At 46.6% G+C, this 70,893-nt stretch overlaps 2 protein-coding genes and 1 non-coding gene across 6 annotated transcripts; 1 reads left to right on the forward strand and 2 right to left on the reverse strand.

Moving 5' to 3' along the window:
- Positions 1-2,747: 2,747 nt before the first annotated feature.
- Positions 2,748-18,241, reverse strand: Tmem53 (transmembrane protein 53). Of its 3 annotated transcripts, XM_034502713.2 has the most exons (3): positions 18,099-18,241; positions 5,425-5,540; positions 2,748-3,440 (listed from the first exon to the last, which is right to left on the reverse strand). In XM_034502713.2, exons 1-3 carry the CDS (start codon positions 18,157-18,159, stop codon positions 2,787-2,789), a joined length of 831 nt encoding a protein of 276 aa, XP_034358604.1. In that variant the 5' UTR covers positions 18,160-18,241; the 3' UTR covers positions 2,748-2,786. The 3 variants fall into 3 exon arrangements, with proteins under 3 accessions (XP_034358604.1, XP_076790479.1, XP_076790480.1); XM_076934364.1 differs by lacking the exon at positions 5,425-5,540 and having other exon boundaries at positions 18,099-18,237; XM_076934365.1 differs by lacking the exons at positions 5,425-5,540; positions 18,099-18,241 and adding an exon at positions 4,918-5,038.
- Positions 18,242-18,334: 93 nt separating this feature from the next.
- Armh1 (armadillo like helical domain containing 1) lies at positions 18,335-58,945 on the forward strand. Of its 2 annotated transcripts, XM_076934362.1 has the most exons (12): positions 18,335-18,481; positions 32,434-32,670; positions 38,321-38,389; positions 39,642-39,808; positions 42,193-42,389; positions 43,829-43,913; positions 56,347-56,469; positions 56,542-56,614; positions 57,393-57,522; positions 57,625-57,702; positions 57,963-58,044; positions 58,121-58,945. In XM_076934362.1, exons 2-12 carry the CDS (start codon positions 32,465-32,467, stop codon positions 58,240-58,242), a joined length of 1,332 nt encoding a protein of 443 aa, XP_076790477.1. In that variant the 5' UTR covers positions 18,335-18,481; positions 32,434-32,464; the 3' UTR covers positions 58,243-58,945. The 2 variants fall into 2 exon arrangements, with proteins under 2 accessions (XP_076790477.1, XP_076790478.1); XM_076934363.1 differs by lacking the exons at positions 42,193-42,389; positions 43,829-43,913 and having other exon boundaries at positions 58,121-58,260.
- A 928-nt stretch (positions 58,946-59,873) lies between these two features.
- Positions 59,874-59,988, reverse strand: LOC117709763 (U5 spliceosomal RNA). The gene has a single exon (XR_004606982.1). It is a non-coding gene; the product is annotated as a U5 spliceosomal RNA (small nuclear RNA).
- Between the last annotated feature and the right edge of the window lie 10,905 nt (positions 59,989-70,893).

Consider the following 70,893-nt stretch of genomic DNA (forward strand, 5'->3'; position numbering starts at 1 on the left):
TTTCAGGGCATGGGGGACTGTAGCCTGGTGTAATTCCTGCCTAGATCCTCAGGTTAAAAAGACTTTCAAGTAAAAGGCTGTTGTTAGCCTGCCAGGACGGCAGATAGAGCATTTTGTTAGCTCCTTGGCTCCCCACTGCCAGTGAAATAACTGGATGCCTTCCTGGCAGAGGGTTCAGGCGAGCCCTCACCAGAGAAATGTGAGGAAAAGGTGGTTGCTCAGACTCAAGGGATTTCTTTCTGGGATGCCTGCAAGCCCACAGAAATCTGGTCTAGTTGGCAGCTCCTGCTTCCCTTTGCAAACCCACCTTTTGGGAATCCAGAAGAGACCCTTCATGGCCCTCATGCCCTGCTTGGTGCCACCAAATATCCTGAGCACAGAGCTGGTAGGGCTTCCAGTGCAAAGTGAAGCAGCCCTATGATGCCTGGGAAGAGGTGTACTCTCCCTTTCCCCTGCCCTGCCCTGTCATCAGGTCCTTGACAGCTGCTTACCCTGGGGGGGGGGGGGGGGGGAAGAGGACATATAGCCTGTAACCTGGCACATTTAACGGCATTCATTCCACTAAGCATGCTTTAAGCTGTCTCATGGTGCAGACAACACTGCCACCTGTTGGCCATGGCTAGGGATGTAAGCACATCTCCAAGGAATCAGAAAAGTAGCAGAGAACCCCAGAGGTTGATGCCCTGAGGATACAGCTGGCCTCTGGAGACTTGGGGATCTATTGCCCCAAGAACTATTAGAAGTCTCCCACCCACAGATTTCAAACTGCCTGCCAAACTCTGAAAGCCCTTCTCTCAAACCTAAGTCCCTTGATCACAGAAAGTTCAATCAACAAATTTATTGACTACCTAACCTACTGTGTGCACAAATTGTGCAGCTGTGACTGTCAGCACAGAAGATGGGACAACCTATGAGCACAGCCATCTTTGTTGCTGGAGGGCACTGAGTGGGACCATCTTAGAATGAAGGTAGTGTTTCAGCCTGAATCCCCTTACCCTGGTTCTGCCTTCCTTTGTTTTGTTTTGTTTTGGTTTGGTTTTTTCAAGACAGGGTTTCTCTGTGTAGTCCTGGCTATCCCGGAACTCACTCTGTAGACCAGGCTGGCCTGAACTCAGAAATCTCAAGGATTAAAGAAAGCTCAAGGATTAAAGGCGTGCACCACCACTGCCCAGCATGGTTCTGCCTTCCAAGACAAGAATCACTGCATCCTCCCTCCTGTTGAACATGGCAGCCTTCCCTTGAGCACGGTAGTCCTCCCCTTAAATACACAGCCTCCAAATCACTCAGACTCAGAGGCTCCCTAACCAAGTGGCACCAAGCAGGCCCCAAATATCCAAATCCTAAGCTTTCATCTGATGTCTGCCTCAGAGTTCCAGACCACAAGGTCAGACAGAGACAGCCTCTCTGAGTGACAGGCCCAAGTGGGGACAGTGCTTTACACTGTGGAGATTTGTCTTGCAGGGAGGTCACAGCCCTGCTCCCCGGCCTCCCTCTACTACTCTGCAGTACCTTCCAGTCATGAAATTAAACTTCATGCATGGTGGCATAGGCCTGTAATCCCAGGACCTGGGAGGTAGAGACAGAAAGACCACAAGCTCAAGTCATCCTCCTCTACAAAGTGAGACAGCCTGAGCTACAAGACACACACCCACTCCCCATCCCCCAACACCTAAACTTAATTCTGAGAACAAATATAACATTTCAGTTACCCAACCAGGTGTGGTGGCACAGGCCTTTAACCCCAGCACTCTGAAGGCAGGGCCAGGTGGATCTGTGAGTTCAAGGCCACCATGATCTATAGAGCAAGTTTCAGGGTACCCAAGATCCTTAAGTTCTAGGATATGCAAAGTAGCCAAGAGCTAGAAATCTGCTAACGAGCTGTATGCATAGGTGCCGGGTGCTGGACACCTGCCGTTAACAAGCAGGGTCACCAACTGGACATCTGCGATTTTGTGATGAGAAGAGCACCTATGTTAAAGGTTCTTACCACAATCTCAGTGTGTGCTTGTATGTGTGCAGGCAAACGTGCAAATGCATGGGAGGCCCGAGGTCAGCCCAGGTGCTGCCCCTCAGGTACTGTTTACTTTGTTTTTTGAGAGAGGTCCTCTCTCTGGCTTGGGGCTAATTAGTCTAGGTTAACTAACCTGGGCCAGTGAGCCCCAGTCCTGCCTATCTCTGCCTCCCCAGAGCCGGGATTTTAAGTGTGTGCCACTATGTCTGGCTTTCTTTTTTTTTTTTTTTGTTTCTTTGTTTATTTTTTTTTTTTTTTTTTTTTTTTTTTTTTTTTTTTTTTTTTTGGTTTTTCGAGACAGGGTTTCTCTGTGTATAGCCCTGGCTGTCCTAGAACTCACTCTGTAGACCAGGCTGGCCTTGAACTCAGAAATCCACCTGCCCCTCCCAAGTGCTGGGATTAAAGGTGTGTGCCACCACCGCCCGGCCTGGCTTTCTTTTTTTAATGTGAGTTCTGGGATTGAACTCACGACTGTACAGCCGGCACTTTACCAACTGAGCTTTCTCTTCAACCCCACATTATTTTTGAAGACAACTCTGGGCTTGGAGCCATCTACCTAACACGCCCATGCACAGTGTGTTAACTCTTTACAGACCAAACACCGTAGGAATCAGTAACCTATCACACTTGTTCAAGTAACTGTAAGGCTGCCCCACAGAAACCTGCCCTGACACTCCCAATCCCAGGACCGGAGGGAGGGAATAGCCATGCTAGTAGCCCCCAGGATAGATAGAAGTTGAAGGGAGATGTCGGCGTTTATTTCTGGAGCAGGACCTCAGCACTGGACACAATTATGCATGAAGTCAACACACAGACTTGTATAGTAAGTAGGATAGTCTCGGAGGTGGCTGACATGCGCAGATGACACAAAGTCCACTCCGCGCACCATGACCTGGCGAGCCAGGCGTGCCTCTACCATACGTTCCACATCCCTGGCTGAAACCACCTTATCAGCTCTAGAGTAGAGGTAGAGCTCAGGCCAGCAGGAGCCTGAGTCCTGCAGCCTGTCGTAGAAGTGGGTGTGGAAGAGGGCAGTGAATGGAGCAAGCAGAAAGTGGAACAGGACCACCACCAGGGCGAACGCTGCCAGGAGCAACAGGCGCAGCACGACAGGTCGGCGCTCCAGGATGGTTGCCAGGGCCCTCAGGGCCCCTAACAGGTTGCTATCACCAGGACCACTGTCAAAGATGGTGCCCACCACATGCAAATGGCGGAAGCGCTGATGGGTCTGTAGGAGCTCCAGGACATAGCGGTAGAGCATGACACCGGCATTGCTGAAGACATGGAAGAGCAGAGGTTCCCGCTCAATCTCATAGTCAAAGAGGAGCTCAAGCAGCTTCTGGGCCATCACACGAAGTGAGGGGATGCCCAAAGACTCGGAGAAGAAGACCATGTGCCAGGGGGCTGTGTATCGGATCACAATGCAGCCCTGGAGAGACAAGAGCACAGGTTAGCCAAAGGAGCCCAGTAACTCTAATTTCCTCAGGGTTCTGCTGTAGCTAGCTTTGCCAGCTGCAGGTGTAGGTGTCTCCCAGAAGTGGAAGTACACTCAAGGCCTGTTTCTGAATACCCCGGGCTTCATGCTGTCCATGCCTCTTCAGCCTGGGGTGGTATTTGAATCCTGGAGCTGAGAACGTGCTTTGGAGACATCTGATTCAACCAGAAGAAAGTATCTTCAGTCTAGTTTTCTCTGTGGCTGTCTTCCTAGCTAACACCACTCCAGACCTTGCATAGTTAAGGCCTTGGGGCTTGGCTACATCATGCTGCAGCTACAGTGCCTTGCTCTTCCTAGACACAAGTAGGCACGCATCCCCAAGAGATCGAGAGATGGCATGCAGGTCCCAGATTTGACCACCAGAGGGTGCTAGTGAGTCAGCTCTGCATCGCAGTCCTGTCTCCTTTCCCTGTCGCAGGGCCCTGAAAACAGAATCCATACTGTCTGAATTTGAGGGTCTGACCCTTGATTATATTTGACTCCCGGACTTAGAACCACTCCTCACACTCAACTTGAAATTCTAAACCAGAAAGAGAAAGAGATACAGATAAACAGACAGGGACAGAAACAAAACAATGAAAGAAATACAAAATATTGAAAATACAGAAAATATTGTTCTTAAATCCTAAAATCTAGGCCCAAGCACTTTCAACTTCCAAACCCCTTACTGCCTGGCTCAAGTGAACCTTTATACCTCTGGCCAGCTTCCCTTGAAGGCCAGTTAGAAAAGGCAGCAGATACCACCCTGTCTGGATCTCAATCCCTCCTATTAATATGTTCTAGAGACAAACAGCCTCTCTGTCAGGAGCATTTGAGTTGGGCAGGCTCTGGGGTCAGACAGGTCTGGGCTTAATTCCTGGCCCTGCCACTTATTAACTGTCTGGGCAAAGAGTAATTTACTTCCTCTTTCTCTGTCTGCGCCCCCATCTATAGCTGGGATGACACCCACCTCAAAAGGTTATGGTAGAAGTTTAAAAACAAATGTATCTCAAGTGACAAAGCCACTACCTGACAGGAGCAAGGGGAGACCTGTGGGCACAGCTCTCGGAGACCCCTGAGCTTCCAGCCACGGAAGCACTGAATACTCTGGAGGGGGTTGCTGAAGGCCACCCACACTCCCAAATGCTAACACCTGAGAGAGGCTGTTAGCCTTTCCCCCACCCTCTCAGCAGGCAGGATTATGCTCTTACATGTACTCCCTTACAGCTCTGTCTCCTCAGTAAGCCAAAAGTAAGACCTTTAAATCTCAAGAAAGGATAGAGAGGTTTGAGGGACGAAAGAATTAGCCGCAGTGTGTGACCCCGATTGGACTCTGGGCTTGGACATATCAGCTATATAAGATGCTTTGGGGACGTGTGACTTGGGAATCTGGACATGGACTGTACACGGTATGCAATGAAAACTTACTAACATGAGGTGGAGTTCATGGCCTACAAACAGCAGGCAGCACACAGTAACGATCTTTTTCAACAAAAGGTACGCAGAGGAAACCTAGATGGACGCGCTCCTTACAGCGTAAGCAGAGGCAACCTCTAGATGGTAGAACAGGCTGGCGTTAATTTAAGAAAAATAGAGTTTTCGACTGGGAAGCTTTTTTTTTCTTTGTGTCCTCCTTCTTGTTGCCAAGAGTAAGGCAACCCTTCCCTGAGGCTGTCCCTGCCCTCAGCACCTCTGTCATCCCTGCGACACCCCCCGCCCCACTTTATTCCTCACACCCTCTGCTCACATAACCAAAGTCCCATGAGCCCACTGTCTCCCTCATAGCCATCTTTGCATGGCTCCGGCTCTAGGGCTGCCTTAGAAGTGGCCAACCTTTGTTCCAGACCAAAGGTGAAGCAACCAAGCTTAAAGTCCCGACAAAACAGCTCAGGTTAGCAGAGGCCCGCACCCTGGGCAAGCACTTGCCCGCAGTACTCACCCTTTTGTGGTAGATGGCACTGTACTTGGCCAGGTTCTTGTCCCTGCAGCCACCCCAGCCCAAGAGAATCACCACAGGCTGTTGCTTCCCGGCCTCCTTCCCACCTTGGCTGTTCTCTGAAACATAGATGAGAACCATCAACACCAGAGGCAGCACTGGGGGTTCTGGCTAATCTAGAGCTGTAGGCAGAGAACTGACTCCAGTCTCCATGTGGCTCCATCCTTCCAGCCAACTGCCTTTTCCTAGGCCTCTGAGGAGGGAGCATAACATTGCTGGATAAACCCACATGAGGACACCATATTTTAGTAACTCAAATCTCAAGACAATAAAGTGAATGCCCTTTCTAGACAATTCACCTTTCAGCCAGGGGAACCATGATCTATGGGCTAAATCAGTTTGATTTTCTTTCATTTGTAAAAATTACATTTATTTCTTTGTATGGGAAGAGACATGAGTGCCGAGGTGTGTATGTCTGGCGGTCAGAGGACAATCTGTCAGAGCTGGACCTCCTCCTACCATGAATCCTGGGGATCAAACCAGCAAATATCTTAACCCACTGAGCCATCTCGCCAACCCACTGTTTTTCTATGGTCTATGAGCTAACATGATGCATGTGTGTATGGAGTATGAGCTTGTCCATGTGATGTCATGTGTGTATGGTGTATGTGCTTGCCCATGTGATGTCATGTGTGTATGGTATATGAGCTTGTCCATGTGATGTCATGTGTGTATGGAGTATGAGCTTGTCCATGTGATGTCATGTGTGTATGGTGTATGTGCTTGCCCATGTGATGTCATGTGTATATGGTGTATATGCTTGCCCATGTGATGTCATGTGTGTATGGAGTATAAGCTTGTCCATGTATGTCATGTATGTATGGTGTATGTGCTTGTCCATGTGACGCCATGTATATATGGTGTATGTGCTTGTCCATGTGATGCCATGTGTGTATGGAGTATGTGCTTGCCCATGTGATGTGCACGTGCACTGTGGAAGCTAGAGGTCAACCTGAGTTTCTTTCGCAATCACTCTCAACCTAGTTTGTGGAAAGAGTCTTTCAGTAGACTTGGAGCTCATGGCTGGCGATCCAGCCGTCTTTGTCTCTCCCTGACCCTGGGATTACCACTGTGTTCACCCTGCCCAATGTTGATGAGGTACTGGGGATAAGAACTCAGGTCCTCATGCTCCAACAGCATTGCCCGTGAGCTCCTTTCCAGTTCCAGAATAGCTTTCATTTTGTTTTGTTTTGTTTTTATATTGCTAGGGATCAAACTGAGGGCCCCACAGAGCTCTGTCACTGAGCTACCTCAAGCTCAGGCTTTTACTTCCTCCTCCCACCCCACCCACCCCCCTTTTTTGAGACAAGGTCTTACTATAGTCCTAGATGGCCTAGAACCCTATCTAAAAAAATAAATACCTATAAATTTACAAACAGTCTCTAATGTCTGGAACTGTAGATCAGTGGCAAACACCTTGTCTAGCATGAATAAAGCTGTGGGTTCAGTCTCTAACATGAGCGTGCATGTGGAAAAACATACATGTGCACACACGTGCACACACACACACAAACACACACACGCGTACACACAGAGTCTTGTTAGGGAACAGGGAATAGAGCATAGATAGCAGAGCGCTGGCCTAGTGTGTGTAAACTGCGTGGCTTCCATCCCCAGCTCGATACACCCAGCAGGCCGCCCATGTCTGATGTCAGCACTTGGGAAGTGAATTGGAAGTGAGTTTGAGACTAGCCTTTGCCCTGTCTCAAAATAATATTTACATGAGCATGTAGCCGTTCCTACCCAGTTATCCATTGTCTATGGCTACCTTCAGATGAAATCGCACAGATGACTGGCTATAAAAGAGATCGCTGGCTCACAAAAGCCTAAACTATTACTGTCTCTACAGAAGGAGTTTGTTAGTCTCTGTCCTCATCTTAGAACAGATGGAGGGGAGCGATCTTAAGTGGGCACAGGAAGGGCTTAGGGCGTAGCTCGGTTGACAGACTGCTTGCCTAGCATGCTCAGGGTCCTGGGTTAGATCCAGAGGGTCACATAGCATAAACTAAGCATGGTGCTGCACACCTAGACAGTCCTAGTTCTCTGGAGGTGGCCGCAGGAGGATCAGAAGTTCAAGGTTGTCCTCAGCTAGAGAGTAAAGTCAAGGTTTAAAGTCAGCCTGAGGTACATGAGACACCTGCCCCCTTTAATATATATATTATATAATATATATATATGTGTGTGTGTACACATATATATTATATATATTAATACACACACACACACACACACACACACACACAAGAACTGGGTAAAACCACAGAAGCAGAGACAGGGGGCTGCCTGGCTCTGGCCACTCCTCCTCTGATCTGCCAAGAAAACACTGCAGCCTATATTTATGGAAGTTTAACCCTGTAACACCATAGGCAGGTATGCTGTGTGACCGCTGCTCCACACCCTGAGTGCCTCCAGGGTCAGCCCTGTCCATAGCCGGAAGCATGCCTCCTTCAGTGATGAACTTAGAGCACAAGTCAGCTGCCTGCACCATGCATGTGTGATGAGACCTCCCTAAAACCGTCTCCCACCAACCTCATTTCCCCAGCAAGGAAGGTGACACCCCCTCTGTGGGGCATTTGCACAAGGACTGTAGCTAGCTAGACAGCCAACCTTTAAAAGGGGCTGGTTATGTACCTTTTCAAGGACCAAGCCACTTGGCTATGCTCAGCCGACACCTGTAATTTATTGATGCTGGTGGTGACCTAGCAACAGTAAATTTCAAGGCTAGTTAAGAAGATGGTAAATATAAATCACTAACCTTTGGACAAAAGGAAGACAACAATTTCCTGTGGAAATTAATGTGATTGAAAAGTTCAATGTTCCTGCTCTCCAGAAGCGGTGACTCTGGCCTTCAGAGATTAACTGCCTGCACCCGCAGGGCTCTAGGCCAGATGGAACAGAAGCTGCCAGACCCTCAGTCCCTTGCTGACACCTGCCATCCTTCTCAGGCTCCACTATCTCAGGTGCCTCCAGTCAGCCACAGCCATTCTTATCCCTGCACCCCTCTATCTTCTGCCAGGGCAGCACTTGAGGATCTGAACTACGTGGGTAGGGTAGGGACCAGCCCAATCTTGTCCACCTCCAAGCTCGGGCCACTCCAGGCTCCTGGGTTAAACCAACTGCTACCTTTTCCCACAGATGAATCTCCAAGGTCAAGCCACTGGATTTCATGGCCTTGCCCCTCAGAAGCACAGAAAGGGCATTTCTAAACAAAGATTTGAGCAGGTTCTGCAGAGCTTCCGGACTGTCCTTCCAACACAGGGGTGTGTGGCTCTGCTCAGCTCTGGGGTGGGACATCTATTAGCTCCCTTGGCAGGGTGATTCTCAAGATATTTATCTCTATAAAGACATCAGTGCCCTGGGCATGTTGCAAACTCCAAGAGCCTAAGAACTCCCACCCTTCTGCTCAAAAGAGGAAGAACATGTCTCTCTACTCTCCAGCTCCTGTATCCAATGTGCTCTTCATGGGTGGAGGTGGGCGGGGGAAGGGATGCACACTGCCCTGTGCAGTTAACATTAGCTTAGCTTCTTTGCAGTGCTGTGAACGGAACCCAGCTCCATGTGCATGTTAGGCAAGCCTTTTACTATGAACTGTTACGCCTATTTTTCCCTTTGGAGTCTATACCTGAAAATTCTATAAAGGTTTTATTATTATTATTATTTTGAAATATGGCTTGGAAAGTGATAGTGACCAAGAAAGGTCTGCCAGAGGAAGTCATGTTCACTACAGTGGCCTCAAAACTAGTGGGGGTATGCAGGCTGGACAGAGAACATGGGCAGGGCAAGGTTGTGATAGCCATCTGGGCCACAGTAGACAGTCCTTAGACTGGGACCCTGGAGGAGACGGAGAGCAATGGGCAGAAGAGCAGCCAAGAATGGGACTGGGAGCTAATTCCACTCAGTTAGGGTTTGATTTCATAGAATGAAGAGTGAATGAAAATCCTGGAACGGGCGTGATCCAATTTGTTACTGACTACTCTAGACTTAAACAACTGTTTGTTTAATGCTTATCTCTCTCCCCTTAACCAGCAGGTTCTGCAACGCAGGAAATGGCATCTACTGAGTTTAGCACCACACGCCCAGTGGACAGCGCCATGGCTGGCGCAGACGGGAGTTCAACTGTTAGATTATCACATGCCCACTCCAGTCATCAGACTAGCCCACTCCAGCCATCAGACTAACCCACTCCAGCCATCAGACTAGCCCACTCCAGCCATCAGACTAGCCCACTCCAGCCATCAGACTAGCCCACTCCAGCCATCAGACTAGCCTGGTGCTCCCAACCTCCCCATGCTGTCCTCTGACTGCACTGACAGCTTTGCTGGAGAAGCCAGGCTGCTACTGCAAGGGAGAGCTAGCGGAGGCCTGAACAAGGGCAGTGGGAAAACAAAAATGAGAGGAAGTGACAGTCACAGGCTGGGAGTGGTGGCATGTGAAGCTTCAGTAGGTCACAGACCTCAGTATAAGAATTAAAACTCGGGGCTGGAGAATTGGCTAGGTGATTAAGAGCACTGTCTGCTCTTCCAGAAGACCCAATTTGAGACCAGCCAGAGCTCCATAGTGAAACTCTGTCTCAAATAAAAGAATTAAAACTATAAATATCAGGGCTGGAGAGATAGCTCTGCGGTTAAGCACACTTAAAGGACCTGGGTTCGATTCCCAGCACCACATAGTAGATCACAGCCGTCTTTAACTCCAGTTCCAGGGGATCCAATGCCCTCTTCTGACCTCTGTGGGTGCCAGGCGCACAAGTGATGCAGACAAACGTAGGCAAAACACCAATACACATTGAGTAAAATATTTTTTTAGAGAGAGGAGCACATCTCCATGACCATAACTAAGCAACAGTTTTGGGCTGTAGCAGCAAAGGCACAGTCAACCCACGAAACAGGCGAGCTCGAATCTCAGTCTGTACTTTCACTTACTTATTTTTATTTTACATGTGTGCCCCATGTGTGTGCCTGGAGCTTAGAGGGCAGAAGGAGGCACTGGATTCCCTGGAACTCCAATTACAGGGGACTGTGAACTCCAGATGGGCGGCAGATACAGAAACTGGGGCTTCTGCACGAGCAACAAGTGTTCTTAATCTCTAGTCCATCTCTCCAAGCCCAAAGTTTATAATTTAAAAGACATTTTCCAAGAAAGAAAGAAGAGAGATTGGGGGGGGGGGGGACCCATAGACTATAAACCACACCTTTGATATGGTACTTGTACTCAACATGCTTTTAAAGTTTTACAATCTAAAAACAAAACAACCCAATTGTGTGTGTGTGTGCTCGAGAGTGCGTGTGTGTGCGTGTGTGTGTGTGTGTGTGTGTGTGTGTGTGCTCGTGCGCGCGTGCCTCTCTCTCTCTCTCTCTCTGTGTGTGTGTGTGTGATTATGGTATATGTTCATGTGGTACGCACACTTGTATGGGCATGGGAACCCATACACACATATGGAAGCCGGAAAAGGACATCAAGAGTTCTGTCACTTGCCACCTTATTCCTTTGAGGCAGGGCCTCTCAGTGAACCTGGAACGCAGCCAGCGATCCCCACTGATCCTTCTGTCTCCACAGCCTCTCCCCCTCGCCTATCCCTCCTCCCGTGTTGGAGTTAAAGGACGCGCGCGCGTGCGTGCGTGCGTGCGTGCGTGCGTGCGTGTGTGTGTGTGCGCGCGTGTGTGCGTGTGCGGCGTCCTCAGATCATCCTGCTCCTGTAGTAAGTAAGCCCTTTTCTCCACTGGTCATGAGTACATGGAAAGTCGTTTAACTTCATGGTCGTTAGGGAAATGAAAGTCAAAGCTACAATGAAACACCACCATATGCTTAGGAGAAGAGCTTGAAACAAAGAGAGAATCGCAAACCCCATGCGGTCCTGTAGAAAGGGAAACTAGTACATTAGTACAATTTAGACAACAGCTTGGCGGTTCCTCCCAGAACTGAAACATACTATAACCGCAGCGGTTTCCAGGTAGACACATGAGACCTGTGAGTTCAAGTACAACCTGGGCTGCCAAGCATATTTTAAGTCGGCCTGGCATGCACAGCGCAAACTAGTGATGGCTAGTTTTATATGTCAACTTGACCCAAGCTAGATTCATCTCAAAGAGAGAACCTCAGGTGAGAAAATGCCTCCATAAGATCCAGCTGTAAGGAATTTTCTCAATTAGTGATCAGTGGAACAGGGTCCAGCCCAGGCTATTGTGGGTGGTGCCATCCATGGGCTGGCGATTGTGGGTTCTGTAGGAAACCAGGCTGGGCAAGCTATGAGGAGCAAGCCAGTAAGCAGCACGCTCCAGGGCATCTGTATCAGCTCCTGCCTCCGGGAACCTGTCCTGTTTTAGTTCCTGTCCTTTCTTCAGTGATGAACAGTGTGATGTGGAAGCACAAGCCAAATCAACACTTTCCTCCCCATATTGCTTCGGTCATGGTGTTCATCACAGCGAAAGTAACCCTAACTAAGACAAAGACTCTGCCCGAGTTTCATGGAAAAAAAAAAAAGACTCTATCTCAAAACAACAAAAATTAATCATTGAGTTACTTGTGACCCGATGATTCACTCTCAATTAAGATAGGAACTGAAAACAACGGTCCACACAGAAACTTGGATTTCAATTTTCATAGTAGTCTGTGAATGTATCCATACAATGGAATATTATTCAGTCATAATGAATGAAGGGCTATCCATCCTGTAGTATAGATGAGCCTTAAAAACACCATGCTAAGTGAAAGGAGCTGACAACAGCTAGGAGGAGGGGCAGGGAGCCTAATTTCTTTTCCAGTGTGAACATTTCTAGAATTTGGATCCTACCGATGTTTTCACAATTATGTGACTATACTAAAAAAACAATAAATTGTACATTTTAAAAAGATGAATTTTATGATATGTAAATTACATCTCAATATCATTTTAAAAAATATAACAGAAAAACCAAACTGTAAAGTACTATCACAAAAGAATATCCTTTAAATGTATATATGACCATTTTGTACATGGCAAAACCATCAAATATTAATGGTAAATACTTCTGAATTAGAAGTGATTTGTTTTTTGAGGCAGGGTCTCACAGCTTTGGACTTGTGGGACACTTGAGAACACCTTGCTGTACACCACAGCTGGCTTACAGTTATTTTTGTCTATGACATTTTAAACCCATTTTCTAAAACAAATATGGGGCTGGGGTGGTCAGAAGTAGAACTTGCCTATCCTGTGTAAGACCCTGGAATACTGTCAAAATAAAAACGATTTCAAAGCAGAGGGTATCAATTTCTTGAGGAATGTTACAATACCATTTCAAAACGACAATAGGGAAGGTGGGTCCATCAAAGCCCCCAAGGCAGAGTGCTCAAGTATACCCAGAAGCCTTGGGAATGAAGACATATTCTTTTCTACCCTGACACTTCTTGAGCATGCTACAAAGTAACTCAATCTCCAGGCTGCCTGTCATCTGTCAAGGAATAACAGGACACTAGAAACACAAGAATTACAAACACATCTGCTGTACAGCAAGCAGTTCAAGTCATAAACTAAGGCATAAATTAGATTGTATATATCCCAGGGGCAGGAAGCAAAGACAAAGAAAAGGCTCACCTGACACTGGCTGTTTTTAATGGGAAGCTGGAAGCAAAACACAAGGAACCCATGTGATCATAACTGCAAGCAAGAAAATGATTCCCTGATTCCCCTACTCCTCAGAAATCCTTTCTAGAGTCTTGCTGCTCCTGTATTTAATCCAAATTATTTTAAATTTAGATTCTGAAATAACACAGTAGAATTGCATCCCAGCTACACCATATGAAGCTATATGTCTGTCCACATCTCTCTGTGACTGTGAAACAGACCTAAGGCAGCACAGTCCTTTACTTTCCAGTTCCTCCATCTGTGAAATGGGACTAACGCTGAAAAAAAAAAAAAACTCAGCAAGATCATGACGGCAGAAGGCGCAGCAGTGCACTGGTTCAGAGAGATCAGTAAGGGAAATGATTATCCCCTTGTTACACGCCCACTGTAGAAAGAGCAGAAAATGACTCTCTAACAAATGGGAACCACACTCCTTGTTGCCAGCTTTCTTCTGCTCTGCAAAATACCATTACCATCTCTCCCTGTCAGCTTATATATTTTCACACCATTATTTTCTGTGGCTGCAGAGTAGCTGTAGAATGTTTTCATACTTTATGGTGACCAATCTCCTATTATTGGATGATGTTGTTCCCAGGTTGAGGCTATAATAAAAATGCTTCAGCAGACACCCTTTCTCTGTGTGCAGCCTTGGCTGTGGCTCGGTATTCTTGCAGTCCTTCCTCAGGTTCACCTTCACAAGCTCTGGGGCGAGGCTCCCAGGCAGGAGAGTGATACCAGGAGCAGACTCCCTCACACCCTCCCTACGTCCATCTCTCAGCTGTGAAACTCAACTAAGGGTACCCCTCCTCCCAGGGTGACAGTGAAGATTGAAAACACCGTGAAAGGGGGTCCCAGAGGGCTGGCATGAGGATGGGGCCCAGCATGGTCACAGTGGAAGATGACAATCGTGACAAGCACACTGGGCCCAGACTTCAAATGCAAGGCCTGGAACAGATACAGGCATGCAGCAGGTCCTTGGGAAGAGGAGATTTTGTTTTGTTTTGTTTTGTTTTGTTTTGTTTTCTCTTTTGGAGTTGGGGGTTGTTTTCTTTGAGACAGGGTTTCTCTGTGTCCTAGAACTTACTTTGTAGACCAGACTGGCCTCGAACTCAAAGAGATGCACAAGCTTCTGCCTGCTGAGTGCACAGGGATTAAAGGCATGCACCACCACCACCCAGCTGGGAAGAGATTTTAACTGGCTTGTTAACTGATGAAAAGAAAAGGTACAGAGTTCAAAAATAAATAAAATCTGTGTGTCAACAACACCCTGAAATTGGACTGGTCACAGAGAAGATCGGCGTGGCCCCTGCACAAAGAGGACGGGAAATACATGAAGTGTTCAGTCTTGTGTTGTTTTGTTTTGCTTTTTGGTGTTTTTGAGTCAGGGTTTCTCTATGTAGCCCTGGCTATCCTGGAACTTGTTCTGTAAACCAGGCTGGCCTCTAAGTCAGAGATCTGCCTGCCTCTGCCTCCCGAGCACCAGGATTAAAGGTGTGCGCCGCCACACCTGGCTATGGTCAGTGGTTTTTAAATAAGTGAACAGAACACTCTGGAAGAAGGTGACAGTCGCAGCAGCCTTTGGGGTCTACAGATAAGAAGAGAAACAAATGTTAACTGTCCCTTCTATCATTTCTTCCTCCCTCCCTCCCTCCCTCCCTCCCTCCCTCCCTCCTTTCCTTCCTTCCTTCCTTCCTTCCTTCCTCCTCCCTTCTTCTTTTGAATCAGAGTTATGCTCAGACTAACCTTGAACTTGCAATCCTCTATGCTATGCCTCTATTCCTGGCTACCTCTTGACTCTCCACTATCCAGAGCTCACCACAGCCTCTCTTAGGCTTCCTGCCCTCCGCAGCCCCTCTCTCTTTAGTTCTCCTCCAGTGCCTTTCCTTGGGCACTCTCTGCTGTTTACCAGGGGCCTGTCAGCCCCTGGAAGCTCATTCCTGAAACACAGGCCCCTCATGATGGTGGGGGCCCCAGCACTGCTTCCTGGTGCCAGCAATAACTTCCTGAGCTTAAAGATATACCCTCGCCAGCGGCAGACAAAAGAGAAGGCCCCCAATAAAGTCTGAAACCCCTCAAGTCACCTGTGGTGAAGCCTTGAGGCCTCCTTGTTAACTCAGAGGAGATCCCTGCCTTCAGATTCTCTATGAATTTTGTAGGGTCAGTGGGGTGTGGGAAGACAGTCTACCCAGCCTGCCTACAAAGCTAAGGGCTCCAAATTACTGCAGCCAACACCTCACTGGCTGCTTACCCTGCTGTCAACTCACTGCAGAACTTGGCTCTGTGGTTTCGATTTCCTATTGGGAGGGAGGCAATTCCCAAAACTAAATATGGCTGATGGTTCTACACAGTTCCTCACTAAACAGTAACCACAAAGGAAGGGCAATCTCTGCCCAGAGCCTTCCAGGACAGTCATTCTGTATAGCCAGGCCAATCTGCAGAGGAGAAGCCAGAGGTTTCAGAGCCCACAGTGCACCTGTTAGGGTTAAAGTTAGGGTTAGGGTTAGGGTTAGGGAAACATTCCATGACCTCTGGCTTAGGCCTAGGGCATGCACCATGAGAGGAAAGCCGAGGAAACACTGTGAGCCCTGGAGGTACTTCCTCTTGGAGGAAAGCTTCCAGGAGGCAGGAAAGCTGTCCCTTAGAGAGAAAGAAGGCTTACTTTCTAGTTAGTATCCACATAATTGTCGACCACCTGCTTCCACATGCCCTCCCTTCAGAAAACCACTGCTCTCTGAACATGAATCACTTGAGGTGCCAACAACTAGCCCAAGGCAGGGACACAGCAAAAGCTGAACTGAGCAGAAGGGATGTGAGGCCGATGAGACTCAAGAATAGGAAGTGCTTTCTAACAATGTCTCCCACAGGCCCAGGTGTCTGGGAGAAAGCATCCTGCAGGGTAAAGGGGCCCCTCGGATACCTTCTGGTTCTAAGCCCAGCCCCCTAAAGCAACAACGCTTTGCACTGGGGAGGAGACACATGGAGAGAGCATCCACTCAGTTCTAGGCTCACACATCCAGCACCTGCCCTAGCTTTATGATTTTAGAGGGTTGTTATTATTATTTCTATCTGACACAGGAGAAATACATAACTTAGAAAGATTCAAGAATAATTCTCTGTGAGTTTTAGGTCAGCCTCGTCTACAGAGCAAGTTCCAAGACAGCCAGAACTACATAGATATACCCTATCTCAATAATAATAAAATAATAATATAATAATAACAAAAACAGGCAAAGACAGTTCCAATGGCCCGTGCCTGGAATGTTAGCTACTGGCAAAGATTAAAGAATATTTGTAATTTCAAGCTCATTTGGGCTACAGAGTAAGTTCAAGGCCAGCTAAGACAACTGTCATAAAAGGAAGGGCTGAGCTGGAAAGATGGTTCAGCAGGGAAAAATCTCGTACTGACAAACCACAGGACCTGAGTTAGCACTCCAGCACACCCAGTAGAAAAGAGAACCAACTGCTACCAACTGTCCTCTGACCTGTGCACAAACACTATGGTATGCACGCACACACACAAATAAATAAATGTGTAATAAAAGTTAATGAGGGCTGAGTATGACATAGTGGTAAAACATTTGCCTTAGCACGCATGAAGCCCTGCGTTCAATCCCCAAGCCCTGCCTAAATAAATAAATAAATAAATAAATAAATAAATAAGACGGTCTAGACCCACTCTGGGAGAGAGAGAATCCCGACCCTTCTGGCCATGCAGAAGGGAGAAGCAGCCCTTTGCAGCTTATGGCTCTACAAGGACAGAAATAGTAACTGACTTCATCTAATGCTATTGTCAAAATTCTTCAAAAGTCCTTTCACATCTATAAGTCCAGTGATCCATTCTCTAGGGAGAAACAAATAGTGACAGCCCTTCCTGCTTTGAGAAGCTGCTGCCCCATTCTAGACTCCAAGCAAGGAACACACAGTGGGGTGGAGGTGGGGGAGCCCGGGAAGGTTTTTGAAAGAATCGCCCCCTAGCTAAGCTTTATGGTGAGCTGGACACGTGCTGGGCAGTGGACTGGAAACAGAGCAAAGAGCAGAAGCAGAGACCGACCTGTACTCCAAGCCTTCTCTGCCCCAGCTTCCAAAAGGGACAACCTTCCATTCTTTGGTCCCTCACATCAACTTACACCACTTTACAAGCTACTAATCTTCTTTCTTTCTTTCTTTTTTGTTGTTGTTTTTTGAGACAGGATTTCTCTGTGTAGCCCTGGCTGTCCTGGAACTTTGTAGACCAGGCTGGCCTCGAACTCAGAAATCCGCCTGCCTCTGCCTCCCAAGTGCTGGGATTAAAGGCGTGCGCCACCACTGCCCGGCTACAAGCTACTAATCTTATGAGGCCACCCACACATCTTTTTTAATGATGTGGCCGTAGGAGGGGAAAGAAACGTCAATTTTAAATGCCAACTACTAAGCTCACTTCCATCAGGACTCATGCCAAATCCTTTACACAAATAATCTCAGTTGTGCAACCAGAAATTTTTTCTCATTTTTGCTCTGGGAAAACTAAAACTCAAGGTTGAAAGTTTGCCGGAGGTCATCCAATTACTGAAGTGATAGGATTTCAACAGAGTTCGACCCAGCCTAACAGACCGTTCTGTTAACCACTGCCAAGGTGAGCGGTGAAGGGCAGGACTAGGCTTGCTGAATCCCTGGGCTTTTCTGAGGACCAGAGGCTCCCCCAGGAATCCAATCAGTCTGCAGAAATAAAGGGTGGGCCCAGCCACACTTGCAGATGAATGGCGAGAAGTGGGAAGCCCGATCCAAAACAAAAGAATTAGAATGAACCTCGAGGGGCCTCCAGCTACAAAGGGAAACAGAACACAAGCCTTGAGAAACTGGCACGGAACAGAAAGACCCTCAGGCGACTGGGGGCGGGGCGTGGGGGCGGGGCTCTGCGCGTCCCGCAAGCTCTAGCCAGCCCTGCAGGACCCCCCGAAGTGGGCGGGCCGAGGGAGGGCGGGACGGCAGGGCGGGCGGAGCATCGCTGTTAGGCCACCTCCCCAAACCCCCTCCGTACTCTGGCTCCAGCAGGGCTGATCCGGAATCTCGATGCTGTAATCCAGCTCGGCCGAGGCCATGGTGAAGTTGCGGGCCGTCAGCACGGGCCTCCCGCCGGAACTCCCGCAGTTTCACCTCGCCGGGGCCCGGACGCCGCCGGGACACGCCCCCTCCACGCCCACGGCCAGCGTTGCCCAATCCCCGAGCCGCACTCTGTGACCTCCCTGCCTAGCAACCACCGAGTCGCTTCGCGCCTCTGCCCGCTCCCACTAGCCCGGCCCTAGCAACCGCGCCCCGCCCCTACTGTCTTTGGGCCCCAGCAATTGGCTGACTCACTTGATCTTGGATCAAGTATTGGTCAGTGGGGCAGTGCTCTTGGAGTGTTCCCACCCTCCTGTGAAGGTAAGAGTCGGTGGGAGAGTTGAAGTATTATGGGTCTGCAGAGGGCATCTCAGAACTTTGTCTTCTGGTACCTGGTAGAGAACTTGAACTTGCACCTCTAACTACATCTACCTCCATCGTCAGCCGCAGTTCCCAGGCTGGAGGCAGAAAAACGAACGAAACAGCGTAAGGCAGCGCGTGCCAACCGGTCCTGCCAAACCTGTGGGTTGAGACTGGTTACCTGGGTGGGAAGGGGTCTTCAGGTAATGATTTAAGACATGCCCTTTCATGTGTGAGTCCAAGTAGCATAGACAAGTACAGCTGTCTTACATTTAGTAAATATTTACTGAGCTGGGCATAGTGGCACATGCCTTTAACTCCAGCACTCAGGAGGCAGAGGCAGGTGAATCTCTGAGTTCAAGACCAGCCTGATCGAGCTCCAGAACAGCCAGGGCTACACAGAGAAACTCTGTCTTGAAAAAACAGAAAAAGAAGCTTTTTGAGTTATGGGGAATGTGTTGTGTATGGTGTGTAGAAGATAGAACCTAGCGAGGAAAGTATTGAGGGCTGTTGATTAGTAAGGTAAATAAAATCTCAATGATGGGACTGGATTTACAAACAAGGAAGTTGTTAGCAACCTTTGCAAGTGCCATTTCAGTGAACAAAAGAGTCAGTGGCTTGAGAGGTGGGTGGGAGGTGACAGCATGGTGGTGTGCCCCTGTAATCTCAGCATTTGAGAGGTAGGGCCAGGAGTCTCAGTGCTTCAAGGTCATCCTCAGCTACATAATGAGTTCCAGGCTAACCTATGCTATGTGAGACTGAGACTTGTCTTAAAAGGGAAAAAAAAGGAGATAGAATACTTGCAAGGCAAGTCATTTTGTCATTCATTGGCAACCGCTAGAAGGTATAAGCTTTTGTTTGGATGAGAGAGCTCCAGCAAAGAGGTAAAAGATAAAAATCACTAGGGATATGGAGTAAGTGAAAGAGTATGACCCCAAACAGTGGGAAATCTCACTTTAAACCATTACGGAGTAACTGATCAGCCAGTAAAATGTGTCCTGAACTAGCATAGGAATCAACTTAGACCCCCAGGACCCACATAAAAGCTGCAAGGGGTGGTGGCCCAGAATTGGGGAGGCAGAGTCAGGCAGATCCCGGAGACTTGCTGGCCAGTCACTTTGCCCAAATAAGCAAGATCCAGAAAAAGATCAGTGGAAAAGCCTTCAAAAAATGGTAATTGATGGTGAGATAGCTCAGTGGCTAAAGAGGCTTCCTGAGGAAGCCTGGTGACCTGCACTGCATCCCTGAAGTCACATGAAGGAGGGAGGGGAAAGCCAACTCCACACCATTAACCTTTGACCCTCTTGTACTGTGCCACACACATACCCACTCTCACAAATACATCATCATCCACACAGTAACAATAGTGATGCTTCTTAAAGACTTATTTTATGTATGTGAGTACGATGTTGCTGTCTTCAGACACACCAGATAGGGGCATTAGATCCCAATACAGATGGTTGTGAGCCATCTGTTGCTGGGAATTGAACTCATGACCTGTAGAAGAACAGCCAATGCTCTTAAGAGCTGAGCCATCTCTCCAGCCCCATAAATATTTTAAAAAATGAATGTACACCGGGCGGTGGTGGCGCACGCCTTTAATCCCAGCACTTGGGAGGCAGAGGCAGGCAGAGTTCAAGGCCAGCCTGGTCTACAGAGTGAGTTCCAGGGCAGCCAGGGCTACACAGAGAAACCCTGTCTTGAAAAACCAAAAATAAATAAATAAATAAATAAATAAGTATTTGTTTTAAAAGGTGGAGAGAGATAAGGGTACCTAGTGTGGTGGGATCTGGATGTTGAACTCTCAGCTACCTCCCCAGCACCGGGTCTCACCACCCACAATCATCATAATGGATAAACTCTGAAATTATAAGCCAGCCCCAAGTAAATTATTTCTTTTATAAAGGTTGCTGTGGTCATGGTGTCTCTTCACAGCAATAAAACATTGACTAAGACAGAAACTGGGACCAAGAAGCAGAGCATTGCTGTGCGGACCTGGCCGTGCTGTGCGGACCTGGCCGTGCTGTGTATGGGTGGATTGTGGACTTTGGGATTTCCGATTAGGAAAGCAGTTGAGGACTTTAAGCTGGCATTAATGGTCCTCACTAACGGGAGTTTGGAAGACAGCGGTGCTGAGAGCAATGGAGATCACGCTGGCCCAGTTCAAGAGCTTTCAGAGAATTATTAATATCAATATTAATAATAAGGAGGAGAATATTATGTGTGGCCTAGAGACCATTCTTGCGATATTTTGGCAAAGAATGTAGCTGCTTTCTGCCCTTGTCTCCCCCAAATATTGCCCAAGGCTAAACCGAGGAGTTTTGGATTAATGGTGTTGACAGAGGAGATTTCAAGGCAGCCTCGTAGAGAGTGTGTCACATGACAGATCTATAATGAAAGGGAACAAACTAAGCAGGAAAAATACAAAATGTACAACTGGAGAAGGGAAGAGCACCAGGCAGTGTGATGGGGGAGCACCAGGCAGTGTGATGGGGGAGCACCAGGCAGTGTGATGGGGGAGCACCAGGCAGTGTGATGCAGCTAAGTCCAGTGCCACAGAGATCTTTAAAAACCAAAGGAAAATCGGATGCTTATCAGAATAAAGGGAGTGGTGACTTCAGGAAAGACTTCGCCCAGCAAAGTTTCCCACTTGTGAAAAAGAATTTCAGGAAAGGGTAAGCAGTGAAGGAAACCATCAAAACCAGAAAGCTGATGTGAGTGTACTTGAACAAGGGGCCTGTGTGAAGAGGAAACCTAATGGTTCTTTGGGGAGTCAGTTGTGTTGGATGGTCTCTTTTTTTTTTTGAGGCAAACACACGTGAACAAATGTTTTGCTGAAGCAGACACGGGTGAAAGGATGTTCTGCTAAAGCAAGCACGTGAGAAGATGAAGGATTCTTCACTAACAACACACGTATTGCTCTTTACCTTGGGTAGTTGAGCTCCATTTGTTGAGACTCCATAGAGAAAAATGCACCAAAAAACTTCTGGTGGAGTGCTGGCTGCTTCTTGCTGCTTCCACAGACTTAGGCTGATTGGCAGAGTGCTGTCAGCTGATACAGACTTACGTGGAGTTTTGCTAAGATAGACTCACATGCTGAGGCAAGACGTATGATTGAGGCATGACCTGTGGAGGATGCATGATGTTTGGAGGGAGTATAAATCGGACTCAACAGGCGGTGAGAGGGGCTTGCTTATAGAGCTAGTTCTGCAATGCTTCTTGGTCTCGTCTCTTTGCTGATCTTCGATTCATTGAGAGAGACACAGCCAAGAATTCCTGGTGTCCCTGATGGTCCTAATCCCTCCTGCTGGCTCGTGCTGATTCAGCTGAGGCCTGGCTGTTCCTGCTAGGTCATGCCACCGATGCTGCTATCCCAACACTACTGAACTGGACTGCTGGTGTATCTGTGAAGTGTTTGCGAGTGGATCGAGCTGCCACTGCTGACCTGTGAACTGAACTGCGATTTCCTGACAACCCAGTTGGGATTTGCTCCAAAGAATCATTTCTAAACAGCTCCACTTGCCCCATATCCTAATATCTTTTCTCTTCCACTACCTCCAGGGTAGTGAGGAGGGATTGGATGTTTACTAAGAGTAGGTTGCAAAAATGTACGTCTACACCAGTGTTCTAGCCCTAGCTGGCAACAGAGCTTGGCAGCTTCAGGAACATGATTCAGACTTTACAATCCAGGGTACAAGAAAGGGGTTGTGGCATCTCCCTCCATGGGTAAAGAAAGTCAGGTATGTATCAGGGTAGTCCCTACGTGGAGACCCAGAGGGACCATTGCATGAAACTAGGAGAGCAAAGCCCAGATTTTGTTGGAGACCCAAGATGTTGGAAATGCCAGAGTCGTGGGGTATGCACCGGGGAGAACTGCCAACAGAGTGTAGAACCAGCTCAAGAGAGAGGAGTATGTTGCAGTCAGCAAAGCTGAATGGAGTTGGAGATCTGAAGAGTGCTTAGACATCAGACATGGCTATGCGGAGTTTAGAGTTTGCCCAGCTGGTTTTTGGTCTTGCTTTGGTCCAGTATTTCCTCACCGTGTTTCCCTTCCTCCCTTTTAGAATGGTAATGTATATCCTGTGCCACCATATGTTGGAAGTATGTGATCTGCCGTTTGATTTTGGTTTTATAGGGTTTATAGTTAAGAGAGTGCCTAGAATCTCAGAAGAGACTTTGAACTTTAGACTTTTAAGCAGGGTTGAGACTGTGGTAGACTACGGGGACTTTTGAAGTTGGACTGAATGCATTTTTGTGCTGTGATACGGCTGCAGCCTATGAGGGCCAGGGAGTGGAATGTAGGAGCTTGAATAAGAATGGCCCCTATAGGCTCATATAGTTGAATGCTTGGTCACCAGAGAGTGGCACTATTTTTTGTTTTGCTTTGTGTTTTGTTTTGTTTTGAGACAGGTTTTTCATGTATAGCCCTGGCTGTCCTGAGAACTCACAGTGTAGCCCAGGCTGGCCTTGAATTCACAGAGATCTGCCTGCCTCTGCCTCCTGAGTGCTGGGATCAATGATGTATGCCACCACATCATAGTTCATGAGAGTGAGGAATCAAGACTCCACGGAGAAGGCCTTGTCTGATTCTGCCTTGTGAAACCCCCAGGAACAGGAGCAGATGACCTTATCTGTGAGGGGACCTGGGGGAGTGAGGCAGGCAGATAACCCATGGCTTGGAGCTTTCTTGCTTTTATAGATGTATTTTATTCTGAATTTGGGGAAACGAATTGGCAGGGGGACTGCCTGGGAAACTTTATCTAATAACAAGACGTACTGAGCTCTTTTGTTTGTTTTTTATTTATTTCTTTGGCTTGGTTTGGTTTTTCTTGGGACAGGATCTTGCTATATTTGTCCTGATCAGATGGCCTGGTACTTGCTACATAGCCCAGAGTAGCCTTGAAGTTATGGTTGTTCCCCTGCTTCACTCTCCCAGGCTGGGTTTCCATGCCTGGCTTCTCTTAATTGGTGAACATTCCTGTTGAGTGTTGCTAAGAAGCTCTCGCTTAGCGTGGGCTGGAGTTTTGAAATTTCATGATTTTGGTTCGCTTGCTTGAAGGACCGTTCTTCTGGCCACTGTAGAGTGATTTGCAGCTAAGACTCCACTTATTAATCAGCTCTGACGATGAAGAGGTGCTCAAAGGGTCCGTTCTGGACAGAAGACAGAGCATGCTGGCCATTCTTGTGGAAGACTTTGCCAAGGTGAGAAGGCCACAGACAATTTGGACGAAGGTTTCTAATCTGGATATTAATTTCATGTGCTATGGTTTTTCACACCGTTTCCTCTCCAAGGTGAAATAATGGCAATTGTAATTGGCTCGGCTTACAGAGATTCCACTGAGCATGATGGTGCCGGACATTTTTCTCTGGCATTCCGTGCGAGCCCCAGTTCTGATCAAGCTGGTGAAGCTGCCTTTTATTGCCCGCTGCATGCCATGATCGGCTGACTATAAATTAAATCCCCTCTTCCAAAAGCCATTCTCCATTAGTGCTAATTTGTTTGCTCCTCATTTCTGCTGATCACTAGAGCCTCTGCTTGTGAGCACCAAATTGGAAATCATTTCTTGGACCTTTCAAAAAATTTTTCTCCCCTTCTTGGATGCCATTTGGCTTCAACTAAGGAGCATTATGGTTTTCAGAAGAACAGCTCTCTCCAATTACAATTTAACTGACCGTTCATGGCACCAAACCCCTGTCCTTAGTTTCCAAAGATGACACTCCTGCTGACATCGCCGTCCCTGTCATGGCTGTAAAATGCCTCATAGAACTCATGCCGGCCTCCTTGGATGGAGCTTCCGCCACTCTGCACATGGCAGCTTTGAGAAGGCGGTCACTTTATGTACCTACATATCATGGACATTCGAATATGAACATCAAAACAAGAGCTGGGTGGTTTCTCACCAGTGGCAGGCATTTATTAAACATCTATTTTATGCCACCCGCCCCAGGGCGCCGTGATAGGGAAACCAACCCTGTCCGTGAGCTCGGCATCCAGTGAGAGGGTTTGTTTTGACAGCACAAGGAAAGAGAAGGCTGTCAGAAGAAGGGCCACAGAAGCGAGTGCCCTAAAGTGACCCTGGGGTTTTGTCAAAGGACAAAAAGGAAACTGGCCACTCCTGCTGTCAGGGCAGCACTGAGAGCCCTCTGGAAGGGCCTGGGAGATTGAAAGCTTGGGGTCTGGGCTTATGGAAGTGCCTGGAGATAAGATTAGGCAGGGAGCCTTTTTATGTGCATTGATGTATTGCCTACGTGCATGTCTGTATGAATGCTAAATACTCTGGAGTGGAGTTACAGACAGTTGTGAGCTGCCATGTGGGCGCTGGGAATTGAACCTGGCTCCTTTGGAAGAGCAGCCAGTGCTCTTTTACCACTGAGCCACCTCTCCAGCCCCCCCAGGTAGTGACCTTTTTTAAAATTTGTTTTTTATTATTATTGCTTATGTGTGTATGGTGTGTGCGCATGTTAAGGGTCATCCTTGGCTGCATAGTAGTTTGAGACCAGCCAGAGATACACAGAGTATATCTCAGTGGTATAGCGTTTGCCTACCATGTAAATGGCCCTAGGTTCTATTCCCCAGCACTGAAGAAAAAAAAAAAAAAACGGAGGGATGGGTTGGGGACATTTTGGGGCCCTTCATTCCCAGTGAACCTGTGTGGTCACATCCTCCACAGCCATTAGTCACTGGGTTCTGTTGTTTCTTCCTGAGAGGTATTTCTGCTTCCATCTTCCCCTTGATGCCCTGAGCATTTTTTGCCAGATTACAGGACTGGTTCCTGAGCTGCCCCCACCTCTCATCTTGCCTATTTTGCCCACATGTCTATCTGTGCACAGCTGTATGCCTGCTGCCAGTGGAGACCAGAAGAGAGTGGTGGATCCCTTGGAACTGGAGTTACAGAAGGCTGTGTGTGAGACACCATATAGGTGCTAGGACTCAAACCCAGCTCCACTACAAAGCAGCTTCGGAAATTAAGGGATTTCCAAAACAAAGTCAAGGCCATGCATAGTAACATGACCTTTAGTCGAGCACTCAAGAGGCAGAGGCAGGGGGATCTCTGTGAGTTTAAGGCCAGCCTGATCTATGTAGTAAGTTTCAGGCCAGCCAGGGGTTATACAGAGGAACCCTGTCTTGAAAGGAAACAAGAAAGGAAGAAAGGAAGGAAGGAGGGAGGGAGAGAAGAAGGAAAGAAGGACAGAAGGAAGAAAGAAATGAAAAGGAGAGAGAATAGAGGAGAGGAGAGCCTCCTGCTTCTGCCTGGGGCCTGGGATTATAGATATGTTCTACCATACGCGGTTTATAAAGTAATGGAGATTACAACCCATGGCTTCATGCGTGCTATACATACACTCTACCAACTGAGCTGTAGGCCAAGACCCAGAGCCTGCGCCAGCTGACGATTTCATTCTATATGTTGCAGAGTTTATAGTGAGTCTTCTGAGATATTATTATCACATCATAATGGATAATAGAACTGAAGCCCAGAAGTTAACTAATCAGCCTAAGATCACACTGCTGAGAAGTGGAAAACTCACACAGCTCTCCAGAATCTATAGCTCTAACCACTGTACTGTACTACCTACAACTTGACATTCTTTACGCCTCTACTCACTCTCCTCTGAGCCAGCTGCACGTTTTACCCTCTCTGCCTAGAACACACTCTTCCTGTCTCTCCCCTGGCTAGTCGTAAACCTTTCATAACAACCAGCACCCAAACCAAAGCAAGCGTCCTGCACCTGTCCCATCAGAGCGCACTGTTGGAACTGTGGTGATTTATTTATAAGGCTCTATGCAGAGAAGAGCTGCTCAGAGGTGATGAGCACTGGCTGCTTTTGCAGAGGCCACAGGTTCAGTTCTCAACACCCCCATTATTAACAACTACCTGTAACTCTAGTTCCAGAGCATCTGATGCCCTCTTCTGGATCTCAGGAGCAACCATGCATGTGTGTAATAACATACCTATATGCAGATGAACAACCATAAACACACAATAAAAATCAATCTTTAAAAGGAGGTGGGGGTGTGAGGCAGGAATGATGGTCCAGTGGGTAGCGCTCCTCACCAGCCCTGATGGATTAAGTTCTATTCTGGGACCCACAGGGTAGAAGGGGAGAAAACTTCTTCCTACAAGTTGTCCTCTGACCTCCGCACCTCTGACTGTGGTGTGCATGCATGTCACATGAACAAATACCTAAATGTAGTTGTATGTTTTTAAAAACACAGTGAAACAAAAGGCTCTGTGCCATCCACAAACCTTGTGCCCAGAAAGAACAATCTGTGCCCATCCCCCCTCCTCGTGTGAGTTGTGAGTTGTTCACACGGGACTCACGTGTGCTCAGTTGTGCTCCACTGTGGAGCTACATCCCCAACAAAGTTATAGGAAAGGTTTTAAAGTCATCAGCAGAGGAGACATCCTAGGTACAGGAAGGAATCAGAATGATGCCAGAGTTACCAGCAGAAGCAAAGGGGAGACTCGATCTATGGGAAGAATTTCCAGGACACAGCTACAGATGCCACTACAGAACAAGCCTCAGTAAAACAGCAGTAAATGGAGAAAGGAGTTGTTTCATAAAGATGAGGAGCAGTGGAAGGGAACCCCCAAGGCAGCATTGTCACGAGCCCCACCTGAAGGAGAAAGAGGTTCAGCTCTCCAGGGAGAAGGGGTTAGTTAGATGGGGGTTGGACATTTAGAAAAAAAAAAAAAAAAAAAAAAAAAAAAAAAAAAAACTACTGCTACATATGGAACATTGGCGGGGTAAATCACTGCAGATAATTAGAACTAAATGATTGAGAAGAAATGGCTGTGATTGACTCTAGGTAAAAACCAAGCCGTAAGGAAAGAAAATGTAATAGTATTTTATTGCTTGACCAAAGAGTTTATTTACTTGGTCAATAATGTAAACACTATTGATTTAACTGTAAATTGTGGGAAATTATATTGTGAGGATAAGGAGGAGGAAAGGGAGGGTTGGAATACTTCAAGAGAACTAATTCCTCAGCTGCCAGAATAATAAATAATAAATTTTGTCCAAAATTGATAAATCAAGTAATAGTAGTCTATCAGTTTGCTGAGGCTACCATGACAAAGAACCACAGATTGTGTGGCTTAAACAACAGGAATGGTGCTGGAGCCATGCCTCAGAGGTGACTCACTGACTGCTCTTGCAGAGAACCCAGGTTCCTAGCATCCACATTGGCTCAACCATCTGTAACTCCAGTTCCAGGGTGTCCAGCGCCCTCTTCTGGCTTTGACGGGCACTGCATACTCACAGCAGACACACACATCTTTAAAAGAAAAAGCAGAGCTGGGCAGTGGTGGCGCACGCCTTTAATCCCAGCACTTGGGAGGCAGAGGCAGGTGGATTTCTGAGTTCGAGGCCAGCCTGGTCTACAGAGTGAGTTCCAGGACCAGAGAAACCCTGTCTCAAAAAACAAAAGAAAAAAGAAAAAAAAAAAAGCAGAAATGTATTCCCTCCCAGGTTTGCAGGTTGAAAACACATATCAGAGCCCTTGAGGGCAGCTGGCTGCTGGGCTTCTCTGTTTCCATTATAAATGGCATCTTTCCCTGTATCTTTGTTTTGACTTTCAATATCTTAACATCTTCCAATATTTTTTAATTTTAAAACATACACGATTATCATTGGGGAGTGTAGTGTCCATATGCCATGGTGCATATGTTTTTAGAGAACAACTTGCAAGAGGACCTGGAGGTTCCCTTGCACTGGCCCTGCCCAGGGGCCACTCTAAGGGTCCCCAGCCCATCAGCAACTGGTCAAATAACAACTCTCGTGGCTGTGGCCTCAGGGACCCTCATGCTTCCACCAACCATTTCAATGTCCCATGGTCCTTTCACCATGCTAAAGGTAGGCCGGTCTTGAACTCACAGACATTTGCCTGCCTCTGCCTCTTAAGTGATGGAATCAAAGATGTGCACCACCACACCCAGCCCTGACCTCTTCTGGTAAAAAAATATCTTCGTGTTAAACAAAGTTGCACCTCAATGACTCCACTTAATTCCAGTTGCTGTTTTAAAGATCCTGTCAGGGCCTAAAAGATAGTTGGCAAAGGGTTTGCCTGGCAACCATGAAGACCAGAGTTCAAGCCCTAGTATCCACACTGAAGGAGGAGAGGAGGAGGAGCAAGCCATTCCGGACTCGCTGCCAAGAATGAGATATTGACAGGGCCCTGCTATCAGACTTTTATTAGGAGCTGGTAGATAATCTGAGCCATGCTGCCATTCTTGGAATCCAGCAGAGGCAAATGGACCCCTGATGCCAATCAACCAGGAAGCCTGCCTAGTTGGTGAGGCCCAGGAGAGTGAGAGACCCTGTTTCAAAAAACAAGGAACGGGGCTGGAGAGATGGCTCAGCAGCTAAGAGCACTGATTGCTCTTCCAGAGGTCCTGAGTTCAATTCCCAGCAACCACATGGTGGCTCATAACCATCTGTAATGGAATCCGATGCCCTCTTCTGGTGTCTGAAGATAGTGACAGTGTACTCATATGAATATAATAAATAAATAAATATTTAAAAAGCAAAACAAGGAACAACATCTGAGGTTAACCTCGCCTACAGACATGCTGCATACTGGCCTGCACTTGAGTATACACACAGACCCGACCTCAAAGTGTAGTCGTATTCTAAGGTACTGGGGATTTGAGATTTCTTTTTTTTTTTTTTCCATGAAACTCGGGCAGAGTCTCACAGGGAGAGCGGGATTGGGGGGGTGGGGGAGGAGAGCAAAGGGCACGGCACGGGCCCGCCCTCTGCAGGCGGCTACCTTAGCCACTGTGCCACCGCTGGCTTGCTGTGGATTTGAGATTTCAACTTATGAAATTGAGGGAAATACAGTCCAGCCCATAACAAGTTGTATGAGCATTTGTTATTTGGAAATGTGGAAATAAAGTAAGTTTCCTGTGGCCAGAGGCAGAAAAGAGGCTCAGGGCTAGGCCAGTCTTGATGCCAAACCTCATGCTCCTCCCTGAGGAGTGACTCCAGGACCCTGGGGAGGCAGCATGCACTCCTGCCTCCCATGGCACCTTGTAGGGAGCACGGTCATTCTCCGAACATTTAAGAGTTAAAACTAGGTGTAGTGGGCACAAGCCTCTGCCTCCCTAGTGCTGGGGTTAAAGGCGAGTGTCACCACTGCCCAGCTGGCCCTCATTTTCTTAATGCCAGTTTGGCTGTTGAAGGTGTCTACAGCCTGTGGCCATTATTTTTATGTCTCTGATTGCAATAGTTTGCCATAATCAATGGCATTCCATGAAAGTTTAGTCATTTTTTGTGTTTAGGCTGGTCCATGCCTGTCCTGTCCCCCCACCCTGGCCCCCAGCTCTAGAAGCTGATTGAACTTTGTGATGTCTTCTTGAAGCTGTGTGGGTACCCTTTCCAGGAGCACAGACCCAGTGTCCTCTGGGGAGTAGTGGAGTTTGGTATGTCTGTACGTCTGTCTCGGTGTGCATGTACGTCTGTCACAGCATGCCTTAGATTATCACTTCCTAATAAAAGTCTGATAGCAGGGCCCCATCAATATCTCAAATACATGTGAGGAAACGTTAATTTAGAATCAATTTTAAGATGTTTCAGACTGTAAAGTCCTTTTAACTAGATCTCTGGCGAAGATGTAGGAGCACTTTATGGGACTGTAAATTTCATGTTGAACCGTCTCTGTGAAATACACATCTCCCTACACACAAGCTGTTCCTCCATATCAATCATGGCCACTGCAAGTAATGTTTCACAAATATTCTGTAAATCACAGAAAACCCCATGATAATGTGAAATATGACTTTCACTTGTCTGTTAGACAAAAGAATCGCACGTGCCTTTATCCCATCAGCACTAACATTTGTTATGGATAATAACACTTTCAATCACAACTATTTTTGGGAAACGGGTTTATTTTAAGCCTCCCCTCCCCCCTACCAAAAACACTCTCCCAAGGACACAGGCTCCTACAAACCACAGCCCATTAATCCAGCTATGAAACAGGAAGTTGTTCTTCCCCCTAACTTTACTTTGAGTTGTTTTAAAGAGTTAGAATAAAGCGCCCAGCTCCAAGGTTAAGAACTTTGCCTAAACTGATCAACCCTGGTCTCAAGACCCCAGTCTCCCATCCAGCTTGAAGAACACTCTGAGAGCCACTGAGGCTTTTAGCAAATACCTCCCCATCACCACCACCTCACCCCCACCCAGATCTTGGGTTTTCTCATTTCTGGCCTTCACAGAGATGCCAGGCACACTGGTGCTCAGCTCTAACCCAGCACTGGGTGGTTGCCGAGGCAGGTGCATTCCTGGAACTCAATGGCCAGCCAGTCCAGCCAACTGGTGAGTTCCAGGTTCAATGAAAGACTTTACCCCCCCCCCCCCAAAAAAAGGTGGCAGGAACAGGCATAGTGACACACACCTTTAATCCCAGCACTCAGGAGGCAGAGGCAGGAGGATCTCTGTGAGTTCAAGGCCAGCCTGGTCTTTATAAATGGAGTTCAAGGACAGCCAAACTCTATCTCAAAAATAAATAAATAAAACTAAATAAGACGGAAAGCAGCTAAGGAAGATACCCAATATCCACCGCTGACCTCCACATACATGTCTACAAGCATGTATGCACACTAACATACACACACACAGCTGACCTCCACATACATGTCTACAAGCATGTATGCACACTAACACACACACACACACAGCTGACCTCCACATACATGTCTACAAGCATGTATGCACACTAACACACACACACACAGCTGACCTCCACATACATGTCTACAAACATGTATGCACACACACACACACAGCTGACCTCCACATATATGTCTACAAACATGTATGCACACTAACATACACACACACACACACACACAGCTGACCTCCACATACATGTCTACAAGCATGTATGCACACTAACACACACACACACAGCTGACCTCCACATACATGTCTACAAACATGTATGCACACACACACACACAGCTGACCTCCACATATATGTCTACAAACATGTATGCACACTAACATACACACACACACACACACACAGCTGACCTCCACATACATGTCTACAAGCATGTATGCACACTAACACACACACACACAGCTGACCTCCACATACATGTCTACAAACATGTATGCACACACACACACACAGCTGACCTCCACATATATGTCTACAAACATGTATGCACACTAACATACACACACACAGGGGAAAAAAAGTTTAACTTAATTCCTGTAATCCAGCATTCATGAGATTAAAGCAAGAGGTTTATCATGAGTTCAAGGCCATCCTGGGCTACATTGCAGAACTATGTCTCAAAAGAAAGAAAGAGAAAAGAAAGGAGAGGAAAGGAAGGGAGGAAAAAAGGAAGAAATTAAAAAGGCAGACACTGTGGCATAGTGCTAATACCTGGGAAACAGAGGGCAGGCAGACCTCTAAACTCAAGGCCAACTGGCTGTACGTTTTCATTGAAATAGTATTTTTCTCTGCTTCAGCTCATGCTAACTTTGAAATTATCTTCCTCCTGCTTCAGTGTCTGGAAGTACTAGGACGGTAGGTTTATATCACTGTTGGACCAACACATTCCTTTCATTCCATTACATCCTGGCTAAAGCCTCCCTGTACAAGATCCTAGAGTGACCCACTCCACCCAGTGTTGGGATCAGCACTGCACCTTGCACATGGGAACACTGTACCTGTGAGCTACAGTCCCAACTGTCACCCAGCCACCATTCAGTCACTGAAACTCAGAGAGCCCTGCAAGCACTGCTAGAAAGCCACGCCCTCCACCCACTAGTGTGGCTTTGGCATCAGCACAAAGGCTCCCCAGCCTACAAGTGGATCTGTAGAAAAGTGCAGCCCATGAAGTTATAGGTTCATGTGGGTCTAAACATTATGGTGCCCCATTTTCTGTGCCTTGCAGTCACCCTCGGGATTCTCAGGATTGGCTGACCATGACCTCTATAAAGGAGCAGGCAGCCATCAGCCGGCTCCTGAGCTTCTTGCAAGAGTGGGACGATGCCGACAAAGTCCTCCGGACTCAGATTCTCACCACATTCATTGAAACCAATGAAGGCAAGACTGGCCCGGAGTTGGAACTGGAGTTTTCCCAGGGAGCCAGTTTGTTCCTCATCCGAGTGACCACCTGGCTCAGAATCATGTATCCTTTGCTAAATTGGTGGGGGGACATCATCAAAAGGGGGCGGGGAGTATAGTTGAGAGAGCTTTTCTCTTGATTCCAATATTTTAGAATAAAAAATATGGTGATAAAAATATCTCCAAAGTCAAGAACTCTATTGACTGCCTGTCTTTCCGACTATCTTAGTTAGGGTTTCTTTGTTGTGAAGAAACACCATGACCAAGTTAGCTCTTATAAAGGACATTTAATTGGGGCTGGCTTACAGGTTCAGAGGTTCAGAGGTTCAGTCATCATCATCAAGGCCTATTGTTTTGGCAGGAGCATGGCAGCATCCAGGCAGGCATGGTGCTGGAGGAGCTGAGAGTTCTACATCTTTTCTGAAGGCAAACAGGAGAAGACTCACCCCTCAGGCAGTTAGGAGGAGGGTATCAAAGTCACACACACACACACACACACACACACACACACTGACACACTTCCTCTAACAAGGCCACACCTACTCCAACAAGGCCCCACCTACTAATAGTGCTACTCCCTGGGCCAAGCATATTCAAACCAACACATGACTCTAAGCGTGTCCTTATTCTTAACTCTGCCTTCTGTCTCAGGAGACTTGGAAGCTAGTGCTCTGTCCATCTCAGTTGAATGTGTTTATTCTACATTTGACTCTTCCTCAGGGATTTTGTTTTCAGTCTTACATCTTTTTCATCTTCCTTATCTTCAACTTCTTTTTATCATCATTTAGTGTGTGTGTGTGTGTGTGTCTTGGCTGCATGTATGTCTGTGTACCATGTGTACCTGGTATCCTCAGAGGCCAGAAGAGGGCATCAGGTCATCTGGAACTGAAGTCACGGATGGTTGTAAGCCACCGTGTAGGTGCTGAGAATCGAACCTGGGTCCTCTCCAACTCCTACTCCTTTTTGTTTGGGGGCAAGATAGGGTCTCATGTCGCCTGGGACAGCCTCAAAGACTATGTTGCCAAAGATGTTTGACCTCTTTGCCTCCACCTCCCACGTGCTGGGACACAGAAATCCATCTCCACACCTGGCATTTACTCTAAAAAGGAAAATCCTAGCATCCCTGCTGAGCTCACCAATCCTTCCCTCTCACACTGGAACTTGCTGAAAAGGTCACTGTGTATCCCCGTCTCCCCTTCCACTGCCTCCCCTGCTCACTGCAGTCTCTGCTCACCCAGTTCCACCAGTGCGGTCTTTCCAAGGTTCCCAGTGGTTTCCTCACTGCAAAGCTGGGTGGCCACACCCTCATTCCTTACACATGCCCTCTTGATGACATTGTCAGTTAGTCCTTCCTGCCTCTCCATGCACTTCCTAGACTCCTGGGTTGCGGCTGTCCTGTCTCCTCTCCTCTTTCCTCTGGCCGATCCTTCTCTGGCTCTCCTTCCCATCACTCTTGGCATTTCTTGAGCCTCCGTCCCCCTGCCTTTTCTCTGCTCACTCACTCAGTTTCTCCCTGAATAATCAAATCCATTCTTATGATGCCAACATCACTCCAGCCGGAAGAGTCTCCAATTTCCTTCTGGAATCTGAGCTCTTTACCGAAAGACATCCAACTACTGGCTCTACTCGTGCCTCAGGTAGACTCACATTTCTGGTTTATGAAAAAAAAAAAAAAAACTAGGTAAACGGGAAGAGAACACACACACAAAAAAAGGAACAACTTCGGTTAAGAGCATTGGCTGCTTCGCTACCTCTAGAGGTCCTGAGTTCAATTCCCAGCAATCACGTGGTGGCTCACAACCGTCTCTAATGGGATCTGATGCCTTCTTCTGGTGTGTCAGTACACATGCAGACAGAGCACTCATATATGTAATACATAAACAAATAAATCTTTAAAAAAACAAACAAACAAACAAAACCCTTATTTGGGACAAGTTTGCAGTTCCTGTGTTATTTAGGGTCCTGGAGGCAGAACAGGACTGAAGACAATTTAGTTACCGTGGCTGAGGGTGAGTGGATCAAACCTGTTTGTGTTTTCTGTGAGGAACATATTGCTTTTACTCCTGGTGGATTTACTTCAGACCTTCCCTTCCCCCTTCCCCTGGCTAGAACCAGGACCTTAACGCAAGCCAAGCAAGCTGGCCTTGAACTTGCTCTATGGCCAAGTGTTAGGGTTTCTATGGGTGTGATAAAACCACCAAAGCAACTTGCAAGGAAAGAGTTTATCTCACTTTATTCCATCATCCAATTCATCAAGGCAGGAACCCAGCGACAGGAACTGAAGCAGAAGCCGTGGGTTAACACTGCTTACAGACTTACTCCATGGCTTGCTCAACCGATCTTCTCATGCCATCTGGGAACACCAGCCCCGCAGTGGCACCTCCCACAGTGAGCTGGGCCCTACAGGCCAATCCAATGGAGGCATTTTCGCTATTAAAATTTCTTCTTTCCAAGTGACCATAAACATGTCAAGTTGACATAAAAACTAGCCAGCACACCAACAATGACCTCGAACTCCTGATCTTCCTGCCTTGCCCTTCTGAGTGCTGGCACTGAAGGTGTGAGCCCTCTCCCCCTGTCCTCTCAAGCACCCTGGTGACTCAGACCAGGTGTTCACTGGCATTTGCAGAAACTTGGTGACTCAGTGGTAGAGCCTTTATGCCTGAGAAACAGGAGAGCTTGGATGGCTTCTGACCCACATCTAACAGTGACCTCAATTATCAGCAGCCACTTTGCTGTCAAGTCTAGACTCCGTTTTTTGTTTGTCTCAGCATTTCCTGTGACCACCTGTGAGGTGAGGGAGGTACACGCTCTAAGACCAATTCCATTTAAAACTGATATTTGATTGTGAACTTTATCTTAACTTTTTTTTGTCTCGGAGTTTTGTTTTGAGACAAGGTCTTCCTACATCATTCTATATATCACTGTGTCTGGCCTAGAACTCATTACGTAGCCCAGGCTGGCTTATATAGATCTTCCTGATGTAGCCCAGGCTGGCTTATACAGCTCTTCCTGCCTCTGCCACCTAGTGCTGGGATTGAAGATGTAAGCCACCACACTTGGCTTTAATGTCAATATTTTGAGTTTAACATTGAAGTAGGATCTGATGAGGTTGAAGGAAGGAAGGAGGGAAGAAAGGAGGGGAGGGAGGGAGGAAGGAAGGCAGGCAGGCAGGCAGGCAGGCAAGCTAGGTATGCCGGAAAGTGTCTATAGTCCTGGAACTTGGAAAATGGAAGCAGGATGGATGGTCAGGAATTCAGGGTCATCTTCAGCCATGTGCCAATCTCAAGAGCTCATCTCCATGAGATGCTGTCTATCTGAAAAGAGGAAAAGAACAAAAAGAGAGAAAAGAAGTCCAATGGATTTGATTAGGGAATTGGTTTTGTGCCCTTTTAAGTTTCTGAGCTAAAGCAAGTGTGTCCACCCTTGCCTTGCTTCGGTTCAGTCCTTCTACAGCAGCCGCTACCCCTCCCAGGCTACCCTCAAACATGTGCTCCTCCTGTCTCAGCCTCCCAGGGGCTGGGGCTTCAGGGATGCACTGTTACTCTGCCCACTGTCCCTCAGAGACACTCTGCTCCTCATCCTCCAGTTAATGTGTCTGTCTGTCTGCTGCAGGGCCTGTCTGACCCATCCCATGCTTCCAGAGAGTATGTGCTCTGCTCTCTTGTGTTCAGTGCATTTAATACGTGGGGGGGGGGGGGGGGGAGAGGACATCGTTCCTTCTCCTTATGCCGTGTTCTGCCAGCCAGTGCTAACAGGCTGCCTCTGTGAACCATGCTGTTCGTCCACAGTTCAGAGACCCTGTTTCTAACCTAGAATCATCCATCCCTTACCTTCTTTGTGATCCGGCCATTAGGAGTAGCCCACCCCCCCCCCCCCGAGTCTTCCCGTTACTCACTCGAGGAAAACAAACCACATGACATCATTATGTTGTGTGAAACTGACCACATGATCCCAAACTTTTTGTCAGTTTTGAACTTCTAGAACAGATCAATACAATCAATGATTTATACAATGATGGCGACACTGTGGCCGCCATGTTCTGTGTCTTTTAATGCTCCAGGCCCTGCGTCCTGCACCATTCATATGTTATGTTCTCTGATAGTCTGATAGGTGATTTCTAAGATCATTGATAAGAAAAATGAGCCTTGGAAGACTGAGTAGAGCAGGCTATGGTGGTGCATGCCTGCCATCCCAGCATTCAGGATGCCAAAGGAGGAGCATCTTAAGTTCCAGGCTAGCCTGGGCTACATAGCGAGACCCTCTCAAAAAAGAAGGGAGGGGGGAGAGAAGATGAAAGGAAGGAAAAAGAGAGGGAAGGGGGAGAAAGGGGAAAGGAGAAGAGGAGAGAAGGGGAGGAAGGGGGGGAAAAAAAGAAAAGCGTGTATCGTAAGTGACTGAAATGAAGACTAGCCTGTGACGGGGGAAAAGAAGTTGACGGATGCTGGTCAGCCTAGCTAGCAACTTAAGAAAAAGAGACGGGAACGGGGCAGAGATTGGGACTAGAGAGGGGCAATATAGAGATAAAGAGATTGTCCTGTGGGCTGACTGGCCCCTGGCTTGATGGCAACAGGCAGGAGAGCCTGGCTCCAGAGCAAACACTGGTTTTGCACTAAAGAGCCTTTCCTAATGAGCCAATCTGTCTCTCTTTCTATTGGCATCCTGGGAACTGGGGTGCAGCAGAGATAATTTGCCTCACCCCACTCCCCAACAAAGCACCATTACCTCCCACACATTACATTAGGCTTTCTCAGTCCTGGAGGCTCTCAGTCATCCTCATGGTCTGCAATAATTCCAGCTAATTTCTTAAGTGTTCCGAGAGCCTGTGATGTGTTATGAGCCTAGTAATTGTTGACTGGTTCCCTTTCTGCTGCGGCTTGATTTCATACCTTGTATTTGAGCCGAAGCGTGCTCAGGATGCTTTATTGCGGTGAGGCTTTTTGCAAAGGCTTGCATTAAAAAAATAACATTAAATACTGAGGTTGTTTTAAATCAGAGTTTAATTTTTCCTCCATTTCCTGTTATTCTTATTAGGAAGCCATGCAATTCTTCACAGGGATAGTGACCTCCAGTGTAAAATTTTGAGCAAGTACAGAATGGAGAATTAATGTTAAAGCTAATTCTTTTATTGTTGTTGGTTTGTTTTTTGAGACAGGATTTTTTAGTGTAATGGCCCTGACTGTCCTGGAACTCACTTTGTAGACCAGGCTAGCCTTGAACTCACAGAGATCCACCTGCCTCTGCCTCCAGAGTGCTGGGATTAAAGGCATGCACCACCAGGCCCAGATGAAGCTAATTTTTTGTAGAGAAGTCTAGGAATAAGGCCCAAAATAATGAGTTATGCAGAGACCCAAACTATGCATGGCCCGAGAGGCTGTCAGTTCTCTTCACGTACTTGGGTGTGTGGGAGCCTCTGTGCTCCCTACAGAGTTTGCAGAGCCCAGACACATGGACTGCCCTGGAAAGACTTCTTAGAGAGCAGGGGAGGAGGTAACAACACACAGACACACACACACACACACACACACACACACAGAAAGAGAGAAAGAGAGAGACATACATACACACACACACACACACACACTGCCCTCATGGCCAGGGTTCCTCTCAGGGTGAAGGGCACAGGTCACCACACTGTCACCCTGGCCCTTGGCAGTACTAGGGCTCAGTCTAAATGGGAAACCACCTGGAAGTGCTCTTTAACACTGCCACAGCTACATGACTGGCTTGGATTTAGAAAAGATCCTGAGGTCCATTGGTATCTTCCTATCTGCTGTGAGCAGGTAAGTCCAATCCCAGAGAGACTCTGGGTCTCAGCTGTCAGGTCAGCTCATGGTGTCCTTGGTATTCAGGCCACTTGGGGCCATGGCTCTAGGTGCCAGTGAGTATATCAAAGCCCTGGGAGTGGCAAGGCGACTGGGACTCTGCTCTAGTTGAGCCTCCATCCCATTGGCCACTGACCCTTCACTAGTCAGCACTATGTTGGTTGAGAGTCATAAAAAATTAAAATATAAATATAAAAATACATTTTTACTAGACTTGGGAAAGGGCAATTTATTGGCTCACTTAGCTGAAAAGGCCCAGAGGGTGGATACATAGATTTCAGGCCTGATCAGACCCAGGGGTTTTATGACTGTCACCGGTGTTTGGTCTCTCTATTCCTCTTTTCCTCCTTTCCTCAGTCAGTCCCTGTATTCAGAGGCTCCTGTGTGCTGGGGTCCTCAGGTCCTCCAGAAACCATCCTTAGAGCTCAGTCACACCAGGAGAGAGTGTCTGTCCCCATGGGCTCCTCTCTGAACCAGCATAGGTCACCTACCTGACCTAAAGTGGCCTTCTGCAGTCAAAAGGATGACAACCTTGGCACATGCTTGTCCCACCAAGTGCACATGGTTCTCAAGTGAAGGATTCACCAAGGGACAGTTAAAGTGCCAAGTTATGGAAAGAAGGAGACTGGAAAGAAAGGAAGGGGAAAGGGAGAGGAGAGGAAGGGAAGGGAGAGGAGAGGGGAGGGAGTGGAGCTAGCCAGCTGTGGGGGCTCACACTTGTAATCCCAGTAGTCAGGAAGCAGAGGTAAGAGACCACTGCAAGGTCAAAGCCAGCCTGATCCATACAGCAGTGCTAGTCTACATAACGAGACCCTGTCCAAAAACAGAAAAGGCGGGACACAGAGACTAGAGTAGACAAAAACAAGAATGTCTGCTGAACTTGGTTCCAGTGTTTTCTTGGCTGGGCACAGCAGCACCTGCCTGTAACCTCAGTGTCTCAGAAGCTGAGGCAGGATAGCAAGTTCAAAGCAATGTGGTGAGATGTAATCTAAACATATATATGTATGTGTGTATTATATTAATATATTACATATTTAATATATTTAAATATATATTAAAAATTTTAAATCCACACAATTTTGTCTCTATCTGTGGATATCTCCTGAGTTGGAGGCAAGTGTGTAAAGACTGTACCTTGGCCTTGGCTGCCTTCGGTTCTGTGCTAAGGACTCCTCAAGTGTCTTTTCTGTGTGGTTTCCCCCCTGGACAGCAATCGGTACCTGATAGAATTTCTTGAGATTGGAGGTGTCCTAACACTCTTGGAAATACTTGGTCTAGAGAAGATCAAGGAAGAGGACAAAAAGGAATCCATCAAACTACTTCAGATTATTGCAAATACTGGCAGGAAGTACAAGGAGCTCATCTGTGAAAGCTACGGTAGGTCCTGGGTGTGCCAGCCTGTGGATATATCCCTAGATGGACATATCCCTCGGTAGACATATCCCTCAGTGGACATATCCCTCGGTGTATATATCCCTCAGTGGACATGCCCCTCGGTGGACATATCCCTCAGTGGACATACCCCTCGGTGGACATATCCCTTGGTCAGCTGCTCTGTCCACATCACAACCACAAGACCAGATTTACGACTTCCCTGTTATTTGCTCATAGAAAGATAGTTTCAGAAATATTTTTCTTTTAGTTTACTTATTATGGCATGCTTGTACGTGTCTGTGTGTGTGAGTGTGTTGCAGAGACCAGAAGAGGGTGCTGGATGTCCCCCTCTTTCACTCTTCTCTCTTTTAAGCAGGGTTTCTCCCTAAAACTGGGGATTGAGTTTTCTTGGCTAGGCTAGAAGCTGCCAAGCCCCAGGAATCTCCCTGTCTCCACCCACCTTGGAACTGGGGTTACAGGCATATGAAGGATGCCCAGAATGTCACAAGGGTGCTCGCATCTCAGTGCTGAGATGTGAACTCAGATCCTCAGGATTATGTAGCAAGTACTCTTAACCACTGAGCCATCTCCCTGGCCCATGGAGCCCAGACTGGACTCATACTATCTGTATAGTGTCTTAGTTACTTTTCTGTTGCTGTTTATCAGAGCCATGACCAAGGCAAATTATACACCAGGCTTTATTTTGGGCTTATGGTTCCTGAGGGCTAAGAGTCCATCATGGTGGGGAAGGTGGCTGCAAGCAACAGATGTGTTGGCTGTAGCAGCAGAACTCACATCTTAAGCCATAAACAGTAAGCAGATAGATCTAATTTGAAACAGCCAGTCTTTTGAACCCTCAAAATCAGATTTGTGGTGTATCTCAGTGACACACAACTAGCAAGGAGTTAGTTTTATTAGCTATTGCCACATCTCATTAATCGTCCTCCAAACAGGTAGGGGCCAAATGCTGAAATGTCGGAGCCTTGTGGAGGATCTCATTCAATCCACCACAGTAACCCAGGTTGGCCTTGAACTTCTGATCTTGCCTCCAGCTCCTGAGAGCTAGGATTATAAACTCAACACCACACTTGGTTTGTTCAGTACTGAGCATCAACCCCAGGGTGTGGAGAATGCTAAGCAAGTACTCTACCAACCAAACTACAACCACAGTCCTCCTGTGTGCGTGTGCATGTGTGTGTGCACACGCATGTGTGGGTATGCATGTGTGTGCACGTGTGTGTGTTCATGTGTGTATGCATATGTGTGTGCACATGTTGTGCATATGTGTGTTCGTGTGTGTTCGTATACATGTGTGCATGCATATGTCTACATGTGTGTGTGCATGTGTGCGTGTGTGTGCGTGTTGTGCATATATGTGAGTGCACGTGTGTATGCATGTGTGTGCATGTATGCAAATGTGTGTATGTGTATATGCATATGTGTGTGTTGTGCATATGTGTGTGTGTTTGTGTGCATGCGTGTGTGTATGCATATGTGTATGTGTTGTGCATATGTGTGTACGTGTGTGTGTGTGTGTGTGTGTGTGTGCTTTTTCTCTATGGAGCCTTGGCTATCCTGGAACTGGAACACTCTCTGTAGACCAGACAGACCTCAAGCTCAGAGATCCGCCTGCCTCTGCTTTCCAAGTGCTGGAGTTAAAGGTGTGTGCCACCATGCCCATCCTTTGACCCTCCATTTTAAATGTATCCTTTTCCACACACGTATAACAAGCTTTTATTAACTATTACCTAAAATTCTATGAAAAATCATTATGACTAATGTTAGCAACAAAACTGAGATAAAATTATTGACTGCCAAGGGACTGGAGATGGCTCAGCACTAACTGATCTTGCAAATGACTCTGGTTCCATTCCTAGCACCCACATGGTGGCTCACAACTGGAATTCCAATTCCAGGAGATCCAATAGTCGCTCTGGTCTTAGTGGACACCAAGTGCACATGTGATGTACATACATACATATAAGTAAACACCCATACGTATAAAATTTAAAAAAAATAAATAAATCTTTCCAGGGATGGTGAGACATGTCACTGGAGAGACAGAGGCAAGGGGGGAATCTCTGTGAGTTCAAAGTCAGCCTGGTCTACATAGGAGTTCTAGGACTGTTAGGGATACATAGTAAGACTGTCTAAAAATTTTTAAAATACATTTTAAAAGATTATAGTCTGGTGAGAAAGACTTCCTATGCCCAACACACACACACATACACACACACATATACACACACACACACACGCACTCACATGCACACACACATTGTGCTTTGGTTAAACAAGCTCTTTAAGCAATCCCGTTAAGCAATCTTGAGTGGGAATCTTTTTAAACCTAAATCCTGTCCAATTTAGCAGTTTCTCTCCTTGCCTAGGTGTAAGAGCCATAGCAGAATTTCTGGCAAAGTCTAAATCAGAAGAGACCCAAGAGGAAGTGCAGGTTCTGCTGGATGCATTGGTCCATGGTAACCCCAAGTACCAGAACCAAGTTTATAAAGGCCTAATAGCTCTGCTGCCCTGTGGGTCCTCCAAAGCCCAGCAACTGGCCCTGCAGACTCTCAAGACTGCCCAGGTGAGCCACAGCTCTGCTCTGGAGTTGTGATTCTCCTGCACAGACTCAACCTTTCCCAGCAGCACTTCCCACAGACCTAAGAGGCAGAACTCAGCCTTCCACCAGCCAATCAGCTTCACTTCCAAAGGCCAAGGAGGGACATAGAGCTCGTGTCTCCCAGCAGAGTGATTTGTCCTGTTTGTTTAAGGATCAGAAAGATATTGGCAGACTTCAAAGTGGTAGAGACAAGCAACACAGATAACAAGGGAACTGTGGGAAAGATTACAGGCATCCATTTGACAGGAGGAGAAGCACAGGGCTTTCTGTAGGCAGCGTGTAAGTGAAGAGGCCAGATCTCACTGATTGGAAAAGCTTTTTTTTTTTTTTTTTCCTCTTTCTTGGCTTCTGCCCTAGAATGTGAGTGAGGTGGGATTTAGGAGGCATTGTGGCATCATGCCTAGTAAGGAGGGGAATGAACGTGGCTTTGACATGAATAGTTGAAACTCTCACAAGTGCCCCATAGGATGGGCTGGGGTGTGGGGTGGGGTGGGGGGGGGGCAGATGACAAAATAGCCTGAATAGTGGCAATGGGAATGGGTGCAGATGTGACCGAGGTGGGTAGTCATTCCTGAGACAGATGCAGAACCAAGGAAAGACGTCAGAGATACCATCTAGCTTGGGCTTTGCCAGCAGGGTGAGCTGTACAGTACCAAGAATGGATAAAGTCAGGTTGCTCTGGGAGGACTTGGGTTCAGATTCAGTAAGCTGCAGTGGCTCCCTAGTGGCCCTCGGTAACGCTTTGGCCTTTTCAATTCCCAAGAGGTCCTGATTCTTAGCTCAGTTTAAGAACCACTTCCCAGAACTGCTGGAGAGGCCACTGGGCTACAGGAAGGAAAAAGGCCAAAGCTCCAGAGAAAGGCCCAGGATGACGATGTCAGCTTGGCTTTCACATACAGATAACTAACAAGTGAAGCTGAAGTAAATGAAACTCCCCAGACAGGATTCATCATGTCAGGAGGGAAGGAGAAGGGACACCTCCTTCCTAGAGCTGAGCTGAGCCAGTGGGAGGCCACAGACAGACCTGGGTATCCCTACAGTTCCTGCAGTGCCTCCCACAGTGAGCACTTTGGTAGACCCTTGTTTACACGGCTCTGTCCTCTCACTAGCTAGTACAGTGGGATAGGTAAAGTCTGAAGAGGTAAAAGACAGGTTAACCAAAAGGTGAGATTTCAGAGAGAAAGGATTTAGGATCAGGGATGAGTACTTTTCTCCCCCTGTGTCCTCCCTCCCCAAGCCATAGTCACAGACCTCAGTCCTTCCTGCCTCAGTGGGCACCCAGGAGACTCGGTTTAATGACTACAGAGTCAAATCATCCCAAGCCTGGCTGTTTAAGGGGTCCTCCTTTCGCTTCCTGTAGGCCTAAAGAGTCAACACACTTGTGCTCTTCTCTGTCTTGCCAGTCAATCGTTGGAGCGACACACCCCAGCATCGTGGACTGTGTGCTGGCGGTCCTGAGCACAGTGCACCTGGAGGTCCAGTATGAAGGTAGGGAGGCCTCCAGATCACCAAAGGTGGCAGCAAGAGGCAGCTCTCCAAAGTCTCCCTTCATTCACCAAGAGCCTGTTGCTGAGTGTCCAAAATAACCTTGCCAGAGGGAAGAGACCAGTTTAGTATTAGTCAGCAAGTTCCTCAGAAAATAGTGGTCACATTTCATTTGAGCAGTGGTTAGGGCCAGCTAAGTCCAGAGCGCACTCTCATATGCTTCTTGAGTCTGTACTGAAGCCTCTGACTAAGCTACAGTTGTGGCTCTGTGACAGGATGCTCAGCCAGTATGTACAGGTCTGGGTCAGACTTCACTGGGAAAAGGGAAAAAGAAGCCTAGCATGGTGATGTACACGTCTACCCTCAGCAGTTGGGAGGCTGAGACAGGAGAATCTCAAATTCCAACCTGAGCTACATAGTAACTGTCTTGTAGTAAATATTTAATCTCAGCTGAGGTTCTCTATCTCCATTGATCATACAGTTTCCAGATAAAATACACAAAACCTTTATATTTATGATAAGCCCTACATTTAAAGCACTGGAGCCGGGCAGAGATCTACCCTCTAAGCTATTAGAATCTATTTCCCTATCAATAACCCTGAGTTGTAACTAGAAGTGTTAGATCTGGGCTGCTCTTAACTCCAATGGACCAGCCCTCATGGCCACGGTTTGGTGATTCACCTACCCCATGGCATTTTCTCTTCCCTACACATGGTCTCCTGCCTCAGACACCAAGCCTGGGACCTGAAACCCTGCCTACCTCTCTTCCGTCCACCTATATAGTCCGAACAATAGTTTTATGTAAAGGAGCAAGGTCACATGGCATGACTTGGTGTAGACCGAGGACTCTCTTGTCCCTGAGACAACTAGGGCCAGTATCTAGCATTATGAAAACACGTAGTAACAGACCAAACCTCACAACAATGTCTTTCTTGTTTAAAAAAAAAAACAAACAAACAAAAACAAAACAAAACAAAAAAAAACAACCTAACAAACTAACTAATTTGGACACTGATGCCATCCATACATTTTCATCTGCTGAGTCACTCATTTATTGAACTTCCATAGGTCAGTTGTCAGCTGGCTTGAGGGAAGGAAGGCTGGATGTGTGGTGAGGGTTTCTTTTTTTTTTTTTTTTCTTTTCTTTTCTTTTTTCTTTTGAGACTGTGTCTCTTAGGCAGTCTAGGCAAGACTTAGACTAGTCTTAGTCTGGTCTTGAGCTCTCTGTCCTCCAGCAGCTTCCTAAATACTGGGATTACAGGCATGCCCCACCACACTAGGCCAAGTGTGGTCTTGAACTCATGATTTTCTCAAGTCTACCTCCCTACCCTGGGATTGTGAGCCCATTCCACTGCTGTGACCTCAGTGGCTGGGTCCTAGAAACCCAACTTGGGCAACGAGAGAATGAAGAAAGATCAGACAGACAGATGGGAACACACACACACACACACACACACACAGACACACGGAAGAGCACTCTAAGAGAGAGCACCAGCCACAGAGCTTAGTTCATACATTATTGATTCCAAGAGGCGAGTGTACTGTGCTCAGCTGAAAAGGAGGCCATAGGACTCTCCCCAGGGGAATAGGCTGCAAACATCTGGGAGGAGGAAGCCAAGATTGATAGTTTCTGGATACACTGAATAATTTGGATATGTTATTCACCATGAATGGCTTTTTCCTTAATTTTCATTTTTGAAAATGTTGTTTTAAAATTATAATTATTCTGACTTCTAAGGCTTTTTTTTTGGGGGGGCCCATTCTACTTAATTTTTATATCTGAAGAAAGTCTAGGTCTTGGGGCTAATCCAAGGGGCTGAAGTATTTGGAGGTACCCTCAGCCAGGACCATCAACTGCGTGGCTGCTGTGTAGACACTTGGCTTCTCATAGCTTGGTGGCTGGGTCAAAAATAATAATAATAATAATAATGCATCCGAGAACATCCAGTGTGAAGCTGCATGGCCTTTTGTGGCCAAGCCTCTTAAAAAGCACACACTGTGTCTTGTTAAAAATCACAGGACCCAGCAGAATGGTGATGTACATCTTTAATCCCAGCACTCAGGAGGCAGAGACAGGATCTCTGAGTTTGAGGCTAGCCTGGTCTACAGAACAAATTCCAGGACAGCTGGGGCTACACAGAGAAATCCTGTCTCAAAAACAAACAAACAAACAAACAAAAATAAAGAATTCACAGGACTACACAGTTGCCACATCTTAATGAGAAGAAGGCCAAATAATATCGTGGCCAGTTCTTAAAACCACTGCAGAAGCGGGTGCTGTATCTGGGTAGTACATGTGGGTAGCACTCTATGGGCAGATAAAATGGGCTCCTCTCCCCTTTCTTGTTCAGTTGCTCAATTTAAAAAATAAAATAAGGGCTGGGGAAATTTCTCAGTGCTTAAGAGCACTGACTGCTCTTCCAGAGGTCCTGAGTTCAATTCTCAGCAAGCACATTGTGGCTCACAATCATCTGTAGTGGGAGCTAATGCCCTCTTCTGGTGCACAGCTATACATGCAGATAGAGCATTTGTACATTAAATAAATAAATCTTTTTAAAAATAAAGTTTTGGGGGCACATGTATGCTCCTTCTTGTGGGTGCTGCCCACAGAGGACACAAGAAGACAGTGGGTCCTCTGGAGCTGCAGTTACGGGCAGTTGTGAGCCAGCCAATGTGAAGGCTGGAGCTGAATTCCAGTTTTCTGTAAGAGCAACAAGAGCTCTCAACTGCTGAGCCATCTGAGCAGCCCCTGGTTTTCAGTACGTTAATGCAGTTTTCACAAGCGTGCAAGGTTTGAGTGTGGGTGCCCCTGGAGGATGGGAGGGACAGCTGCCTTCTTTAACCTCCCCAGGAGCTCCTGGCACCTGCTCCTGCCCCCTTTACCCAGGAGGAGAAACAACGGGAAGATGCGAGGCCTGTGCTCATCAACACCCCAGGGCTTTTTATCATACTGCAGACTTGAGAATTTCTCTTAATGATCATCCCATTTAAGCTGAGCCAAAACCAGAACTAACAGAGGACTTCTCCAAAGTGGCCCTGCCTGGAATTTATCTCCATTTATAACTGCTCTGAAGTGAAAAATGACATTTTCCTCTCAGGAAGGATTGCCATTCCAGGAACTGGTGGCAAGCAGGGACTTATCAGAACTAGCTAGCAGTTTAAAGGGATAAAAGCAGCCATTCATTGTGTCCCTTCCCTAGAGTGGAGAAGCTAGAGAGGCCAAGGCCCACAAGCTTGAGGCCAGCCTCCTGAGCTAGATAGTGAGCCCCTGTCTCCAAAACCCAGAGCTGGTGGGATGACTTGTGAGCAAAGGCACATGCCTCCAAGCTTGTCGGCCTGAGCTCAATCCCCAGGATGCATGTGGAAAAAAAGAACTGACTCCCACAAGATGTCCTGTGACCTCCACAGGAGCACTGTGGCATGTGTACATGCATACAAACACACACGCATGCACACACACACACACATGCACATTAAATTTAAACAATTTTTTGTTGTTGTTGTTTGTGACAGGGTTTCTCTGTGTAGCCCTGGCTGTCCTGAAACTCTCTCTGTAGACCAGGCTGGCCTCGAACTCAGAAATCCGCCTGCCTCTGCCTCCCTATTGCTGAGATCAGAGGTGTGCGCCACCACCGCCCAGCAATATTATTTCATTTTATTTTACTTTAGGAGACATAGTGTCTCACTGTGTAGTCCTACTGGCCTGGAACTCACACAGCCTGTCTGTCTTTGCTTCTCAAGTGCTGGGATTAAAGGTATGTGTCACACACCTACTTAAATGTAAGAGTAATTATTATTTTATGGAGATGAGTGTCTTGCCTGCATGTATGTCTGCTACCTGTGAAAGCCAGAAGAGGGCATTAGATTCCCTTGGTGCTGGAGTTACAGATGGTTGTTAGTTGCCATGTGGATGCTGGGAATTGAACCTGGGTCTTCCAGAAGATCAGCTAGTGCTCTTAACAGCTGAGCCATCTCTTCAGTGCCATAAATAAATAAATAAATAAATAAATAAAATGACGCAGCGGTGGCCTGTTTCCTAAGCAATGCAAAAAAGAAAAGAAGGAAGGAAGAAGGAAGGAAGGAAGAAGGAAAGAGAGAGGGGAAAGAGAAAGAGAGAGAGAGAGAGAGAGAGAGAGAGAGAGAGAGAAAGGATACTTGCCTTTAATCCCATCATTCAGGGGACAGAGGCAGGTGGGTCGCTATGAGTTTGAAGCCAGCCTGTTCTACCTTGTAAGCTCGAGGACAGCTAGGGCTACATGGAATGTCCTTGTTTAAAAAACAAAACAGAAAGCCGGCCGGTGGTGGCGCACGCCTTTGATCCCAGCACACAGGAGGCAGAGGCAGGTGGATCTCTGTGAGTTCAAGGCCAGCCTGGTCTACAGAGTGAGTTCCAGGACAGCCAGGGCTACACAGAGAAACCCTGTCTCAAAAACAAAACAAAAACAAAAAATGAAAGAAAGAAAGAAAGAAAGAAAGAAAGAAAGAAAGAAAGGAAGGAAGAAAGCAGCAAAGAACCAATAAATTTGTTAGAATCTTTTACAAATAAACTATGAATTGTTTCCTTAGGGACATAAGCATCACAACGTATCACTTGGTAAGGAGCACACTAATCCACTGGGACTTATGTTGTCAGATGCACGCTGGCCAAAAATCATTTGGCCAAAAGATCAACTTGCTGAATGACAATTCACCAAATCACTGATTTACTGACAATCTGTGTCCTTCAAATATTTGAAAATGGCTTAGCAATTCATATTAGCACCATTAGTGGGGCCAAGAGAGTTGGCAGAAACCATATCCTCCAAATTCTGAGGGCCTCTTCCCCAGCACCCCCTTTCTGCCCCATGCTGTCTCTTTGTCCATGTCTTTGGCCCTGCCGACCTCACACCAGCTTCTCAAGAATGGGCAATCAGAGCCATGCAGATGGTTACCTCTTCCTGACCTTTGTCCCAGGCCACCAAACAAAGCAGAGACAAATGATCCCTTACAACGCTGCCACAAAGGAAAAGTGAAAGCTGTTCATTTGAATTTTTGCATAAACCTACAAAAACCATTAAATCCATCTGTATACTAGGGATCTATTTCTGCATTAAAAATCATCTCTAAAATGTAGCAGTTAGAGACAAAGCTCTCACTATGTAGCCCAGGCTGACCTCAAACTGCTAACCCTATCGCCCCCAGCCTCCAGAGTGCTGGGGCTACAGACATGGGCTAGTGAGCTTTTACTGTACCATAGTGTTTGTGATTTAGGAATCTGACAACAGCTTAACCAAGTGCTTAATGTCCCCATACCACCACCCCTTTTCAGTCTTTTTTTGTAACCCAGGGTGCTGGGATTATAGGTGTGTACCACCATACCCAGCTCTGACTTGGGATATTTTGTGAGGTTTCCAGGTCAAGATATCAGCCAGGCTGCTGTCATCTAGGGCTATAATACCAACACTTGGAAGGCAGAAGCAGTTGGATCTCTATGAATTCAGGGCCAGCTTCATCTAGAAATGAAGTTCCAAGACAGCTGAGAGAGAAGAGGAAGAGGGAGGGAGGGAGGGAGGGAGGGAGGGAGAGGAAAGAGGAGGAGAGGAGAGAGAAAGGAGAGAGAGGAGAGGAAAAAGAAGAGAGGGGTGACAGGGAGAGAAGAGAGAGATCCAAGGGCCAGGAAAATGGTTCAGCAGGTAAAGATTCTTGCCTGCAAGTCTGATGATCTGAATTTGGTCCATAGGACCTACATGGAGGAAGAAAAGAACTGACCCCTCTGACCTCCACAGGTACACTGTGGCTGGTGTGCATTTACCCATATGCATACACATTCACACGTGCTAAACAAATAACTAAAGATGAAAACAACTCTTATACCTGCATGCTGCTTTTGCTAGATCCTGTCAGCAATGTAGGTTCCATCCTTAAAAAAAAAAAAAAAAACCCATACTGAAATGTCAGTGGGGCCATCCAGGGTAGGGCCATCCAGGAGGCTCAGCTGATAAGAGCATTTGCTGCCAAACCTGATGGCCTGAGTTCAATTCCCCAAAGGCACATGAATAGAGGAGAGGACTGACTTCACAAAGTACCCTCTGAGTCCAACACACATGCTGTAGCACATATTTAGTGTACAAGCACGTATGTGTGTGTACATGTGTGTGTGAGCACATGAGTGTGAGAGTTCAAGAGTCAAGGTGGGGCATGGCAACAAGCATCCTTCCCAGAGTCTTCTCACAAGCTCCAAAACCTACTACTTTTTACAAGTGCATCATACACATCATACACAGCATTGAAGCTGTGACACTTCTTAGCATTTAAAGAGTTGTATTATTCAGTTATCCAGGGTCAAGGTAGATAGAAACCCCAAGGCAGACTTGTTTCCAGTTACCCTGTTTTCCTGGGCCCTTGGGTATCTGTGCCTCACCCTTACCTGGAAGCATCCTCCCCTTTATAGACTGTGATGTTTGACTCAGGTCTTAGAAGGAGCTCACACCCTCAGTGCACAGGCTGGTTGAACTGGATAAGACTTGCTCAGTAGAGGAAGCTGGAGAGATGACTCGGTAGTTAAGAACACTTGCTGCTCTTGCAGGGGACCCAAGCTGGGTCCCACATGCAACACACAACGATACCCGATGTACTTGCATACATAAAGGCAAAGCACTCAAACTCATAGAATAAAAATAAATTAAAAACAAAAACAAGAAGGCTTGCTCTCTTGGTTTGGGTTTCCATCGCTGTGAAGAGACACCATGACCTTCTTATAAAGGAAAGCATTGCCAGCCTGGTCTACAGAGAGTTCCAGGACAGCCAGGGCTACACAGAGAAACCCTGTCTCAAAAAACAAAAAATAAAATAAATAAAAAATAAATAAAGGAAAGCATTTAATTGGGCCTGGTTTACAGTTTCAGAGGTTCAGTCCATTATCATCATGACAGGAAGCATGGCAGACATGGTGCTGGAGAAAGAAACTGAGAGAGAGTTCTACATCTCCATAAACAGGCAGCAGCAGGAGACTGTGTGCCACACTGGGTGGAGCTTGGTAGGAGACCTCAAAGCCTACCCTCACAGTGACATGCTTCCTCCAACAAGACCACACCTACTCCAACAAGGCCACACCTCCTAGTAGATTCTGTATGGGCCAGGTATTCACACACACAAATCTCTGGGGGGCCACTCCTACTCAAACCACCACACTTGCCTAGAAGAGCAGATAGCAGATAACTGGGATGCAGGGTCACACCTGTAATACTAGCACTCGAGAGGTAGAGACAGGATGAACAGGATGAAAATCATAAGTTCGAAGCCAGCCTAAGCTACAAAGTAAGACCCTGTCTTCAAACAAACTGGTAAAATCGGTAATTCAAGGTCATCCTTAGCTACTTAGCAAACTTGAGTATAGTCTAGCTACAGAAGAGAGAGAGAGCACAGAGAGAGACAGAGAGAGGAGAGAGAGAACATGTCACCACAACCCTGGCTCACCAGCACATATACCACATCCATAGCTCATAATGTTTATACTTTATTCATTTTCTTTATTGTTTAAAAATAACAACAAGCTGGGCTTGATGGCACAACTTTAGTCCCAGCACTCAGGAGGCAGAGACAGGAGGAGGATCTCCGTGAGTTCTAGAACAGCATACTCAATGTAGCAAGCTCCAGGACAACAAGGACTATAGAAAGAGACTTTGTCTCAAATAAGTAAGAAAACAAACAAACAAACAATACTGATAATATATTTTTTGTTTGTATCTTGGAGACAGATTCTTACTGCATTATCCAAGATAGCCTTGATCTCCAGCACTTAAGTAACCTACTTGTCTCTGCCTCCTGCTTCTCTCAGTTGAGTCTATGGGCTTATAACATCTTGCTAGACTTTAAAGTTGTGTGTGTGTGTGTGTGTGTGTGTGTGTGTGTGTGTGTCTGTGTGTCTGTGTGTGTGTCTGTGTCTGTGTGTGTGTGTGTGTGTGTCTGTGTGTCTATGTCTGTGTCTGTGTCTGTCTGTGTGTGTTGCACACATGTGCCTGGAGGTCAGAAGATGACATCAGAGGTCTTCCTTAGCCACTCTGTTTATATATGGAGGTCTCTAGCTGAACCTGGAGCTCACCAGTGTGATGAGCTGTACTAACCACTAACCAGCTTGCCTCTGGCCTCTCTCTCTCTCTCTCTCTCTCTCTCTCTCTCTCTCTCTCGTTCCCTCTGGCTAAGAGTACAATCCAGCCACAGTGCTAGCCCAGTGTTTACATGGGTGCTGGGGACGTGAACTCAGTTCTCAAGCTTGCTTTAACTGCTGAACCTCTCCTGCCCTTTATTGCATTTATTTATTTATTTATTTATTTATTTATTTATTTATTTATTGGGACGGGGGTGTGCATGCCACAGGGATGTTCCCATGTGCCTTCCGGTCGGAGGGCAATAGCAGAACTTGTCTCTTTCCTCCATGCATTCTTGGGATCTTACTCAGTTGATCAGACTTGGTTCCAAGTGCCTTTGTCCACTGAACCATCTCATCAGCCCTCCCCAGCTCTTAAAAAAACAATTCTCTGAAAGTATTTTTTATCTGGGCATGGTGGCATGTCTCTGGAATCAAGACGATGGCAGCTGTAGCAGGAGGACTGCCACAAAATGAAGGCCAGTTTGATCTAACAGTGAAGACTCTGTGACTAATAATTAATTAATCCATCTATTTTTAGTGTTTCAGCATTGGTCTTTGAATACGGTGTAATTAAAAATGTACGAGTTAATCTATTTTTAGTGCTTCAACATTAGTATTTGAATAGGATGTAGTTAAAAGTGCAGCAGAATCAGAAAGCATGTGACGGACTGGTCAAGTACAGCCTGCCAACGATATTCTGCTGGCAAAGAAAGAAAATTTATGCTGAAGCGTGCTTCCTCTGTGCAGCCAGAAGGTGGCAGTCTTGTCCAGAAGTGCACAGTAAACTGGAGCCTTGGTTTCCCAAGGCTCTAGGAGCAAAGATTCCTCTACTGTCTCAGACATAGGTGGGTGGGCACCTTGGAAGTGGCTGCATGTGAACACAAGCTTTAGATTTAGTCTGTTTGCTGTAAAGACGTGATCATCTTAATCTGTAAAATGATTTATAGACAGATTAACAGAAGAAAAAAATCTTACTTCCTAAACACGACTCTCCAGAGTATGAGGAAAAAGGGAGGTGCTGGTTAACTGAACTTTCTGTAGAGTTAAACAAAGGCATACAGGCTTCCGGTTGTGTGGATGCACAGGAAGGCTGTGGGGAGAAGGCAGAAAACAAGGATCTCCGGTTACACAAAGTCCCCAATCAAGAACCACCTGTGATGCTCTCTGTCTGGGCGAGTGTCAGACCCCAACCTCTTCTTCCATGAAAAGATCTTCCCTAAGCAAAAAAGAGAATATGTCAGAGAAGAGCCTGTGCACAGCCACCGGCTGCCTAGTACAGGTTTCCTTCATGATGTCAGCCCCTTTTACAGAAGAGCAGCCTTCCAGACCTGGTCCCATCTAGAAGAGCCATGCAGCTTCTCTAATAACCAGCCCTAATGCTGGGCATGGGTAGTCCCAGCACTCAGCAGGCAGAGATAGGTGGATCTCTATGAGTCCAAGGCCAGCCTGGACTACATACTTCTAGGCTATCTGGGACTATGTAAAGAGATCTTGTCTCAAAAAACAATAGCAAAAAAATAAAAAATAAAAAATTCTAAAATGCCAAACATACACACACACACCTGGAATGGAACATTTTACTCTCCCCACACACATGGGATAGTCAAGGTTCTCAAGTGCTGGGCCACTTGCTTTGTTCCTTTGTTTTGTTTCGAGACAGGGTTTCTCTATGTAGCCCTGTCTGTCCTGGAACTCGCTCTGTAGACCAGGCTGGTTTTGAACTCAGAGATCTCCCTGCCTCTGCCTTCCGAGAACTGGAATCAAAGGCATGTGCCACTGCTGACTTTGGTTACTCAGCCATTTCTAAGGCCCTTCTGCCACAGGAACATTAACCCTGCTGTTGAAGCTTTCCTGCTCATTGGCTCTCTGAGAAGGCCACTTGCTCTCAACTTCTTCATCTGTTCAGAGGGATCAGAGGGATGGATGAGGCATTCTGGTGCAGACAAGGATCATTTGTTTGCTTTGTTTGTTTGTTTGTTTTTAACAGGGTGTTAGAAAGCTTAGACTGGCCTCAAGCTCTCTACAAAGTAAACAGTGACCCTCCAGCTCCCAACTATCACTCTTACAGGCAGGTGTTATCTCACTCAGCTTCAGACTGTGGACTCTATACTCTATAGTTACTCTCTGGATTTGAAGGATGACTCTTTCCTCTTGAACTAAGTGTCCATGGCAGGTGACATCCACCTTACATCTGCTGAGCACTGCCACCTCTATTTCCTCAGCACTGGTCCTGCAGCAAGCACATGCTCCATCCGGATTGGCCAAGGGGTGGGGATGAGTCCGCAGAGAGGCTGGTGAGCAGGGGCCTGCTTCTTTCTCTTTTGGGTATAATCAGTAACAGCTGTGAATTTTTAAAAACACAGTCAGAAATGAATGGTGAGAAAATCTTCATTTGTCCCAGGAGCTGCAAGCACTATAGTTACATAATCAAAGAAAGATGGAGCATTCAGTGTAAAGTGGGTTGGCGGAAGTAGATGTTCACCTCCTGGGACATCTGACGATGTCGCAGAACCTGCTGCTCTCAGCCAGGAATTTATCATAAACGTATCTTCTTGCACACTTTTCCACCCAGTACTTCTCTTCACATCTCAGGCATAGACATAGTCCCCAGGGTGCCCTGCATCGCTGTGGCATCGTGTTATAGCTGACAAAGTGACACACGGTCAGATAAAAGGAGTCAAAGCATCAGATCCAAATGCAGCCACATCGACACCGCAGCAGAGCGAGTAAAACACACTTGAGAGTTTGGGGCTCTGGCCGCTGCGCACAATGGCTGCCGAGCACTTAGAGGCTATTATTTTGTTTACATAAAGTTTGGGAGATGCCAAAGAGGCTCCAAGTGCTCTGCATTACCTCAGGCCTGGGCCCTGTCCCTGTACAATATTGTTAAATCTATGATTCCAGGTTAGAACATTAATAAGATGGGCATACCAATGCAGTCTTTTGTCCCAGCACTCGGAAGGCAGAGGCAGGAGGATCTCTGTGAATTCAGAGCCAGTCTGGTCTACATAACAAGTTCCTGTCCATCCAGGGCTACATAGCCTAGGCCCCCATCCACTATAGTAACAACAACAACCACTACAGTAACAACAAGAGTCATGTCTGAGCATCAGGAAGTGTCAGGAGCTGGACGTCAGGATTGATTCTGAGGGCAGCCTGGAGGGCCTCTAAGAAACATACAACCCAGAGAAGTGACCAGCAGAACCAAGAGGACAATGGGTGGCTGTTATCACTGTCGTCCTGACTTGGTTTCTGTTCGTTCAGAGTCTGACTGTGTAGCCTCAATTTGACAGGAATAAGCTATATAGTGCTATTGTCAATCTCAACACTACTGCCTCTGCCTTCCTCAGCCTCCCAAGTGCTTAGAGTACAAGCCTGTTCCGCCATGCTGAGCCGCACTAGAAGTGTTTCTCATTTTTTGTTTTGTTTTATTGATTTGTTGATAGACAGATAGATAGATAGATAGATAGATAGATAGATAGATAGGGTCTTGATCTACCTAAAGTCTAAACCATCCTCAAATTCAAAATCCTCTTACCTCAGCATCTGGACTACAGAAACTACAGGCATTTCCCTATAGGAAGTGTTTGTGGAGGAAGCAGATGTAACCACCATTCCTGGCTATTTGTTTTTTTTTTTCTTTAATGACCTCAAACTCCTGCCTACACTTTTCAAGTGCTAGAATTTCAAGTATGCAAGGGGATGGGGTAGGGAAGTAGGGGGTAGGGAGTGGGGGAGTAGGGGGGTGGCTTTGTGCCACGGTGAGCCTGCAAAGGTCAGAGGGAAGTTTGGTGGAGTCGCTTCTCTCCTCCTATCTTTATCTGGTTTCTGAGGGTCGATCTCAGGGCATTAATGTAAGGTGAGGAGTCTCAAAAAACAAAAGACCCAGCTCAGGCCTGAGGCTGTAGCTAAATGTTTGCCTAGAATGTAGGAGGCCCTGAGTTTGATCCATAGGGATTAAATTTTTAAAAAGTAAATGTAGTCTGTCCTAGCCCAGCCCTTTCCTCCTCTGTCACACCTGAACTACTTCAAGCTAAAGGCAGCTCGTTTCTGTGGACCTCAACTCTCCAGCTCTGACCTCTGGGCCATTCTTGATGGGCTCAGCATCCCCTTCCTACTCTGACTCCTACTCTCACTGGTATTTAATCTTGGGCAGAAGGGCAGGAAGGAAGTGTAACCTTCCCCATAAGGCCTTACCCAGTGCTGAGCAGCAGAAGGTACTAGGAGTGGTGACAGAGACAGCAAGGTGAAAGGTATGGTGGGTTTGGAAGGGCACAGGGCCTCTCCAGCATCTCTCTCCTTCTCCAGCCATCGAGCTGATAAAGGACCTGATCCACTACGACGTGCGCTTGCCTCTTCTCAAGGGCCTCGTGGCCCTGCTCATACCACCAGTCAAGGAGACATCCAAACTGCAGGCCAGGATCTTCAGTGGTAGGACTCCTCTATGGGACTGCCCCCAGAAACGGGAAAGGCTTCCTGGCTGATGGTCCCTCATTTCTTCAGACTCTTCGATTCTCCAGATCACCAACCAGCTACCAGTGTTCCTGCAACAGGCTGCAGCTGCCAAGACCATTGGGTAGGGCTGCAGAGGGAGTGGGTGACTGCAGCAAGCCAAGCTGGACAATGCAAGCCTCCTGCATGCTAGGATTAAAGGCCTGTGTCACCATTCCTAGCTCATTCATATATATAATTATAATATATAATATATATGTGATAAGATATTTAATATATTATATATTAAAGATATTTAATACATTATATATATATATATATTAAAGATACAGGGTGGACATGCACCACCACTCAGGAGGCAGAAGCCAGTGGATCTCTGTGAGGTTAAGACCAGCCTGGTTTACACAGAGAGTTTCAGGACGGTCAGGGCTACATAGTGAGACCCAGTCTAAAAAAAAAAAAGAAAGAAACATACAGTAGTGTGGGTATGGACTTCTCAAGAAAGAATTGTAGCTTACTGATTGTGTGTGTGTGTGAGAGAGAGAGACAGAGACAGACAGAGAGAGAGACACACACATACACACACAGAGAGAGAGAGAGAGAGAGAGAGAGAGAGAGAGAGAGAGAGAGAGAGAGAGAGAGTTTCTTTATAACATAAAGTCTATGTTGCCCAGGCTGGTCTGGAACTCTCTACATAGACCAAAAAGGCCTGGAACCCACAGAAATCCACCTGCCTCCACCTCTGCCTCCTGAATTCTGGGATTAAATGCATGGGCCACTAATCCTACCTCTGCTGGAATTCTTGTTTCTCAGCTGGATAGAGGCTTCGAACTTGGGGTTGAGAGGCTCTTTTTCCTTCCTATGTCCCCACAGTTGTTTCTGTCTTTTCTCCTACCCACAAGGATCCTGGCACGCAACGACTTGAACTTGGCAAAGGAGCTGTTGCACCTGCGTGTGGTCCATGGCCTGATGTCGGCCATGGGTAACACTGACCACAGCAATAGCCAGAGGCTGGCCAGCCTCACACTGGAGGTATGAGGGCTGGGGTGGGGCATGTGGCAGACTGCAGGACATGGGCAGTCAAGTCTGCAGATCCCTACACTGTCCTGCCACCCCACCCACCCTCTGCCGCAGTACTTTGTGCAAATGTTCCCACTGGTGGAGGAACACGTCCGCAAGTCCATGGGGGAAGAACTCTACCAGCTCTTCCTTGTAAGTACTTCCGTTCCCACCATCCTCAACAGATGCCCAGGACAGAACAGTGTCCCTGTGCACAGCATCAATCAAGTCTCCTGACACCCTTGGACACCCCTTACACTGTCTTCTTGTCCCTTACCTGCCCTAGCTAGTAAGCTGGAAGCAGGACCTCTCTGCCTAAGCAGCTCTGCTCGCAGTAACACTTCCTCCCTAGCCTACCTCCAGGGGCACACTGCTCTGGTGCCCAGCCAGGCTCCTGCTGCTTCTATCCCCAGAGCGATGCCGAGATCTTGTACACAAAAATAGATAGCATTCAAGCGGACATCTTGGCAGCCAACAAAGTCAATGTTACCAGAGGTGAGCAGCGGGTGGGGGGATCCAGAGCCCAGTCAGGACCAGCAATCAGGCTCACACTGGCCTTTGCTGCCTGCAGTATTAGACAGCTGCGACTGCATCAACAACAGCTCCATCAGCTTCTTCACGGGCTCAGATGATTCGAATCAGACGGGACTCACCAGCGACTTTGAGAAGCTTCATTCAGAATCCAAGGAGTGACAGAACTCCCCCCCCCGCCCCCCCCGCCCCCCCCCCCGCCGTGGCAAACCAGGAAGGCCAAGGTTGTGCCTCATGGAAGCCGGCCTGCCACGAGGGTGGCATTGAGGACGGTGCCATTTGGCCCTGGGTGGGAAGCTGAGTATTAAAAAATGCAGTGGGGAAGTGGGAAGCTATTTGCAGAAGGGTCTAATAAAGAGTCTTGATGTTATCTGAACTGTGTGGTATGAGCAGAAAGGAGATCTCTGAGAGCTGCATAATAGGGTTGAGTGCTCCTACTTATCCAAAGCAGGTCCCGGGGTCGCCAAGTCTCTGGAAGGGCTCCAGGGCACACTGTGGCCTTAATAGAGGCCCCACCCCCTCTTGATCCTCTAAGGCAATGGTTCTCAACCTTCCTAACACTGCGACTGACTCTTTAATACAGTTTCTCATGCTATGATGACCTCAACCATAAAGTTATTTTTATTGCTATTCCACAACTGTAATTTGTTACTGTTACCAACCATAATATAAGTATCTCTGTTTTTCATAGTTGTAGGCTACCCCTGTGAAAGGGTTGGCAACCCCAAGGGGTCGTGACCCACAGGTTGAGAAACATCGCTCTAAGCCCCCATATTTCTTTCTCTCTCTCTCTCTCTCTCTCTCTCTCTCTCTCTCTCTCACACACACACACACACACACACACACACACACACACACACACACACACATTTCTCTTCTACCCTTTGCTTTGCTTCTGTTCCCTGTTCCCTCAACCCCTTGTTTGCAGACACGTTTAGTTCTCATTGTGTCTTTAACAACTCCAGATACAAACACCTTTCCCAGCTCTCTTGCCTGCCGCTCGTTCTTCTTGTAACTCAATACCAAAGTGTTTCTTGAAATCTCTCTCTTTTTTTTTCTTTCCCCCTTCCCTTCTCCCTCTCCAACTCCGCTCCTTCGGCCCTTGAAGTCTCTTGTTAATCTTCATCTCTCTAACCATCTGCTGAACTCCCAAGTACCTCAGCTGAGCCGTCCACATTCCTGTTCCTCCCACTCCCACCCCTAGTCTCTTGTGTGGTACCACGGCCCAAGCCCGGGGCTTCATAGGTGCTATGTAAATGTTCTATCACTGAACCGTAACCCCAGACCATTTCTATTTTTTATTTTTGAGGTAAAAATATAATAAACCCAAGTTACCTAGATCTCCTGACAACAGGAATTACAGGCCTGTGTTACCAGCCCCAACTAACTTCGATTTCATGTTTCAGTTTTGATTTTGTTTGAGCTCTCTTGCTCTCCCGGTTGCTCTGACTGTTTTGTTGGTGATTCTGTTGGTTTTGGTTTGGGTTGTGTTTGTTACTGTTAGATTTTGCCCGGGTTGTTTGGTTTGTTACTGTTTCTTATTTAAAAAAAAAATAAAAAAAATAAAAAAAAAAACAGCAAAATGAGAGGTTGTAAGAATGAAGCCCAAAAATGTTTCTTCACTTTCGTTGGGTTTTTATTCTCAAAAGAGTTTTGCTGTCTTTCTTTTTTTGTTTCTCCCCCATCAATATAAAGTAAATACACTCACCCACAGTAAAAAGGCTCAGCAATTGGATTAACCATACTTGTTTCTAAGTTAAAGGATAGACACTCTTTCTTTAACAAATGTTATTAGCCCTGTAAAAACAGGCCTCAAAAAATTGAGTAAAGACTCAGAGTTGTTCCTCTCCACGGAAATCTTTAGTAAAAGGCGAAAGATTTATACGATCTGAAGAGAAACCAGAGTATAACGTGAAAGTGCTGCACCTACTTCTCACCTGACTGTACACCCTAAATAACCGATGGTAACTTGTTCCTCAAAAGTACACAAGACTTCTGCTTTAGTCTCACTTAAATCTGTTAAGGTCGTAACATTATGAAGGAAAACAAGATAGAACAAAGAAACAAGCAGTTTCTGGTCTTAAATCCAGCAATGACCTCTCTGCAGTGCATTGTGGGTATGTAAATGAGGCCAAGTCGCCACGGTCCGGCCTCTTAAAATACCTTAGATTCCTCCCCCTAACTCCTCCACCCCCCGCTGTAAAGTGTGGGATAGCCACCAGGGGGCAGTGCAAATGCCAAATATTCGGACTGTTACCTTACTAGGCAAGTCTGGCTTCAAATTGTCACTCTGGGATAATGTGCTCTAAAATTAAATAAAAAGAAAACACATAGAGCCCTTGTCTATACACGAAACACTGGATTCCACCCTCCGCATAATCAGTAAATAAACAACAGAGAAATGATTATATCAGTATCTTCATTTAACACAAAGGATTGAGCCTCTGAGGTCCTTGCCCTAAGACACAGGAATGTGTGCCAAGCACTGAGGCACTGGAACTTTCCTTACGTCAGATTTATCTCAAATGTAATGGGGAGCTATTGAAAGCTCCGCAGAAAACAACACAGCCGAACAGTTGCCGGCTTTTGTTTGCTTGCTTGGGGTGTTTGTTTGGAACAGGGTCTCATATAGTGTCAGTTTCTCCAGATAGCTGAAAATGTCTGAACTGGAGATCCTTCTGCCTGCATTCCCAAGGGTCAAACTTGGTTACTCCAGATTGGTGGTTTGATTTTGTTTTGCTGTTTAGTGGTCATGGATAGCCTAGAACGTGATATAAAGACAAGGCTTGCCTAGAACTCAGAGAGACCTGCCTGACTGTAACTCCCTAATGCGGGGTTTAAAGGCTATCAAGTCATGTCAGGGTGAATTGATAACTCCCACCATCATCCAAATTCACCTGTGTGGTGTTGGGAACAATGTGACAAGTTGAAGAGCAGGAGGCCACTAGCCAATTAGGAAATTAGGACAGAGTTTTTAAAGTGTTAATACAGAGCCAATATGGCAGCACACTTATAACCTGTAATCCCAACTCTGGACAGGTAGAGACAGGAGGTGACAGGGAAGCTATCCACTCCGGACACCCAAGACCAAGTTCTCAGCACAAAGGAGATTTATTTGTCCCCGAGGGACAGAGAGCAGGGATATGAGACACAGGCAGGAGACAGAGGACAGGAAGAAGGCGAAGGGAACAAATTTGTCCCAGAGGGTAACAGAGGACTGCCCTGGATAGAGAGGAGACAGACGTGGCCCGTAGGCAAATGGGGGTTTATAAAGGTAAAAGTGAACCCCCGTGTTATGGTGAGGTAGTTGTTTTTTTTTTTTAATAATTGTTATATTTATGTTCTTTTTTTATTGTATGAGTATTCTGACTCCATGTACACCAGCATACCAAAAAAGGGTGTCAGACCCTTTTATAGATGGTTGTGAGCCACCATGTGGTTGCTGGGAATGGAACTCAGGACCTCTGGAAGAGGAGTCAGTGCTCTTAACCACTGAACCATCTCTCCAGCCCCAAAGGTATTTAGTTATTCTTTTTTTAAGATTTATTTATTTTATTTATATGAGTACACTGTAGCTGTCTTCAGACACACCAGAAGAGGGCATCGGATCCCATTACAGATGGTTGTGAGCCACCATGTGGTTAACTGGGAATTGAACTCAGGACCTCTGGAAAAATAGTCAGTGCTCTTAATCACTGAGCCACCTCTCCAGCCTAAGGTATTTAGATTTCATTGGGAATGTAAATTAGATGAGCCAAGGGGGGCTTTTGGTTGCTGGACTTCAATACTTTGGTAGCTGGACTTTGGTAGTCAGCCTCCAGAGGAGGAAGTGGCCAAAAGACTTGGTGGCTAGCTTTAGGGATATAATTTAACAGTTTTTAGCAAGGCAGAGGGAATGGGGGAGAAGGGCAAGGCCTCTCAGAGCCATGTTTGTCATCCTTAGGCTGACTAGAGTCCCTCCAGGAGAGTCAGGTATTCAAGCCCAGACTGAGCTATATGAGACCTTGTCTCAACAACAAAAAGATGTAGTTGTCATGCCTAGTGGCTCACACTTGTACTCACCATACAGAGGAGGCAGAGGCCAGAGGCAAAGGCAAGATGACCTACAAGTTCAAGGGCAGCTTAGTCTACACATCAAAACTCTTTCAAAAAAAAAAAAAAAAAAAAAACCAGAAAGACTTAATTTTAAAAAATGTATGCTGGGCAGATGCAGATGAAGTAAAGAGCTTGCAGTCAAGCCTGATGACCTCAACTCCATCTCTGGGATCCACATGGCAAAAAGACTTGACTCCACAAGTAATCCCCTAACTTCCAAATGGAACTCACTCTCTCTCTCTCTCTCTCTCTCTCTCTCTCTCTCTCTCTCTCTCTCTCACACACACACACACACGCACACGCACACATAATTTTTTTCTTTTCTTTTCTTTCTTTCTTTCTTTTTTTTTCTTTTTTTTCTTTTTTTTTTTTTTTTTTTTTTTTTTTTTTTGGTTTTTTAGGAAACAGAGTTTCTCTGTGTAGCCCTGGGTGTCCTGGAACTCACTCTGTAGACCAGGCTGGCCTCAAACTTAGAAATCTGCCTGCCTCTGCCTCCCAGGTGCAGGGATTAAAGGTGTGCACCACCACTGCCTGGCTTTATTTCATTTTTTAAGTTTTTTTTTTGTATATATAAGGTTACACTCCATAGGCCATGTTAACCTCGAACTCACAGAGATCCACCTAGCCCTGCCTCATGAGTACAAGGATTAAAAGCTGGAAACACCATTCCTGGTAACTTGTTTTTTAAAAAGGGAAACAATGCTGCAGGAGAGACAGAGGTGACTCAGTGAGAGAGATGACTTGTCTCAGAGAATTACTTCTCTAAAAGGGAGTCGGGGGACTTAGGGGTTTAGGTGGTAGTGATGTGGTGGTTGGTTTGGTTTGGTTTGGTTTTTAGAGACAGGATCTCTCTTAGCCCTGGTTGTCCTAGAACTCACCCTGTAGACCAGGGTATCCTTGAACTCAGAGATCCACCTGCCTCTGCCTCCTGAGTGCTGGGATTAAAAATGTGCACCACCACTGCCCAGCACAGGGTTCGTTCGTTCGTTCGTTCGTTCAATTGATTGATTTTAATTTAAGAGATTTGATATTATCTCCTCTGTCATTTATGTGAGGTCCATATCTAGATAGCTAAGTAGATGCGTCACCATGCTAACTAGTGGATTTTACAGCACCAGTTGTCTTTTGAGCCATTTGGGATAAGATGCCGAAGTTGGACTCCAAATACTTCCATTTGGGCCTTTCTGTCTCAACATGTCCCCCTGACAGCAAGGTCAAACTAAAATCATTGATATAAGTCCAAGATGTCTACCTCAGACCCACCCCAGCATGCTAGCTATTTCCTCCGGAGACAGGGCCCAGGTTACACTGACTCATAGGCTGTAGACTTCTAAGGCAGAAAAGTCTTGAGTGGCTCCTGTAAGAAACCGGAGTCTGGGCTGGCTCCTGGTTTTGCACATTTTTACCTCCAGCACACAAGAGGGACAGGGGATGGATTTCTGTGAGTTCAGAGGTCAGGAGTGTCTCTGTGGTTGGAAATGGGTGTTGGTGTTGGTGTTTGAAAGCGCTGAGATAACACAGACCTTGTGGAGTTTCACTGCTGGTAAGCTGGAATAAACCAATCTCACCATACGATTAAATAAACAAGGGACAAATGGAAAGAGAAGAATAACAATGGTGAGAAGACCCAGTAGTGACCCAAGGAAGCCACCCCATGTAGCCATTATAGGAGTCATCCCTTGGAGGTGCTCCCTTGCTCGCTCTCTCCTTCCCTCCCCCTCTTCCTCTTCAAAGTAGAAAGGAAACTTTATTCAAAAGTAAAGTAATAATACAAGTCAGAAATATGAAGTCTGTGGTGGTTTGAATATGCTTGGTCCAGGGAACAGCACTATTAGGACCTGTGGCCTTGTTGGAGTGGGTGTGGCCTTGTTGGAGGAAGCGTGTCACTGTGGGGGTGGGCTTTACAACCCTTCTCCTAGCTGCCTGGAAGCCAGTCTTCTGTCTGCCTTTGTAACAAGATGTAGAACTCTCAGCTCCACCAGAGCCGTGCCTGCCTGGACACTGCCGTGCTTCCCGCCATGATGATAATGGAATGAACCTCTGAACCTGTAAATCAGCTCCAATTAAATGTTGTCCTTTAAGAGTTGCTTTGGTTATGATGTCTCTTCAGAGCAATGGAAACCCTAACTAAGACAATGTCGAACAACTCAACAAGTATCTGTAGCCTCGGTTACAGAGTCCTATGCCTTTCAGGACCTATTCTGGTTCTTGCATGCATGTGATAAAGATATATATATATATGCCGGGCAGTGGTGGCGCACGCCTTTAATCCCAGCACTTGGGAGGCAGAGGCAGGTGGATTTCTGAGTTCGAGGCCAGCCTGGTCTACAGAGTGAGTTCCAGGACAGCCAGGGCTACACAGAGAAACCCTGTCTCGAAAAACAAACAAACAAACAAACAAAAAACAAAAAAAAAAGAAGATACATATATAAGGCATACACATATAAAAGTATTTTCTTTAAAAAGATGTCAAGCTATACCACGAACTAATTAAGAGAGTATGCAAAGGCATCTCTTTTTAATTGTTTAAAGATTATCTGTGTCTGAGTGTTTTACCTGCATATATACATGCATGCCACAGGTGTGCTAGTGCCATTACAGGTCAGAAGAGGATGCCAGACCCCCTGGAACTGGAGTTAGTGGTAGTTGTGAGTCACCACATGGGAACTGAAAGAAAAAAAAAAAAAAAAAAAAAAAAAAAAAAAAAAACCTCTCAATGGAAATAAGAGTTTATTCTGGAGACAAATTTGAGTTACTATGACTCAAACACACATATGTAGGTTACTCCAAATATTATGTTCTGACAAGCAGTTTGACAGATGGTGGTGTCACATGCCTCTGATCCTAGCACTCAGCAGACAGAGGCAGGTAAATCTCTGAGTTCAAGGACAGTCTGGTCTATAGAGTTTCAGAACAGCCAGGGCTATACAGAGAAACCTTGTCTAGAAAAACAAAAAACAAAACAAAAAAATTCATGAATGTCTGAGTTGGGTTTTATTGCTGTGAAAAGACACCGTGACCAAGGCAACTCTTATAAAGGACAACATTTAATTGGGGCTGGCTTACAGGTTCGGAGAAGTTCAGTCCATTATAATTATGGTGGGAAACATGACACCGCCCAGGCAGGCCTGGTGCAAGAGGAGCTGAGAGTTCTACAACTTCATCCTAAGGCAGCAGAAGGAGACTGGATCACACTGGCCAGACTTATATATATGAAACCTCAAAGCCCTGCCTCCACAGTGACACACTTCCTTTAACAAGGCTGTATACATCTCCTCCAGTAAGTATGCACCTCCTAATAGTGCCATTTACTATGGGCCACCACAATGAAATTTTATAGTTTGACAGAACAAAAAATTTCATAAATCAAGGAAAATTTAATTTTTTTCTGGATAGTTACAGCAAGATGAGGTCAGCTCTCCTCTAGGCAAATGTCTGATGACACTCTTAGTTTGGGAGTTGGTGGAAGTTAGTGGTCTGCCAAGTTAATAGATTCCAAAAGGGTTTGTTACAGGAGGTTAGTTCTGACACAGAGGTGGGTTAAGGGTAGGCAAAGTCAGTAGTATTCTCTGTGGACCACAGTCCTTGTGTTATTTGAGGTGAATGGGGGCCTTTCCAAGAGGCAATAGGGAAGTCGGGTGTAAGGGCTGAGAAGTGTGGGGAGATACAGAAGTAAGCAATAATGGCTTGGTATTTTTCTGAGGCAAGGTCTCAACATGGAGTCTTCACTGACTTGAAATTCACTGGATAGCCTAGGATGCTCTCAAACTCATGGGCAGTCCTCCTGTCTTGCCTCTCTATGGAGCGCTTGGATGTGTCACCACACTGAGCTCAGAAAGTTAAAATAGTTTAAAGTGACACCAAAGGATTATTTAGTGGTTATGAAAATGAGAAGAGCCCCTATGCCCAGGGGAATTGGGATGTGGGGTCTGGGGACTATCAATCACCCAAAGCATGTTCAGGAAAGTGGGGTCTGGGGACTATCACCCGAAGCATGTTCAGGAAAGTGGGGTCTGGGGACTATCACCCGAAGCATGTTCAGGAACGGGCTAAGGCTCCTTGAAGATACAGGTCTAGGATAAAAGTTCCTAAATTGGGCTAGGTTTTATTTTATATATATTTGTATTTTAGTATGTTTAAGTGTGTGTGTGTGTGTGTGTGTGTGTGTGTGTGTGTGTGAATGCGGGTACCAGAAGAAAGCATCAGATCCATCCCTTGCAACCAGAGTTACAGGTGGTTGTGAGCCACAGGATGTGGGTGCTGGAAACCCAACTTGGGTTGTCTTCAAGAGCTGTAAAGCACTCTTCACCTCTCGCTGTGTCCTAGATTGGTTTAGAATGTCAAGGCAGAAAGGGGAGAGAATCTATAAAATCATAGATCCTAGAGGGCCAGGAGGTGGTGGTGTGCACCTTTAATCCCAGTACTTGGAAGGCAAAAACAGACAGATCTCTGGGTTCGAAGCCAGCCTGGTCTATGGATAGAGTTCCAGGACAACCAGGGTTACACAGAGAAACGCTGTCTAGAAAAGCCAAAAGAAGAAGAAGGAGTAGGAGGAAGAAGAAGTGGAGGAGGAGGAGGAGGAAGAAAAGGAGGAGGAGGAAGAGGAGGAGGAGGAGAAAAAGAAGGAGGAGAAGGAGAGGGAGAGAGGGAGGGGAGGAGAGGGGGAGGGGGAGGAGGGGGAGGGGAGGGAGAAAGAGAAGGAGAAGGAGAAGGAGAAGGAGAAGGAGAAGGAGAAGGAGAAGGAAAGAGAGAGAGAAAAGAAAACAAAACTTAGGGCTGGTAAACCTGCCTGTTTTCTTTGGCTTTTTGAGACCAGGGTCGGGGTCTGTCTCTCATGTAGCTCTGGCTGTCCTGGAGCATGTAGCATGAGACTCAGCGCTGGAGTGATGTCTCATTGGTTAAGGGCACTCGTTGCTCTTCTAGAAGACATAGGTTCAGTTCCCACAAACCACATGAGCACCAGGCACACATATACATACATGATGGCAAAATATTCATATACATAACTAAAAAGTTCAAATAATAAAAGCAAGCAAATCAGCTGATATTCAGGTGACTTGTCCCCCATCCCCAAATTCATGTATTGAGGGTCTGTCCTCTAGTACATTAGTGTCTTGGGGTTACTATTGCTGTGATGAAGCACCATAACCAAAACAATTTGGAGAGCAAAAGGGTTGATTTTGCTCACAAATCCATATAACAGTTCATCATCAAAGGATGAGGGCAGGAGTTCAAACAGGGCATGAACCTGGAGGCAGGAGCTGATGCTGAGCCCAGAGGGGTGCTGCTTGCTGGCTTGCTCGCCATGGCTTGCTTAGCCTACTTTCTTATAGAACCTAGGACCACCAGCCCAGGCTCAGTCTTCCCCCATTATTTATTAATCATTAATTAACATTAATTAAGAAAATGCCTTAGGGATCTTATGGAGGCTCCCTCCTCTCTGATGACTCCAGCTTGTGTCAACTGGGCCTAATATTAGCTAGTACAATTAGAAGTGGTTTTGTTTTTTAGCTAGTACAATTAGAATGTGTGGGGTTTTTTTTTTTTTGTTTTGTTTTTTTGTTTTTTTTTTTTTTACAATTTATTTTGTTTATCCAAGACAGGGTTTCTCCATGCAGTCCTGGCAGCCCTAGAACTCACTCTCTACAGACCAGGTTAGCCAGGGTCTCATTGTAGACCAGGCAGGCCTGGAAGTCACTATATAGCTCACAAATGTGGGTTTATTTGGAAATTGGGTTATATCAGGCACTTTTTCTAAAAAGCATGTAGCCTTCAGTTGGTTACCAGGGAGCCAAAAGCAGAAGAGAAATCTGAAATCTCTGCCTTCATTTCATGTCTCTTTCCTCTGCTTTGGACCACTGGCTTGTTTCAGCACAAAGGTACGCTAATCAGTGAAGAAATGTCTACCTGAAATCTCCAGCTCTGAGACCATGCCACCCCGTAATGCACATGAGGAATCTTGCTGTCAGTATAATTGTTCTGTCTTTTACAGTGTTGTGTTCTAAGCCCCCCAAAACTGCCTAAAAGGTATTGAAAGAGTTAAAAAAAATTTTAACCTTCCACAGATGGAATCAAGAGTGCAGATCAGCTTGTTCTGCGCTCTGGGTCCTAGGAAACTAGCTATCCACAAGACAAAATAAATAAGATAAGAGTTCAGAGCTGGGAGTTCAGGACAGTGTGACAAAGCGCTATGGGTACCAGGAACTAAAAACTGACCATAAGATAGATTGAATAGGGTTTGAGCTGGGCGTTCAAGTTAGCGTGCCTGTGCACCCTGGATACCAGGAACTTGGCTGATGTTTAGGCTCTTAGAGAATAGCCTGTTCCTTGTACCCTGTCACAAACTGAATAATGGGCTGGGACTTTCCACAGGTGCTCTCCAATAGCCCTCCTTTACTCCCCCTGGGTTGTGGTTTCCCCCCTGAGTTGTGGTTTTGGGCTTTAAATTCTTTCTGTCTTCAAAGCCCAGGGGTCAGGCCCCACTGCCCCTTTGTGGGTCATGGGTCTTGACCTCAGTATACTGATTAAAATATACCTCTTGCTGATTACATCAAGTTTGGTGTCTTGCAGTTAATGGGTGGCTGCGAATTCCCGAGGCTTGGGTGAGGTCCTCCATTCATGGGGGCCTTACAGTATTAAGTTGTTGCCCTTGTCACCTTGGATTCTAGGAGTAGTGAAGCTTCAGAAAACTTACAGCCTCCCCCTGCAGAGAACAGTAATTATTCCCTATGGCAACTGTAGCAATCCCCTCACCTCTGCCTCCTGAGTGTTGGCAGTGCAGACATGGGCCACCATCCTGATTTGTTGTCTTTTTCTTTCTGGGTTGGGTTTTTCCAGACAGGGTTTCTCTGTACAGTCCTGGCTGTCTTGGAACTCCCTCTGTAGACCAGAAACTCAGAGATCCACCTACCTCTGCCTCCCCAGTGCTAGGATTAAAGGCATGTGCCACCAGTCCTGTTTTGTTTTTCTTTAGAACAGGTTCTCCACTGTTCCTGGCAGTCAGGATCTGAGTCATGTGCCTCAAGGATCTTGGCATCTTCTTCAAGAAGTAAATAGGTACTGAGAAGTCGGCTAGAGGTTAAAAGTGCCTGCTGCTCTTCCAGAGGACCTGAGTTTGATTCCCAGCGCCCACATGACTCACAACTACCTGAAACTATAGCTTGTGGTCAGGCACCCTCTTCTAAGCCTCCCTGGGCATCCACTCACATATAGCATACACTCACACAGACACACACACACAGGAAATCTTTAGAGGCTGGATCAACAGCTCAGCCATTAAATAGCACTAGTTGCTCTTTCAAAGATTCCAGGTTCAATTCCCAGCCCCCACATGATGAGTCACAACCATCTGTAGCTCCAGTCTCAGAGGATCCAATGCCCTCTTTTGACCTTCTCAGGTACCAGATATGCACACATTGTATATATAGGCTTACTTCAGTAAAATATCTCTACATACTATAAAAATAAATTAATAAAAAATAAACTTAAAAAAAAAAAAAAAGCTGCCGGGCAGTGGTGGTGCATGCCTTTAATCCCAGCACTTGGGAGGCAGAAGCAGGTGGATTTCTGAGTTCAAGGCCAGCCTGGTCTACAGAGTGAGTTCCAGGATAGTCAGGGCTACACAGAGAAAATACTGTCTCAAAAAACAAAAAACAAACAAACAAACAAAAAAAGCTAAGGTGGTGGCATACAGCTTTAATCCCAGCACTGGCTGGCAGATCTCTGAGTTTGAAACCAGCCTGGTCTACTGAGCAAGTTCCAGTACAGTCAGGGTGACAGAGAGAAACCCTGTCTCAGAAACAAAAACATTAATGAGAAAGACTAAGTACTGAGAGAGAAAGTGAGAATCCAGAAGAAGGGAAATAGTGAGAGGGACTCTGGGACCAGGACATGGAGTAGAGGACAGTAGAAGATAGTGGAAGCTCTTTTCAGATCAGAGTGCAAATGTTACCACTCACTGCAGTGATCATGGTCTCCTGGCTCCGCTGACATTCTGACTCCTCCTAAGCAGCCTTCCTTCCAGCTCTACCTTTTCAGCATCAACAGCTGAAGTTATGGAAAAATCAGGAAGCTAGAATGCACTGAGTGGCTCACACTGGTGTTCTCCCGCCTGAGGAGGCAGGTTAGGTGTGAGTTTGAGACCAGCCTCAACTACACAATGAGATCCTGTTCCAAAAACCTATAAAAGATTGGACATGAGCCTGGCGGTGGTGGCACATGCCTTTAATCCCAGCACTTGGGAGGCAGAGGCAGGTGGATTTCTGATTTCGAGGCCAGCCTGGTCTACAGAGTGAGTTCTAGGACAGCCAGGTCTACACAGAGAAACCCTGTCTTGAAAAGCCAAAAAAAAAAAAGATTGGACATGGTGGTGTACATGCCTCCAGTCTCAACAGAGAAATGTGGGGAGCCGACAGAAGGCGGCTATCATCCTTGCAGCCATCTTGAGCCATATACCCTGACAAGAGACTTGATTACATTAGCCTACAACAGCTGAGCACACTCTGATAACATCTTGTTTTAGATACCCAGGATCTTCCCTTGGGTGTGTGAGACTTAAAGCTGTGATTTAGAGAGAGACTTAAGGGTGTGATTTAGAGATCAGATTTAGAGATAAGACCTAAGGGTGTGACTTAAGGGCGTGGCTTAGAAGTGAGACATATAAAAGGGGAGAGGCAGACAGAAGAGTTCAGTATAACTTAGAGTAGGATTAGGCATTGA

Source organism: Arvicanthis niloticus, chromosome 5, assembly GCF_011762505.2.
Source record: "Arvicanthis niloticus isolate mArvNil1 chromosome 5, mArvNil1.pat.X, whole genome shotgun sequence".
Classification (NCBI taxonomy): Eukaryota; Metazoa; Chordata; class Mammalia; order Rodentia; family Muridae; genus Arvicanthis; species Arvicanthis niloticus.

Coding starts and splice junctions, on each gene's coding strand:
- Armh1 (XM_076934362.1), top strand. CDS start 32,465: ATGACCTCTATAAAGGAGCAGGCAGCCATCAGCCGGCTCCTGAGCTTC. Junction 39,809..42,192: donor GCTCATCTGTGAAAGCTACG/GTAGGTCCTGGG, acceptor CTCCTTGCCTAG/GTGTAAGAGCCATAGCAGAA. Junction 42,390..43,828: donor AGACTCTCAAGACTGCCCAG/GTGAGCCACAGC, acceptor CTGTCTTGCCAG/TCAATCGTTGGAGCGACACA.
- Tmem53 (XM_034502713.2), bottom strand. CDS start 18,159: ATGGCCTCGGCCGAGCTGGATTACAGCATCGAGATTCCGGATCAGCCC. Junction 5,541..18,098: donor TCAGCCCTGCTGGAGCCAGA/GTACGGAGGGGG, acceptor TCTATGTTTCAG/AGAACAGCCAAGGTGGGAAG. Junction 3,441..5,424: donor GTGCCATCTACCACAAAAGG/GTGAGTACTGCG, acceptor TTGTCTCTCCAG/GGCTGCATTGTGATCCGATA.